Raw genomic sequence first — 69,323 nt, forward strand, 5'->3', positions numbered from 1 at the left:
ATTGTGGTTATTATTTTAATCACCCTTCTTACATTAATATTTTAATTTTCCAAGCATGTGACTAATTACCAAAATTTACCAAGTGTAGAGATTGAGAGAGTAGAGATTGAGAGTGTAGAGATTAGAGAGAGAGATTAGGCATTTAATGCCATATATTCTTTAAGATCTCAAATCTTCACTAAGATCACCATATCAATTCATATCTAACAAAATCCTCTCTCTCACTCCTTCATCCTCACCAATTCGACTCTCTCTCTCCCCTTCATCTCTCATCTTCCTCCATTAACATCCATGGTAGAACCTTCCGAAGCTTCCAAAAATTATACAAAACACATCAATCCACTCCAAAACCTTGCCTAAACACCTTCAATCTCCTTGGATTCAAGAAGATCATTGAAGATTGCTTCCAAGGCTAGAGAGAGGAAGTGTGATTTTTGGTGAAAAGTTTGGGTAAGTGATGTATAAATTCATAGATATGACTTGTATGAGATTATATGTGAGTATTCTTGAGAGATTGAAGCAAGAAATCACCCCTCCCTTGTTTTTGAAATTTTCAATCAAATGGGTCTTCAACCCTTCAAAAATTTTTCTTCTTCTTTCCTTGATTTGGGGTGAGAAAAGTGGTCTATGTGATGTTTGTTTATGATTGATGTGTGTTGTGAAATATATGCCTTGAGATGTGAAAGTTCGATGGAGTTTAGTTTACCCAAAAATGGAAACTTTTGAGTCAATGATTAAAATGATGAATTGATGATGTAGATGAGTCTATGAGATGTATATGATGATGATTGATGGAGTAAATTGAGTATATGATGTCAATGGATGATTTTGATATGAGTTAGTTTAATAAAATTAGGGATATGTGAATATATGCTCTAATTTGTAAATTGATGGTTTATACGTGAGATAAATGGGTTAAAATTGGTAGATCTATGATTAGATTAAAGATCCATGTGTGTTTATAAAAAAATTCAAGGAGTTTAGTTTAATAAAAATTAGGACTTTCATGTCTATGTGTCGATTAAGTGATTTAGCTTAAGATATATGTTTCTGAGCATGATAGTAGTGTTTTAATATGTTTGATTAAGTCTATTGTAAGCTAAGTAAAATTTGGACTTAGTTTAGTTTGAATGAGTTTTTGAGTTTTCATATTTTGAGAAGTCAATGAATGATGAAATGAGGTCTAATTGATTTATGATCATTATGTGAACGTTTGTCATGCTTTTGTTAAGAGTTTGCGTTGATACATGAGTTATCATTAGAGTTTAGTTTACATGATAAAAAGGGGATTTATATGTGTAAAATGAGTTATATGAGGTATGAGGTCATTAATGAATGATGGAGTGATTTTGAGCATGAGAATGAAAAGAGAATTGAATTGATGCGTTCGTTGAGACGTTTTCCTTGATATTTGAGTTAAGATGTAAAAGAGGAGAGTTAATTTGAGTATGATGAGTATTATAATGTTTTTGAATGTTTGTGAGTGTTATATGTGTTTAAAATGAGCTTTGATTGGTTTTCTTTGAAGGAATGTTGAGTTGAGCATTTAAGAGTTTGAGATGAGATTTTGGTGATTTTCGTAGGCCTACTGACCTACTGTGATCGACAGTTTGTCGATGTCAAAAAGCTTTGAAAATTTTATAGCAAGTCCCTACATGAGTCCTGAGAACCCCTGTAACGTTTCAAATCATTTGGACTTCGTTTACTATTTTTATAAAATACAAAACCTAAACTGCACATTTCTACCGACAATTTTAGAGAACAGGGGAAAGAGTTATTCTTTTCAGTATCTTCCTGTGTGATCTAGCTTTCCAAATTTTTATGGTATTAACCTTATTGTGTTAGATAGATATCCACCAAATTTGAGCCCAGTTTGACATCATTTACTATTTTTTCAAAAATCAAAGTTTTCGATTGCTCAAAACTGCCGAATATGGTAGATCGTGGTAAAAACGACATAACTCCCAAACCACTTGGATTTTTCGACTCTACCTTTTTTTATATGAAACTAGACTCGAAGACCTTTCTTTTGGTATGAGTCTCGAGTCCAGGAGATGTCGGAGTCAGAACTAGTTAATTTTTGAAGTTGAGTGAGTGTATGAACAGAGCATGTTTTGATGATGTTTGATTGTATTTTCTTATGTGCCTTACGTGTTTGTGTTGCCTATGTGTTTGAGTGAAAATTTGACGAGTCTTATATGAGAGATAAATCGAGACTTAGAACCATGATTTTCTTGAAACCTATCCTTGAGCTTAAGGATTTGAGATGAGTGGAGAGTCTATATAGAGTTGAATAAGGAGATAGAATATGAGATAGAGCAAGAGTTAAGGCATGAGTTTTGTTAATGAGTTTCTAATCGAGATTCATTTTATGACATGAACCCTCGATGATGATGATGATCCCTGAAGACACGAGCAGAGCAAGGAAGTAAGTAACTCCGCTTTGACGGGAGAATTTGAGTAAGGTCTTCAGGTGGGCAATATTTTTAGTATATGTTTATCATATGAGCTTTCTAAAATGATTTGATGATGTTATGAGATTAACAAATGTTTTGAGATAAATGATGTTTGAGAACTGTTTGACTTGCCAATTTTTGATGTTGAGCTTGTATGTTACCCTCTACTGATGAGATGAGACGAATTCGGTCCTGCCACAAGCGGGATTTTGTGCACAGAGGTGACTGTGAGCCGTCTTCGGGTCGGCCGGTCACGGTACTTGAGAGGGAGGCCTACTTCTCAGTACCTTAATTATAATGATGAGTTGTAGATGCGGTACATACATGTCGATTACTTTGTCTGCAGACACTTATTTATGATGTTGATTATGAAAACATGCACAGATTCATTTATGCTAACTTATTTCTGTGTATTGCTGAGATGTGGCAAGCTTCAAACTTATAGCTCTAAGAGCACTTTTCTTATTTTTCGGCGTTTGCCCACTGAGTATTATGTACTCACGCCCTGCATGTATTTCTAAATATGCAGGCTAAGCGGGGAGCGAGATTGGTCTGGTGCTGGTGGGGAACCGTTTCAATCGATGTGATCATATTTAATATTGCCCTTATGATTAATAGAGTCTTGATGATTAAAATACTTCGTTTCCTTTCGAATCAAGTAATATACTCACGGTTATGTGTCTTCATACATATAATCGGTTCGCCTTTTGCTGCGATACTCTGCATATTATGCTTCCTTACGAAAAATGAGCGATACCCATTTTGTTTTTGTTCGTGAAATTCCTGATAAATAAAAAGTTATAACGACGTTGACGATTTTACCCTTGGGTTCCTTTATGATGATTTCCTTAACACCTTTTGATGCGAGCTTCCGCTTGATGTTCGACCTATTCTTCTTATCTTTTATTCTTTTAAAAATAGTTGTATCGATACTCGTACCCCACTATCACTAGTGTCGAGAATCAGGCTGCGACAATGACAATGCTTACAAAACGAACAATCTTCAATCTTAGTGAAAACAAACATATAATATATTTTATAATCACAATAATTCAAAAAAAATCATCATTATTCTTTAGTATTCGATGGTGTACTCGATGGCGTTGACCATCGAGATACTCTCTCTCACGGTTGCCTCTCGGCTGCCTCCTAGGTGGAGCTCCGTCGTTCGCTTCGAGCCGGCCGGCCGTGGTCTTCTCCGGCCAGCATCATGTCTTTTTTCTCCCAATCTGATTTTCCTCCCCTTCCGGTTAGTTCCGCTGCTAAGCCTAGGGTTTCACAACCTCATGTCATCCAAAACCCTAGGGATCTTGTGCAATCGGCTGGGACTGTTTCGCCGATGGTTTCGTCTTCAGCCACGGTGCATAGAAATTATGCCGATCAATCAACGGCGGTGTTTGATTGGAGTTTCTTTTCGGTTAAGATTAGCGATAGGGCTCAGCCTTCTTCATTGGAGGCGATGAATGATATTGCTAGGGTTTTGGTGTCTTCTCCCCCAAATCATGTTGTCGGGTATGCTAGCGCCGGTTCTGTGCAAGAACGCTCCAGTCCATCAGCGGTGGGCTTTGACTGGCGGGCGGCTTCGGGTCTGCGAACTTCAACTAGTGCTCTTGATTCTACCTCTACTCCCGGTGTGACTAGGGTTTGTGCTAGTTGGGGCTTGTCGGCTCCTGTTTCCGATTTCTTGCCTACCGCGTCGGCTGCCTCGAGTGGCCTATTTCCGTCTGCTGTTATTGAGCGGATTCCCGGTGGTTTCTCCACCGCTGACTTCTTAGTGATGGCGTCAGCCTCTGCTCATGGTTTTCAGGTTTGCGATGCTAGGGTTTCGATCTCGGCAGGTTCTTCGTCTGGTTTCCCGTCTGTCCCAAGTGGGTTTTCAACATCACCGGTTATTGAGAGGCTCCCAGCCGCTGTTGTCGGTAATTCGATGGTGACTTCGGGTTCTTCGTCTTTGTTTTTGCCGGTCAGCGGTACCTCCGATTTTCTGGTTGGAGCCGGATGTGGGCCAACGTCTGGTGACATGGCTGTGCTCCAATCCGCTTCCGGAGTTGGTTTCTTTCCCGGTGGTGTTTGCGGCCAAGGACAGTTGGCCCCATTATTATCCTCGGCGGCTTCGGGTTAGTTTTTCTTGAGTCCTACGGCCAAAATTTTGGGAGTGCAATCTGATCCAATTCCTGCTGGGTTTGTTCCGGTGGGGGCTGGATTTTTGCATGGTGCTCATGCGTCGCATGTCTTAAAGGGATCGGCTGGTCAACTGGCTGGCTCTTCCGGCAGTAGCTTCTCGACGTCCACTTCCGCTGCTGTTATCATTCGGGAGCCTATTGTTTCTTCACCCGTCTTGGAGAGAAAAGGCCATGAGTTTCTCCCTAAGGGGAAGTCGTTTGCTGACTCTCTCAGAGTTTGTTCTGGGCGTCCCACGGATGTCCCAGCCCACGATTTTGCGGTGTTGAAGCCTGCTATATTGGAAGATCGTCCGTGCCTTTCGATTTCTTCAGCTTTTCGACAACGGCATGTTAAGTTTTTCCAGTACGCTATTCATGGACGGGTGTTTCTCAAGAAAGGTGAGGCGCTGAGATTTGCTGCTGATCTTATTCGGAGCTTTCGGACCTTTGGAAGTTGTCGTCAGCTTGGGAGGTTATCCCTCTTGGCAAGGGATATTTCACGCTGAAATTCACTTCTCAAGAGGACTATGCGGTTGCCTTTGCAAAGGCCGCATGGCGTCTTCGTGTCGAGATTCTCTTTCTTCAAGCTTGGACCCCTAAATTCAATCCGAACAAGCTGGAGTCCTCCACGGCTCAGGTATGGGTTCGCATCTTTAATTTACCTCATGAGATTTGGCATCCTGAAGTTCTTGGTATTGCTAGGCATGTTGGTATTCCTTTACTTATTGATGGCATGTCTGCTAGGGCTTTAGTTGGTTATTTTGCTAGGGTGTTAGTCGAGATGAATGTGGCTCTTGATATTCCGGAGTTTCTTGATGCGAAATGTGATGATGATATTTTTGAAATTGAATTTGGATATGAGGATTTGCCATATTTTTGCTGTCTTTGTTCTACGCTTGGCCATTCTACTGAGGATTGCAGGAAACTTAGTTCAGAGAAGGATCCTTTTGAAAAAAAATCCTTCTTCTTCGGTTTAGCAGACCGAACAGGCTAATGGTCGGCGTGGTAGGAGGCGCAGGAACAGGTCTCGGCGCAGGTGCGCCAGGAGTCGTTCAGTTTGGCACCCTAGATCTGTGCAGGGACGTTCAAATGTTGAGATGGGGCTCTGGATGCGTCGATTGATGCTCTGCGGGACGTGATTATGGGACCTCCTTCGTCTTCTGGGGTTCACACTGATGAGACTTCTCATACTTCGGTGGCTGTCTCCTCGGGCTTTTTCGACGTTCAATTTTTTTGAGGCTCTAGATGATGGTAGGCTGGAGACAGATTTGAGGAAGGGCTCGGATGATATGATCATTATCAGAGATACTACTCAGGCCCCTATTGATGGTTCTTCGGTTGATATGTTTCCTCTGAGCATGAGTTTAGATGCTGAGATGGTGGCCGCGGCTTCGTCTGGTTCGGATTCTTTGGTTTGTTCTCCTCCTCAGAAGAACTTGATCTCTGTGCAGCAGCCGGTCTCTGGTACTCTTTCGTCTGACTCTCAGCGCAATTTGGGTCCGCATTCTCCCCATCCGAAGAAGGTTTTAGCTGCTCGGCCCCCTCTCCCCCAGGGTCGGGGTGGACGAGGTGGTCGGTCTTTGTCGGCGTCGGACCCAGGCAGGTTTAGTTACGTCTCTTTCAGGAGTTCTTCCTTGATAGACATAGTTTATATTGATCCTTCCGGGAAGAAATGGGGGACCAAGTCCTTAATGGCGGCCCGACGAAGTTCTTCCCCAGAGCCGATGGAATTCTTAGAGAAAATTTCTGCTGCCAAATCAGCTGGTGCTGTGATACAGAACTTCACGGTTGATACCCCTACTTCTGGTGCTTTTCAGAGAATGTATGAGGTCTCTCGTAAGGCCTCTTCGAAGAGATAGGCAGATGATATTTCTGATGATGGTGATGATCCACTTCCGGAGGATGGTTTTCCTGTTGTCTCTCAATGAATGTGTTGTGTTGGAATATCATAGGCATTTCTTCTTCTATGGTGTTTCCTTGGTATCCTTAAACCAAAGTCACAGTTTTTTGGTATTCCGAGTTCTTATTGGCATTCTTTGCATCTTTCCCCGGTTCATCAGAATGTGCATGGGCGACGCCGTTCTAATATCTGGGTTTTTGCTGATCCCTCTTTGGCTCCGGATGTGATTTTCTCTTGTGCTCAGGTGGTGTTCATCAGGTGCTATTTTATGGGGACTGTCGGTATGTTGGCTTTCACTCATGCCTCCTGTGATTACATTGAGCATCGTCAGTTCTGGTTGGATGTGGAGCCCTTTATTGTGGGTCATTTTCTTATGATTGGTGATTTCAATTCTGTCTTGGGAGCTCATGAGCGTCGTGGGCGTAGGGTTCCGGCTTCCACCCCTTGTGGTGAGTTCCATACTTTCATTGAGGATCATGATCTGATTTAGCCGGAGCCCACTGGCCATTACTTCACTTGGACGGATCGGCGGAGGTTCCCTTCTCCGATTGAGTCGGTTCTGGATAGAGCTCTCTTCACTCAGGACTTCTCTGATTTTTGGTATTCTTCTGCTGTTCTGGTTCTTCCTCGGCTTGGTTCTGATTATTCTCCCATTCTGTTGAGATGCCAGGACACGGCTTCTGCCCCTACAGGTCGTCGGTTTCATTTTTTGAATATGTGGTGCTCTCATGAGCGGTTTTTGGATCAAGTCCGTGTCTCTTGGTCTTCTCCACTTGATTGTCTCTATCCGATGGTACGGGTTATGAAAAAATTGAAGCGTCTTCACCCGATTCTCAAGGCTTGGAACAGAGATACCTTTGGGAACTACAATGTTGCCTTAGCTGAGCTTCAACAGGATTTGAACTCTCTTCAGGAGGGGATTGATGAGCAGGGCTACACGGATGACCTTTTTGATCAGGAGGTCAACTTACAGGCTCGTATTGGCACCGTCCTCTTGTGCAAGTCTGAGCATTTGCGACAGCAAAGTAGGGTCTCTTGGCTTTCGGATGGGGATATGAACACCCGTTTTTTCCATTCTATGGTTAAATGGTGTCGTTCCAATCAAATCATCAAGAAGCTTAGTATTGATGGTGTTATCTCGGAGGACCAGCTACCATGACGGCTCATGTGATTCAGTCTGAGCCGGTTTCTGGAGTGGTGGTCAGGTCCTGGATTTCTGGTTACATTCCTTCCTCTGTCACCTCGCCTCACAGGCTGACTTGCTTACTGCTCTCCCTTCAGCAGATGATATTCGTTCGGTGGTCTTCTCCATGGATAGAAATAGTGCTCCCGGTTCAGATGGTTTTAATGGGGCCTTCTTTCAGCATTCTTGGGAAGTGGTGGGGGATGACATGGTCGCCGCTGTGAGACGTTTTTTCTCGCATGGCTATCTTCCTCATGGTCTTAATTCCAACCTGCTTTACCTTCACCTCAAGAAGGCCGATGCTATTCTTGTGTCTGACTACCGTCCTATTGTGCTTGGAAATTTCTTCATCAAAGTCATCACCAAAATTCTGACCTCTCGGTTGAATGCGGTGGCGGCAGAGATTGTTACGGCCAACCAGTTTGGTTTTAACTGCATGGAGCGTTCGATTCAGGAGAGGAATATAGCCCTGAAGGTCGATATCAGGAAGGCTTTTGACACCCTGAGTTGGGAGTTTGTTGATGTTGTTCTGGATAGCTTTGGGTTCCCTCCTCTTTTCGGCAGTGGATCAAGGTCATCTTTCAGTCGGCCCGGATTTTTGTTCTCTTTAATGGGGAGCAACATGGGTTCTTTAGCTGCTCGCGTGGGGTCAAGCAGGGAGACCCTTTGTCTCCGATTTTGTTTGGCTTGGCGAATGAGGTTTTGAGTCGCCTTCTCTTGGATGTTGGGGATGGGGGCCTTATTGCTTGTATGCGGATGTCGCGGTCCCTGCTCTTTCCTTCTCATCTTCTGTATGCTAATGATGTTCTTTTATTTTGCAAGGCTGAGAGGCGTAGTTGCCGGATGATTGAGTCTATTCTCCTGATTTATGCCTCCGTCTCTGGTCAGTTTTGCAATAAGGCCAAGTCCACGATTTACTTTGGCAAAGGCGTTCCACTTCAGTTGCGCCGTCGGCTTCAGCGGGATTTGGGCTTCTCCTTTGGATCTCTGCCTTTTGTCTATTTGGGGGTCCCTATTTTCGCAGGTCGTGCCTCCTCTGCTCGGCTTGCTTGCATTCGGGAGCATTATTGCCCATTTTCCTAGATGGCAGGGCATGCAGTTGTCTATGGCAAGTCGTATTTGTTTGGTCACCTCGGTCATTCAGAGTGCGGCAATTTACATCATGTTGATTTACAAGTGGCCGGCTAAGCTTTTGCATGATTTGGATCGTGCCTGTCGATCTTTTATCTGGACGGGCAGCACCACTTCCAAGCCAAAGTCTTCGGTAGCTTGGAACTGTGTCTGTGCTCCTAAGGCTCAAGGTGGTCTGAATGTGAAGTCTTTTTTTCACATCAGTCAGAGCTTTATGCTTAGGTTGGGGTGGTTGGTGGTTACTTCGGACTCTCTGGGTTTTCAGTTGTTTCGTTAGCACTATTTGGACCCTTGTTTGCGGTCTCGTTCTCCTTGGTTTTCTTCAACTATCTGGTTGGGCACGCGGGACTCTATTCGTTCTTTAGTTAGTGACACACATTGCTCTATCGGCTCTGGTTCTACCATTCTTTTTTGAATGGATAGCTGGTTAGGCTACAAGCTCGTTGACAGGATTGGGATTCCAGTTGCGGTTCACCATTCTCTCATGCAGCCGATCTCGGACTATTACTTTGATGACACATGGCATTTCACTCTGGATTTCTTGCAGGCTTTTCCGGACATTGCTTTTGACATTGTCTCTGTTCCTATCAGTGGTGGGCAGGATTGCCGGGCTTGGACTCATTCTCATTTTGGTGAGGTTTCCTCCTCGCTTGCCATGGATCATATTCGTCATAGTTTCCCGTCGGTGGTTGGGGCAAATGGATTTGGGCACCGTTTATTCTGGTGCGCCGGTCTATTGTTACTTGGCGTGTTATTCTGGGCCGTCTCTCTACGGCCAGTTCTATGCGTCGTTCTGGTTACATTGGTCCGGGCTGGTGTCCACTTTGCAGGAATGCGGGAGAGGATATCGATCATCTTTTTTGGGAGTGTGCTATTGCTAGACATGTTTGGAGCTTCCTTTTCACTTGGTTCAGGGTGGATGGTTCGTCGATCTATGATATTGGGAGTTTGATAATTTGGGCTATGAATGTGCATACTAGCAAGCAGGTGGATAATCTCTAGCGGGTTGGTGTTATGTCTACCGTTTGGAGCCTCTGAATCTCTGAAACAGAGCTGTGTTCGATGTGGCTCCAGTTTCTGCGGTGGCTCTGACGATTCATGTCAAGGCCTTCATTTCGAAAGCCTCTCGGTTCAGTTTGGGTGAGATGGCTAACTCGGTTGAGGAGTTGCTTATTCTTCATGGTCTTGGGGTGCCGGGTAGACCTCGACGTCCTATTTTCTACATCTATGTCTTCTGGCTTCCTCCTCCTCATCCATGGCGGAAGATCAACATTGATGGCTCAGTTCATGGCTCTCCTCCTCTCATTCATGCTGGTGGGGTTATTTGGGATTCTTCGTCTGTTTTGGGTTGCTGCCATTTCTCTGCTGGCCGTGGCTGAGCGTTTGAGGCTGAGCTTTATGCCCTCATCATTGCTTTGGAGCAGATTGTGGTTCATGGTTGGGATTATGTGTGGATCGAGACGGACTGCACTTACATGGTCGATCTTTTCTGATCTCGTTCCAACATGGTCCCTTGGAGGTTCTTCAGCTGTTGGAGAAATGTACTCTCTTCCACTACTGGTCTTCATATTATTATCACTCACATTTACAGGGAAGGGAATCGTGTTGCTGATTTCATGGCCTCTTCGGTGGCGGAGGAAGGATTCTAGCCTTTTGCGATTTCGGATATCCTCCAGTTGGTTCGTGACGACAAGAGGCTCCTGCCTTATGATCGGATTGTCACTTGAGGGAGTTGTGTTTTCCAGGGGAGTTTCTGTCATCTTCTTTCTTTTTTGTTTGTTTTTTCTTGTTTTGAGGGTTGTCTCTTGGTTCTGCCTGTCTTCGGTGATTGCCCCTTCCTCTCTGGTTTTTCGAGCCTCTCTCGTTCCTTTGGTTTAGTGTTGGTTCTCTTATGGCTCTGGTTTGTGTTGGTATTGGTGGTTGGCCTGGTCCCTTTTGTTCTGCGGTTCTTGAGTTGTGTAAGGAGTCTAAGGTTTTGATCGCAACATCTTGATAAGCATTTCATGACGTGATTTGTCCGGTAGATGCTAGCAGGAGTGTTTTCATTGTAATAGGCTTAATATCTTTTCTCTGGTTTGTATGGGTTGATTGAAATTTGAGCTTCTGGTCTCTACTTCTCTGATGGTCTCCTCATTATGAGCATGAGAAACCTTGCGGGAAGTCTTTGGTTACTTCCAATTGCTTCATCCCGTGAAGATGGCCTTTCAAAGCAAAGTTTTTTATCATTTAAAAAAAAAGAAAAAAGAATGAGATTTGATTATAAAAGTAATTGCATTAGGAGATTCACTGCTAGCGGAGAATTGGGTCTGATCGGATTGATTTGTATTATCTTGATGTTGCTTCTCAATGCCTTAGCTCTGCACATTTCTCGAGACTGGTGGTTACTTGAGGGTCTGGGTTTGGTTGGAGACTGCTTGGTTGTTGAGCCTCTTGGGTTCCTTCGCTTTTTTAAGGTGGACGTAGGGGTTTGTTTGGCCGTGTTAGGAAGGGTTGTCTCCCTTGGTAGGCGGTCTTGGGCGGTGTTTGTTTCTTGTCTTTTTTGCTTTGTCTTGTTTTTCCCTTTTTTTTTCTCATTTTTTCTCTTGGTTTTGCAGGTTCTTGTGTCCTTGGCCTTCTTGTCTGGGTGCGACTGGCTTCTTCATCTGGTTTGGGTTGGTTCTGTTGCGTTGTTTGGTGTTCCCCCGCCTCTGCTGTTCCGGTGTTGGGGTTGTGTCGTTCGTCTGTCGACGGCTTCTTGTTTTTTCTCTTGTTTTGGGTTGAGGGGGCCGGGCTGCCTAGGGGCAATGGTTTGGCCGGAGCTTTGGAGGCTGCCTTTCCGCCCCTTCCCTAGGTTGATTTATTTTCTGTTTCATCTTTTGTGTGGTTTTTTCCCTTTGAGAGGGATTTGGTTTTTTTCCTTGAGCTCTCTTTTCTGAGGATCGACCCCTTGTCTGCGCCTGTGCTTTCAAGGTTTATCATTTTTTTCTTTTTTCAATAAAATTTCCATTTCAGCAGATGACGTTGACCATCGAGTACTCTATCAAGTAGTGAAGAACAATATTCAATTTTATCACATGTGCCAAATGTTGAAATGAAACATGTAATATAGATGATAATTATCATCTATCGTGTTTTATAATAACCAAATACACTCTCGTTGATGTTACAAACAAGAAACGCGGATTGAAATCACAATAATTGACAAAAATTATCATTGTTCTTCAATACTCGATGGCGTTCACCTTTGAGTACTCCATCATGTAGTGAAGAACAGTCTTTAATTTTGCTCATTTTCTCGAGATTTGTAATGATATGAAACGTTCTGTCGGTCTTAAATAACATGCTGATGCTAAATTCAATAGCATATTAAGTGTATTTAGCTATTACACTTGAGTAAATGATTGAAGTGTAGTATATCTACTACATAAGAGATAGTGTGGACTTTTATTTTGAAAATCAAAAGATGTGTCACATGTTGAAATAAAACATGTAATACCGATAATAATTATCATCGATCGTGTTTTATAATAACCAAATACACTCTCGTTGATGTTACAAACAAGAAATGTGGATTAAAATCACAATAATTGAAAGAAAAAGACAAGAGAACAATATTATGGCGAGTACTCGATCGTGTACTCCATCAAGTACTCGATCGAGTAGTGGGCGCGATCTTCGACGGGTTGGACGGCGACGGCGGGGCTTCGAGCCAATTCGTGTAGCGGACAGGGGCGACTCGTGGCCCTCCTCCACTCCCTTAGCCTCAAGCCAACTGGCCACCAAATCCACACCAACCGGCATAGATTTTGATCGGATTTCTGCAGCAGCACGCAATTTCTCTTAGCTTAAATGCGGGTAGAAGTAGTGCACGACGGCGAGGCGTAGCTGGGCTTCGACGGCGACGGGGCGAAGCTGGGCGGCGATGAACGTGTTCGAATTTCAATGGATTGAGGAAGTCAATTTTTTTTTTTAAGAATAGGGTAGAATTTTCAGTTTTGGAAAGAAAGGAAGAGTATTTCTTTGAATTTCTATTTTGTGGACCAAGATAACTAAGGGTACGATAGTAATTTAAGCAAAAAATGGTTATGTAACTTGTATATTATGAACTAGGGCTAGATAACTTGTATATTTATGAACTAAGGCTATAAAAAAATTTCTCTCTTAATAAAATATGTAAAGCAAGCTACCTATATTGTGTACATATCAAACCTTTCCTATTACTATTATAGTTAATGTATGTAGGGGTGGGAAGATAGGGTTCGGGTATAGGGTACCCGATTACCCGACCCGAAAAAATCGAGTATCGGGTACCCTATACCCGAAAAATTAGGGACCGGGTATTTAGGGTGGGGAAAAATCGGGTATCGGGTATACCCGATCGGGTATCGGGTATACCCGAAATACCCGATTTTTTATTAAATATATATTAAATTATTTAATTAGGGGTTACATTTTCGAATTTTTTTTTTAAAAATCGGGTATTTTTGGGTATTAGGGTACCCTAATACCCGATTAAGGAAAATCGGGTACCCTAATACCCGAAATACCCGATTTTCACAGTTTGACCTGAAACATGCAATTTTGACCGGGTAATTTAGGGTACCCGAATACCCGACTCGGGTACCCGACTCGGGTATTAGGGTACCCGATTTTTTTTCGGGTTCGGGACCGGGTATCGGTTTTCCACCTTAATCGGGATCGGGTACCCGATCCCGACCCGATTCCCAGCCCTAAATGTATGTAATATGTAGGGATGTTAATCCAGCCCGAAACTCGTGGGTTGCCCCGATTAACCCATCAATTCGAGAGGGTTAGTGTTGAAAATTTCCAACCCGATAAAAATTATAACCCGACTAGCCCGTAACCGCATGGCCCGGCACCCTATAGGGTCGGCCCGACTAAATATATAATAACTTATAAGTTATAAATATATGTTGTGTTTTTTAAAATTTAAAATTACTCAATTTAAATAATTTTAAAATTACTCAACTTTAATAATTTTGAAATTACTCAACTTAAAAATCTTAAATAATATAATAACTTACAAGTGTTGAAATTTGAAAATATAATAACTTACTTACAAGTGTTAAAAATATAATAAGTTACTTACAAGTTTTAAAAATATTTTTTTAAAAAAATTAAATGACTTGTGTTGAAATATTGAAATACAATAAAGGAAAAAATAATTCTAACACATTCACAATCAAAATAATGCATAAAAATTGATAATCTTCATTGAATTTAATTCTATGCATAAAAAATGTAAAAATTAATAATCTTCAGAAACCGCCGGTTTCGGGCAGAAAATCTATAACATCTAGTTAAAATAAATTTAAAAAAAAAAAGTCATAAAATCTATAACATCTAGTTTCCATCATAAAAAATATTGCACAAAAAACATTCATGCAATACAAAGTCTTAACATAGAAAAATAAGTCATAAAAAATTCAATATAAACAAATCTCAATGCCGAAGTCCATTAGAACAAGTCTTCCAAATTACAATTTATAAGAAAAAAAAGTCTCCATCATCCATGGTACAACTACTTTCAAATAATATAATTTGTGTATTATCCTTAATTTTTATATTTAATATTATTAGTAAAATAAATATAAATTATAGAGTAAATATATAAAACTGTCCACTTTCATATTGTAAAAATAAAAAATATCCACTAAGATAAAAATAATAAAAATTGTTCATTTTATGGTTGAAAGGACGGAAATGCCCCTCAGCCTAAAATAGCCCATTTCATCTCCACTTCCTCTTTCACGGTTTCACTCTCCCTCCCCCCCCTCTCTCTCTCTCTCCCTCCGAGCTCAGATCGCCGGCGAAGCGCCACTGCCCCGGCCTCGTCGCCTCCGCCATCTCTTGCTTCACCCCCCGCCGCAACTTTAGCCTCCCATGTAGAAGAGCATACTGGAGATGTAGAGAAGAGGCGCGAAGAGGAAAATCCCCTGGCGCTTGAGGAGGAAAGAGAGCAGGATCCAGACGAGGCGCTGCGCGAGCGTCTTGGGCGGCGGGCGGCCCAATTTGGAGCCGCGGTGGCGGTAGCGCGGAGAGTGACAAGTGCTTCTCCTTCACAAGTTCGGCCACCGGCCTTGCCCTCAGATTTTTCGGTGATAGCAGCAAACTATAGCAACCGCCGCCTTCCTCTGTACATTCGCACCGTCGATTTGTCGCATAATCCGGTAATTCATTGTCGAGGCTAAAGCCAATCAAAGGTGCGTGCTTTCATTTTGATTTCAAATCTGTTGATCCCCAAATTTAGGGCTTTTTTTCTCATGGATTCCATCCATTAATTTTATCGGTTCAAATCAAAAGTACGTCATAAGACTTCAGTTCTATTCTAAAATTTTGTAGCAGAAGCAGATAATCTTTGGATAAAGAAATGGTGTATTTTTCGACTTGTTATGATTATCATTAGCAATTTTGGGGCTTAGTATGATATGAATTGCACCAGCATTGTATGAAGTTGCATTGGTCTCTCGAATTCGCAGAAGTCTTCCATTCACTCCCTTCCCGATCTTCCTTCGCCCCGTGACGTAGACCCAGTCAGTTATTTATCTCTCTTATTCGTTTTCTTTATTCTTGCTATTTTGTTTGCAGCTTCTGTCAGTTGCTACACTCCTCGGAGCAGTATTCTGCTTTGCTGCCTTTTGTTTTCATAGCCTGTATGTCTTTCTGGCACTTTTCGCAATTGGAGAGCTACTCGTATTTGCTACCCAGGTACTGTTCTTCCCAGTCATCTTTTCATATTTAGATTTCTAACTTGGTTGCATTTTTTGTCCATGCGTCTTGATTTGAACTAAATTATCTAAATTCAAATGTGCATTAAAATTTCATCGATGACCTTTGGAGGCCCCTGTAAATTTTGTTTGTCTACATTGTGTCAAGCCTAGTCTTTGACCACTATCAATGGCAATATCTACTGTATCAATTCATATATTTTAGGTGCAGATCACAATGGGCTTACATCTGATGTAGAGCTCCACTGTGAATGCCATTGGGACCACTGCTCTAACAGCTTTTCAAGCTTTTGCTTACTTTCTCTGATAATAGAAATATAGAATGGAAACTTATCAGTAGCAATTACAATTCAAATAGAATAGTGTGTGCATAGTTGTAGCATACCTTGGTAGAGAGCTATATATTACATGCACCGAAGGTTGCTGCTCATCAAAAGGCCTCTTAACACCAGATATAGCTGGTATATCAAGTTACGGAAAGAATAAAACCAGGAAACTAGCAAATTAGGTTATTGCATGAGAGCATGAGAAACAACAAACATGACATTCAAGTCCCAGCAGTTCCTCAACAAGTACAGAGTAAAACCACCAAAGCTACAGAAAAAGGATACAATTAGCATCCATCTCCCTTTTACTTGAAAGTACTTCATTTTTCTTAAGATTGCTGACATTTATTTCACTTTGAACTGATAAATATCCATTTCCACGATGCACAGATCTAACAGACACCACTTTTTCTACATCTGCAACTGAATCTGTTATTTTCAAACCAATCACAGCATTACTATTTGGACCCCTTTCAAAGTCGGAGCATCCATATTTTCATCCAAAATGGCTCCCCATGAATCTCTTTTGTTACCTTAGAGTTTAGAGGCAGAGATTCAGAGTTAATGGCTTCTGGTGATGTGCCGTCCTCTCCCCTCGTCGGGCTTCTCCAGGTTTATGTTCTTATTTCGTCGTATATTTCATTATATATTTTCTCCTACACTGGATTGTGGGCTCCACAGAGCGGCAGCTCCACGGAGCTCGAGATACTGCAGCGGAGCGGCAGCTCCACGGAGCTCGAGATACTGCAGCGGAGCGGCAGCTCCACGGAGAAGAAACAAGCTGGTATTTGTGTGTGTCTAGTTATCTCTGTTTCTCTATCTATTGATGTTTATTGAAGAAATATGAGTTTTGTCATCGGAATTGATTGTGATTTTGTGTTTGATGTGACAAGTTGAGGTAGTTTGATTTGAGCAATTGTTATCAGCTGTTATTTTTCCGGTAGTTCAGAAGCAGCACCAACTTCTTGTAACCCTGCTACTGTGCAATGCGTTGATCAGATTTCAGAGAACAATTGGGGGCTGTTTCAACTGAGGTTTATGCAGGGTTTTGTTCACAAGTTATCTTTTTCCTTTTTTTTTTGTTCCTTTTTTTTTCTCTAATTTTGGTTATGCAGCTGATGCTTTGCTTCTACTGTTGTTAATTCAAGTTTGATTACCCATTTGGCTTAATGCGGTATATCCTTGGTGATATTTCGACGAATTGATACAATTGGACGGTGAATTGTGAACTGATAAAACTGATGGGAACTGTAAATATGTGAACTGATAAAATTGATCTGAGGGTTACTGTGAGTTGCATAAGCTGGCATTAGTGTAAGGCATGTTCTTGGAGAATCACTGAAATATGTTTTAGCTGATGCCATGAGATAGTTGGTTGAAAGAATAAATGTTTATTGTTATCACTACTTTTTCTATAAAGTTGATGGGAGCCCTTCAGGAAACTGCGTCACAATATGTGCTATAATTTGTTTAAAAGAGAGTTCGTGAAGCAAAAGTTCTTAGTCATGAATTTTCTGGATGTCATGACAGAGGAGTTTACCAGAGGACTCACCTGTCCACTCTTCAAGCAGCGATGACTTTGTAGCAATTCTTGATGCGGAGCTGGATGCTGCTTCTGATTCATCAGACGATTCTGAAGCAGTTGCAGAAGAAGAGGAGAGTAGTGAGGAAGACGATGATGACAGAAGTGACTATTTGGAGCTTGGGAGGTATGCTTAATTGCCTTGTCCTGAAATCACTCTGCATGCGATTTAATTGTCGTCTCTAAACTTGCCAAAATCTGTTGCCTTTTCTGCTGGGGTAAATTATGTGGAAAGGCCTGCTTCGAAAGTTTCCTAAAAAGGGGTCCAATAAAAAAGGAAAGCTTGTTTGATGAACTGGTTTGGTTTTGGCCCTCGTGTGTTTTCCTTGGATATATGTTTTACAGGGCTCATGAGCCACAAACAAAGTCCGAGATGGAGAATGAGAGGAAGAGGACGATGGAGGTTATACAAGAGAATAACCGGAGGTTGCAGGAGAGGAATAAGGTTCTCATAGAAGGACGATTTGCAGATTTCATCGAACTTTTGTGATAATCAAGTATCTTTAATTTGTGAGTGGATCTGGCAGATTGGGATGAGCAAGATGAAGGCGAAGAAATGACGCACCAGTGGGAAGATGACTGGGATTATTGGGTGCTTGGTTGTACATGAAGCTTGATGAGTTGTGATGCTTGCTGCAGAAAATGTATGAGTTGATTTTGGAGTTTGTTTAGGGGCCAAAAGTTTTTCTTTTGTTTTGTTGGATTTTGAAAATTGTAAAAGTGTTTTATTATTTATTAATCTTGTCGGCTAAAGACTAAAGTATGAAGCTTAATTGGCATGTTCTTGGAACTGAAATTTTGTATTCTGAAGTATATAATTCGGGTTCTTGAATTCACGACCGCATCTATGAATTCACAATTTCATATTTTTGAATTCACAACTAAAACTCGAATTCACAACCAAAATAAATTATGTTTAGTTGTGAATTCAAACTTTAAAAACTCAAATTCACAACTACTTGAATTCACAATCAAAATAAATTCTGGTTGTGAATTCACAATCAAAATAAATTCTAGTTTTAGTTGTGAATTCAAACTTTAAAAACTCAAATTCACAACTACTTGAATTCACAGCCAAAATAAATTGTGGTTGTGAATTAAATTTTAGTTGTGAATTCACAATCAAAAAATTCTGGCTGTGAATTAAATTTTGGTTGTAAATTCACAACCAAAAAATTCTTGTTGTGAATTCGACTGTGTAGGGTTTAGGGATAAGGGTTTAGGTTTAGGGTTTAGAGTGAGTTTAGAGTGGGTTTAGGGTTTAGAGTGGGTTTACGATTTAGGGTTTAGGATTTAGAGTGGATTTATCAAGTGACAAAATTGATACACCACAAGATTTTTCTTTGTAAAAGGTCTTGAGTTCAATTTCACCTGCATGCGATGTATTGTATCACCTTGTGTAGAGGTGATAACACTCACTTTTTCATGATTTTTAATGTTCATATCATGTCAATTTAGGGTTTAGGTTTTAGGGTTTAGGGTTTAGAGTAGGTTTACGGTTTAGGTTTTAGGGTTTACGGTTTAGAGTGGGCTTAAGCTTGTGAATTCACAATCAATTTTTTTTATTGTGAATTCGACTGTTTAAGGTTCAGGGTTTATGGTTTAGAGTGAGTTTAGGGTTTAGATAGGGTTTAGGGCTTACGATTGTTAATTAAATTTTCGTTGTGAATTCGACTGGTTTTGAATTCACAACCAAAAAATTCTTATTGTGAATTAAATTTAGGTTGTGAATTCGACTGGTTGTGAATTCACAACCAAAAAAATCTGATTGTGAATTAAATTTGATTGTGAATTCGACTGGTTCAGTTCAGTTGTGAATTCACAATCGTAATAATTCACAACTAGGTTTTAGTGTTTCAGTTCAGTTCAGTTGTGAATTTACTGTTTCAGTTCAGTTATGAATTCACAATCGTAATAATTCACAACTAGGGTTTAGGGTTTCAGTTCAGTTCAGTTGTGAATTTACTGTTTCAGTTCAATTGTGAATTCACAATCGTAATAATTCACAACTAGAGTTTAGGGTTTCAGTTCAGTTCAGTTGTGAATTTACTGTTTTAGTTCAGTTGTGAATTCACAATCGTAATAATTCACAACTAGGGTTTAGGTTTAGGGTTTAGTGTTTCAGTTCAGTTGTGAATTCACAAACAAAAAATTCTGGTTGTGAATTCGACTGGTTGTGAATTGTGAATTCAGGGTTTTAGGTTTTAGGGTTTAGAGTTTAGAGTTGATTTAGGGTTTAGGATTTAGAGTGGGCTTAGGCTTGTGAATTCACAATCAAAAAATTCTTGTTGTGAGTTCGATTGTTTAAGGTTCAGGGTTTAGGGTTTATGGTTTAGAGTAAGTTTAGGGTTTAGGGTTTAGGGTTTACGGTTGTGAATTAAATTTTCGTTGTGAATTCGACTGGTTTTGAATTCACAACCAAAAATTCTTATTGTGAATTAAATTTAGGTTGTGAATTCACAACCAAAAAAATCTGGTTGTGAATTAAATTTTGATTGTGAATTCGACTGGTTGTGAATTCATAAACAAAAAATTCTGGTTGTGACTTCACAATTCACAAGTTGTGAATTTACACTGGTTGTGAATTGCGGGATTTTTTAAAGGGGTGATGTAAAGTGGACATTTTTTTTAATTTTTAATGTGAAGGGTATTTTGGTAACAGTGGACATTTTTTATCTTTACAATATGAAAGTGACCATTTTAAAAATCCACTCTAAATTATATATATTAAAAAAATGAATCCACGGGTTGGATTTTGGTCGGATCCGGATCTGTAATTTCAAGATCCAGATCCGTTTTATAAATTGAAATCCAGATTCGGCCCAAATCCATCGGGTCCAAAAAAAATAAGATCCAGGCCCTAAAAAATGAATCTGAATTCATGGATCTTAACCGGGTCCAATATCCATTGCCATCTCTAATCCAAATCCATATATACATGTAAAAACATAAAGGATGAAGGCAAAAGTCTGGTTAATCTTAAATTTTGAGCAATCAAAACGCAATTTATTCCAATCTGTCAATATTTTGCGGCAATATTTAGCAATCATGTTGAGAGATTGGCATTTCCAAGAGAAATAAATCATCTGCCGCAAATTCATAGCTGCTGCTTAAGTGAGACTACAAATTAGTCCCACTTTTCTTGCTACATTTTGTACAATAGCAAACACTCTTAACTCAGAAAAAATAGATTGTTTCATAGGCAAGAACACAAGAAATTCAACAAAAGGAGGGCAACAAAAATAGGTTTCTTTTTGCGCAAAGTTGTAAGAGAGAAGAGACCTATTCAAATTTCTTTAGCAAATGAGTCATTTCGTATATGGATGGACCATTGATGCATTTAAAGTGAGACAAATGGTAGTTGGAACTTTGAACTCAAGCTTGCAACCAATTAATGATTCTCTCATTGCATATTTTGTAAGGCTTGCTTGCATTATTGATATTGGACACCCTTAACATTGAAGGGACCTCAACAAATTTTGAAACCTAACATCTGAAAACCCTAGCAAACGCTCCGATCACAACGTCGTCTTGGACACCTTCCGCGTAAGAACGATCCAAGAAAGTATCCGATACACGACGAAGAAGGCGAGCATGATCCCGACGTTGATCCATCTCGTGTCCTCCTCCAATCCCCTGCTCTTCAACACGTCTCTCCCCGTGAGCACACATCCCTTCGAGAAGCACTCGTCTCTCTGGCTCCAGTACTCGTTCAGAAGCAGGGAATCAAGAGGGTACCTATAGAGAGAGACGTAATACATGAAGAGCCAGTACTTGGGGATGAACTCTCTCGGGATGAAGTATCCCGAGAAGAGGAAAAATGCCCCGAGGGCAGTGCAGATGAGCGAGTTCCCGGAGATGAAATCCGGGGACACAACGCTCAGGAACAGCACGAGGGAGCTCGCCATCAGCACGATCAGCCAGACGACAAACGTGAAAAACAGGAAAGCCGAGGGCGAAGGGTTGAGCCCGACAATCCAATACAATGGCACGGAGAAGAGGATCGCCACCACAAACAAGAAGGGGAAGAAGATGATGGTATTGGCGATCAAGTAGGAGGAGACTCGGTAGGAGCCCCTCGACGCCTCCTTCATCAAGACGCGGCGCTCTTGGAGGTAAATAGGCAGAGCTTCGACGGTGGAGGAGAGGAGGAAGCTGAGGCTGAACGCGAAGAGGCCTAATCTCTCTGCAACACCGCCTTCGTCCTTCCTTACTCGGACATAAACACTCCCTAAACCGAAGCCTCCAACGAGAGCTTGCATCGTTCGAGCTAACAAAAGCTGCTTTGTTCTGTAAATGATCTTCCACAGCCTAACACACAGCACCATTATCTCAAACAGTCTCCAAACAAATGGATCAGCAGCTGCTGTTTCAATCTGCAACGTTGAATTATATGAAGGATACACCAAACTAGGGTTGGATTTGGAGTGGGATTCTTCTAGAATCGATATGATCTCCATTGAGAACTCGAGAGGGTTGATCTGTGGCGGGATCTTGAACCCCTGCTTCGTGATGGCTAGCTCTAGAGCCTGCAGCGAGCCGTGGTGAGCGACTGAGCCGCGGGAGAGGATCAAGAAACTCGGGATGCGCTGGAGGATTCGGTAGCTGGGCTGATGAATGGAGAGGACTATGGTCCTCTGCCTGGCTCGAGCCATGGACGAGAGCAGCTCGACTACATGGAGAGCCGAGCTGCTGTCAAGGCCCGAAGTCGGCTCGTCGAGAAGCAGGATGGGAGGGTCATGGATCACATCCACTCCGATGGAGACTCTCTTCCTCTCCCCTCCCGATATCCCGCGATTCTCTTCATCTCCGACAAAGGCATCCGCGACGTGGACGAGTCCGAGCTCTTGCATTAGGTTTTCGACTCGGTCTTCCCTATCGCGAGCCGTCATCTCCTTCAGCCGGAACTTGGCGCTGAACATGAGCGTTTCTTTGACTGTGAGGAGAGGGAAGAGGGTGTCTTCTTGAGCAACGAAGCCGCAGATCTTTCTCAGATGTTCTTGGCTGGCTGCGACGCTGTCGTTGAGGACGATGCTGCCGGGGTCGAAGTCCCGGTCCCTCACCCGGCCGGAGACGATTCTGAGGAGGGTGGACTTGCCCGTGCCGCTGGGGCCCACGACCGCGAGGATCTCGGAGGTTCTCGCGATGAAGGAGACCGATCTCAGGATGTTGATCGGCGTGGGGCTCGGGCTGCGGGAGATGAGGGTTGGGAGCCATGTTTGTTTTTGGATGGTGTAGGATAGGTTGGTGACTGTGAGTTTGTAAGGTGTTTGGGTGTGGTGGTGGTGGGGTGGGGAGTGGTTGGAGGAGGAGGACTGGCTGGTGGACTCCTCCGGGGAGGCCGACGTCGAGAAGAGCACGGCAGAGTCGTCTTCTAGGGCTGCTGCGGGTGGCTGGAAGCATGTGGCCATTGTTGCATCCTCCAAGTTTTGATGAGGATTTAAATGGAAATCAAGTTTTAAAGATGTGAAGGTTCTGAGTTGGAAGAGGAGGTTGGACCAACCTGGACTATTGCAGCATGCGATCACACATTTGGCTGTGGTTGGTGATCCATGGAGGTTGACTCTCTCTCTCTCTCTCTCTCACACACACACACACACACACACACATAAGAGTGATGACATCAAAGGGTAAAATAAACTCAAGATAAGATTGAGGCATCAGCTTTCAACAACTGTACAAATTTGGATTTCCAGAATTGTGTCGAGATCATGTGAATATATTTACAGGCATGTTTTTCATGTTGCTAGGGATTTGGCATCACTCCACCTATGACAATTCAATATTATACAAGAGGTGGAAAAGAAACAAAAAAATAAAGAATTGAAAATAATGTATGAGCACCAGTTTCAAGAAGGGCTAGGATGATGGTCGCCCTTCAACATAGCCATTCTTTGAGACCTTGAAACGTTCTGCCTGTTCTTGATTGCATTAATGTAATTCTCGATACGGTATCGGTCTGAGTTGGTGAGGGAAAACGGAGGATTCAAAATGAGACATGGCGCTTCCACTAGAAGAAAACGGAACAAGCGAACGGCTTTTGAGTAGGAAACCACAGCACTTTCAGTATCACCCAGGTATTCATCTACCTGCAACCAGTCCACAGTAAAACTGACATTCTTTAGTCATTCATGTATGAACTTGAGCAATATTTTTAAGCAGAAATTTTGGTAACTTCTTCCTTATCTTGAGGTTTTCATGCATCATATAATAACGGAACTAAGCCTCCATATAGGGACGGCAAAGGACGAACTAATACTTACTGCTCCGTGTCTCCCCAACGCTAGAGCAGACTGATATATCAATTCCATTGCATCTGGGATCTCCTTGTTTCCTGAATCACGAAACTCAGGAGTTCGTCACTGAATAATTTATAAAGCACATACAATCTACAACAAGATTAAGAGAAGTAAGTTCCTCATACCAGGCTCTATTGCTTTAGCAAGTTCCTCAGCATGCTCGACTTCTTGAAGAAACACTCTCTCTATCTGTTTACTGATGTCTAGTGGCCCCTGCCTATTAGCGATGTCAAGAAACTCTTCGCCAGATGGATTACGCTCAGCTTGAGAGACTTCTCTGGATCTTGTATCATCACGGCTTGGACTTCCTTCCATAGCTGAAGCTGCATGAGTGTGACAAATATGCAAGGCTTGCTTCCATATAGCAAGAATTACAAGCTGCACTGAAAAGGCTTCTAGCTGCATTCTTCCCTTGATCCACAAAATGATAGCCATGTTATATGTTTACATATCTCAAATAGGAGAGTTAGAAAATTCAATATCATATCTAGGTGACATAAAGTGAATGGCGATATACAAATTAGTGTCATGATTTAACAAGATTGTCATTCTTTAAATTACCTTGTCATTTACTAACTCAGTGATGGCAGCCGCAAAGCGCTGCAATGAACTGATCCGTGTCATGTAATCAGTTGATGGCAGCTTTAAATTAACTACATTATTCACTGATCCATGTGAAATCTCCGGAGCAGATAGCCGACTTTCTATAACTCGTGTGCGATCAACTCTACCAGTTCGTCCCTCAATAATCGGCAAAGGAGCACTGGACACATTTCCAGGAAAAGGATGTGCACTTCCACATTTAGACTGAAAATAACTAGCCTTGAAAGCATGTCCTACAGACGGTATTTTCATTGGAGAACCAGGGACGAGCACATAATCTTGGTCGATGGAATCCACTGGATCGACTGTCAAGTCAAATCAAATTAGACGGAGAAATGAAAAGCTACTAAGCAATAAACTGTGTTTAAAGAACCAACGCCACAAAAGAATCATATAAGATTATCAACATAGCTACCTTTTTTTGGACGATTATCTAGTATTAAATCAAGGTCAGTGGTTTTAAGAGACCCCTTGAGGTTTCCTTGATGGATGCCGATTCTGGACCCTGTAACTTCTGCTTTATGAGGAGGACCAGGACAAAATCCGTACGTAGATTTTTTGGTGGGTGTTTCCGGGTAAGATGGACTGCCAATAGTGTCACTGGATTCTTCATCTAGACTAAACGGTAAACAATCTTCGTGCGAACTTTGGGCTGTATTACCTTCAGGTAAACAATCTTCATCAAAGCATTCATCTGTATTCCCCTGAAGAGGTAAACCATCTAACACTCTTTCTGATGGCTTGTTTCTGCAAAAGAGAAGTTAGTAAATGAAAAGAAACATATTATCATGATCGAATAAATATGTAGATTATATTTACCTGAAGGATTCATTAGGCTGTTTTTGAGACAGATAAGGATGGTTAAAAAACTCCTCAAATGTCAACCGCTCCACTGTATAGATAAGGGTGTCAACCAATTGATGTGATTGTTTTGATAAATTAACCATACCATTTTCATAATTCTGACACTATTCAAATATATGCAATTAAATTACCTGGATTGCGCCGCAGCAATTTTCTACACAAATCCATGCAGTGAGGACTCAAATCCTTAGCCTCGGGTGGGAACTTCAAATCAGTTGCTTTAATGATGTTCTGGAGCAGCTGAGGAAGGTAGTTCGAACAAGATTTTGTCACAAGCAAAACTCAGGTAAAATTTCTTAGAAGCAATCAAAATCTAAGACAAACACACCTGTATCTGGTTAACTCCTGTAAACGGAGTTTTCCCTGTTACAAGTTGGAATAGAATGGCACCAACACTCCAGAGATCTGCCTGTGTTATTGGGTTAAGACGAGTAGAGGATTATATATCTGCTAGTAGAATATGTCAAAAGTTGAATCTCACCTTAGCATCATATCTCTGGAGCTGCATTATTTCGGGAGCCATGTACAACGGTGAACCACATAAAGTTTCTGCAAGGCCTAAAGGTTGTAGAGATCTGGCAGAACGAAAGGAATTTTTGAATTTCATATTCCAAGCTTTACATTGGGTATGTATCCTTGCAGGTGCCAGAGTAAATTTGTGCTAATATTTAATACTCCCTCTGTCCCATGACAAGTGTCCTAGTTTCCTTGTATTTATCAAACAAACTAGGACACTTGTTATGGGGACGGAGGGAGTAATACTTAACTAGAAAGGTTACAGGAATGACAACGATGACTAGAATATACAAGATTCAAGAGAAGAGAGTCATGCCTTGCGAAGCCGAAATCAGCAATCTTCAGGATGCTGTTGTCACCGTTAGAAGAAAGGAGGAGATTCTGTTCAGGATTCAAGCACAATATTTCAGCTCATAATAACCATTTAAAGCTATGATTACATATGAAACTATTGATATAAGTTTCCGTGTTGATTAAAGACGAGAATGCACACCTGAGGCTTTAAGTCCCGGTGTATAAGATTGTTTTCACGGAGAACTTTGAGGCCCTCGGCTGCATCATTATAATTACGAAAAAACCCTCAGCATAAAGAAACCACAATAATACATAGGGAAAAAAACAATAAGTTGATACCTAGTTGCTGCATAAAGTGCTTTGCAGTTGCCTCAGGGATTCCTCCTTGGAGTCGTTGAAGATGCATCGAAAGGTCCCCCCCTCTGCAATACTCCAAAACAATGTACATCTTTCCTGGTTCCTGTAAATACAGAATGATTCGGTCAAATAACACGCAGCCATTATCCTATATAAACTTCTCTGAAGCAATCTTAAACCCCAACACTAAAAAATTGCTGACTTTGAACAAAGAGCTACAGTCTCCCAGTTCTCATATATGGTTAAAGACTTAAAGGTGTCAACTGGCCCTGCTAATGAACATGATCAGGGCAAAAATTGACTGCTGCACAGACAGTATGCGACGAAAAACCAGAAAATCACAAAGACTAGCCAAATGGTGATACTAACAACACTTATTGAGTTTCACTTCACCCATGGAAGACTGAAAATTCCTTGCTTTAGTTGTTCTTTTAAACTCTAGTAGTTCATCAGTTCATCTAGCTCCTTTTCTCTACAATTATCAGCCTATAGTTCAACAAAATGTCTCTTCATTCCATCAAGCAAAGGGGAGAAAAGGATATAGCATCCAACTTCCCAACACTCTATAATTCCAAAGGCAGAAGCACAATCACTCAAAAAGCAACACAAGATTAAAACACCAAAATTCAACTACAATAAAGAACAACAACAAATCGGGGAGAGAGAGAGAGAGAGAGAGGGGCGGTTTCGGACCTCGATCATGTCGTGCAAACGGATGATGTTGGGGTGATTGATTTTCTTAAGGATGAAAATCTCCGACTTCAAGCTCTCCTGCAATTTGGGGTTCAATCGAGACGTGACAATCTCTTTGATGGCGACTTCGGTGCCGTGGACGCGGTGGCGCGCGTGCCACACCGTCGAGAAGGAGCCCGCACCAATCTGCTTCCCCACCACATAATCCCCCACCACGTAGTAACCCCTTTGCGACATCGCCAAGTGTATTCAACATCCAAACATAGCCTTCAGCTCCAAACCCAGCAGAGGACAAAAGGGAAGAACAGGAAAAAGGAAAAAAGATTTCTGTTGTTTTTTCCTTCTCCTTTTGGCTTCTTTTCCACTCAAGTTTTTGTGGGCTTTCGTGAAATTTTCCCTTTTCGCCTTTTTTTGCTTGGATTCGGATGCGAGGTCGAAGGGACGAGGAAATAAATCGGAGGGGTCCTTAAAAATTTGATATTTTTTCTTTAAAAAAGCAAAAATAAGAATGTTGCTTATGGCAATGGTGAAAGAGAGATGTTAAGTGCAAGAAACTTCAACGCTTGAGATTTATGATGAATTAAGAAAGGGGTTCTCTTTTATAAGAGATTTTGGTGGTTTGGCTTCAACGGCCGCAGTTATATGGCGGCCGGAGCCGCCCTCAAATTGACAGCGTTGTTGAAACGCGGCCGGCCGGCATTGGTTGTGATTATTAACCTTTTTTCAAAAATAATATGGTAATTTTGTTTTGTGTTTAAAAAAAATAAAAATATAAAATACGTACGTGGTAAATTGGTAATGGATGGTTCTTTATTAAATATAGAATTATATTCCATTACTTCCGTCCCGCAAATCTTGAAGCAATTCTTTTCGACACCAGAATTAAGAAAATATTATTTAGGTGAAAAGGTGAATAAAGAGAATTTTTTTTGTCATATGAGAAAATAACTCAAGATTCGTGGGAAGGATATAATATAATATTATCACTGTAATACAGCTTTTTAAGAAATGGGAATTCACGTAACATCTATTTGTGTTTTAAATATTTTATTTTAAGAAATACAAAATTAAAAAAAAAATATCGGCTAATTTCCAACTAGAATTAACTTTAAAATTGTTACTTTCATGTCTTGTTATTCTTAATGTGAACATTGTTAAAAAGTTCTTAAAATGCTAAAAGCATAAATCACGAATTTGGCGAAAAAAATGTTTTTAATATCCATTGAACGAAAGTGCGAACAAGATATTGACAATTGGCAAATTGATAGAATTTAGAGATTTACTTTCAAGATGTGATAGTTTAATTGGTTAAGAGATAAATGTAAAATATATGTCCATATCCATATATTTAGACAGAATAGCACGATGTTGTATACATTACTGCATGCCTTATTCACACCCCTAATTTGTATGCGATGGACTACTAATTATCTAGTAAATTTTTGTCTGAAAAAAAAATATCTAGTAAATTTCTTAACATAAGATAAGATATGGCAATCTAAATAGAACTAGCTATTAATAGATATAAATACTTTAAACACGTTTTCTATGAAGTCTGGGTGGTGTAGTCGGTTATCACGCTAGTCTCACACACTAGAGGTCCCCGGTTCGAACCCGGGCTCAGACATTAACTATATTTTTGTTTTGCTTAATCACTCAATCATCCTCTCTCTCTCTTTCTCTCTCATCGTTACATTCCATTGATTCCAAACCTTTTCCTCTCTCTCTTACTTATCACCAAATTAATCTGACACTCACAAACTGATACCAAATCCACTCTGTCAAATTTCTCAGTTTGCCTCTTTCTTCAATTCATAGTTTTCCTCTTTTTTTTTTGTTTCCTTGTCCGGTTCTATTTCGTAGCTGCTGCCTAGGGTTTCTCCCGATTAATTGTTCTGTCGATTTGAACGGATGGATTGGAGCAACGTCACTGCTGAGGATCTGGTGGAGGCGCTGCGGGAAGTGGACTGGTCGTCGCCGCCGCGTCCATTCTCGGAGTTCTTCTCCCGATTCACTCTTCCGCGTTCTTCTGCCAAATGGAACAGTCGCCTCAAATGCAACCTCTACTAGTGCGATCCTTCTCCTTATTGTGATCGATTCATTTTCCGAATTTCTATATTAGCTTGGTATTAAGTGTTCAGTTTGTAAGTTTTATTGCGAGAGGCATGCAAGAGAAAGAACTTGAACGTTTTAATGATGTGATTTTTTTTTTCAGTTTTTTCGATTCCTAAAATTTATCATGGAGCTGAAAAGTGGCCGTTGGATTGTGTGTGTGTTTTTTTTGTTCACTGAGTGTGTGAAATCAGTAATTCAAGCTGTTACCCTGTAATCCTTACTTTTGTATTTATGATCTTATTTTTGCAGTTACCGGACCAATTATTTCATCATGATTGTTTTCATTCTTGGTAAGAGAGCTAAAGAGGATGGCGGATGCTTGTTTGTGTGTCTGCTCACATGACTATTTGATAACTTGAATTATAATGGATCGCTATGCATGGTAATTTCAGGGATGGCGTTTCTTAGGAGGCCGCTGGCAATTGTTGCAGCTCTAATGGCAGCTCTGAGCATAGCTTTCCTAAATGATAGGTATGGATGTTGAATTACACTGTTGCAAGACCTGTGCTTTTTCCCTTATGATAACACAGTCACTGCGATGTTTCCTCATCAGAGTATTGGAGTTCAAGAATTTGTTTTACCAAGTTGGCTGTATTGTTTACTTGTAGTTCTATGGAGTTTCAAGAAGGGATCGGGTTCTTTCTTTTACGCTAAGATTTGGTTATTCAATGGTTGAGGTTTTTTTAGGTTAATGATACTAGGATCTTGAAACTAATGTTGAGTGGTTTTCATGTTTTGTGTATTCCACTATAGAGAGTGGGCTGTTCTATCACGACTCTGAGATTTTATGAACATGAGATTCTATAACAAAAAACAGAACCTAAGCCTTTAATGCAACTCAACAAGAACGTGAACAAAGAAAAATGAAATGAAAAAACATATTATTTTTTAATATGTTTACCAATTAGAGCCCTGATGTGAAGACTTGAGAACTTTTTACCATACAGGACATAGTTTAGTGCTACCTGTCTCATGAAGATGTCATGAATTGTTCTGCTTAGATATAATATATGGACCTATAGGCTTCCTATCCAATTAGATACTATTTCTCCAATAAATTTATACCCGAGTCACTTAATTGTTATTTTTTTCATAATGTGTGATAGATAGATATATAAGAAGAAACTTCCTCGTTTTTATTTTTGTTTGCTTTTTATTGGTTATGGTATTGTAACTGTTTTCGTTTTGAAGAGATAAATAGGTTCACATTTGTAAATCATCTTATGATGTATTGAGTCTTCTGTTATTGAAATAAGCTAGAATTTGACATATGTGTTTGCTGGAGTTGCTCCCTTTGTTCTCTGCTTTCTTATATTGCAAGATATTTGTGCATTTAGCTTTGCAGGCACTTTCAATGAAAAAGTCACAAGAACTGTACGTCAATTTTCTCCACATCTAGCTGCCAAAATGAGGCCGCCCCTTACGTAAGCAGTATCACATCTCTACAATTGTTAAGCATTTAATTATGCTCTTAACTAAGGGTTATAATTGACTTAGGCCTGTTATTCGGGGGCGCCCTTCTGCTAGACGATCCATACATATATGTGGATGGCCACGCTGGGTATTTGCCTTGGCATTTTCTATAGGTATGAGATTTTTAGGCCTCTTTATCCACAATTGTCAAGTAACAGATTGATGGTGGTAATATCATGTCTTCTCCCTTCAGTGAGCTGCATCATTTGGTTTCTCTCTTGTGGCATTGTTACTGTCTTGTTGGCGTTCGCTGTTGGTCTTCTTGGTAAATTTACTCATTATTTTGAGATACGTTTCTTGGTCGAACATATTTTTGCATCTTTGACCTCTCTTTCTCTCTCTCAGCCACCCTAATTCATGCAAGCTTTAGGACGCCAAACCTGAAAGCTCGGCTTAACACATTCCGTGAAGAATTCCGTGCAGTTTGGCGTAATTATAGTGAGCTGTAGCTTGTGGATCGCAGAACACATGTCAGTTTCTTTGCCCTGAGAGTGCCTTAATGTATAATCTGTGTATTTACTTAGACAATCTATTTTCATATGTTTATTTTATTATGATTGCATCCTTGTTGTATTACGTGTGAAATGGATTTCCTTGTCGCTTAGGAATTGTCAAGGGTGGCTTGGGAATCGGGATAGTTAAATTCTTCATTCTGTTCTGTGCCAAGTAAGCCACACATACATATAGCTTGTGGTCATAGTGGTATTTGTGGTCTCTTCAGTTGGATCTTGATATATCTGTTTATGTACAAAGTGCTTCGTGACATCTTTACTTCATTGTGCAACTTCATATGATGTATGATTGTAAGAAATGTGATTCTTGGAAGGTTAAATTAATAAATATGCGATAAGGATGTAATATCTACCTGCGGGATAGTTTTTAGTACTGATTTAGTCACCTTCCATTTATAGGAGCTCAAGTAAATTTAAGAGTGGCCTTTTCTCATTTATGAATATGCTTTCTGCTGAGAAGGTGTTATTTAAACTGTTCTCTGAGATGAAAGTTAACAATATTGTTATTTCCATAAAATAATGTTTTTTTTTTGTTTCCCTGAGATAGGTTCCATTCTAGTGCTTGGTAAATAAATATAGAGTTGGTTTCGAATGAGCAAAGGATGATAATTTGACTTGTTCGAGCATATCTTCCCTACTTTTCAATATTCACACTCCGAATAAACTAAATGAATTAACCTTTGCTATCATATTAATCTTCATTATATTGACGAATAAAATACCTCCTTTCTTATCTTTCTTTCTTTCTTTCAGCATCCCATTCTACGTGTGGGATTGGTGTGCTTATGAAGATGGTGTGTTACGTCCTCTGGCTCACTTCTGCGTGGCTGTCAATTCTCCTCGAGCATGTTCTGCAAAGATTTACAGATTAGAACATTGTAAAGTTCTTGGATTCCTTATGATCTGGTATTGAGAAATCTTTGGAATTTATATTGAAAGATTTCTTTAAAATGTTGTATAGAATTAGAAGTCCTCTTATCAGTGTTTGCAAACTGGTGTACTGCCACTTTAAAGTGATAGCAACTTTAATCTAAACCGTGTGTTAGAAACATGTATATTTTGCCATACGACTAAATTCATTATCTTTCTGGATGCTGAAACATGAAAAATTCTACGACAATAGTTTCCGTTGTAAATTTAATAAATTAGTGGAGTGTCTTTTAACATTTTGTTTTCCGATTCTGCCATTATCCAATATCCATCTAATGTTTCTTTACCTTTTCTACTTTTCTCGTGGTGAATTTGAAATGTTTGCGACTCATTACAAATGTCAGAATATTTAGAGACAAGATTGCAAACTCTTTGGTTGGCATAAGATCCTAATAGTATTTTTTTTTTTTTTGCAAGGGGAATCCTATAAAATGGTGATGCTATTATGCTGTGTATGTTGGGAAAGTTTTTTGTCGTGTTTTATTATATAAGGACCTTGTTCATTTTCTTGATTGTGACGTATTACGAGAATATGCAAACACATAAATTTAGAATGACTAAAAACTAGTAACTGGTAGTATGACATCGTGTGATTATATTCATGTACACATTATGGAAATGTTGAAATGCAACAAGGAAGTCGGTTTTGTTTACTGAGATTAGCCTCTCTTTTTTTCAGAGATTACTTAAGAAAGATTAGCCTTTTTTTCAGAGATTAATTCAGAAAGCATGTGCACAAACATTATTCTCCACAAATCCAGAAGGTCAGAATTAAACAAATAATAAGAGGAGAAAATAAAAGAAAAAAAAGAAGCAATAAACTAGTAAAAACAAGCAGGCGCAAAAGAGGAAAGAGAAGAAGAAAAAGGAAGGAAAAGCAGAAAGTGGAAATTCCCCGAGACAGCGGAGCACACGTGTGCATGTACGAGCGATTCATAATTATATATATACAGACCCACACTTTCGATAGATCCTTCAGTTCACACTCTGTTTTCTATTCATTACATCCATTTCTTACAAAAGATAATGCACTAAAAATACATCAATAAACTCATAAATCATCACATTAAATAATGGAGTTAATTCAATACTCCAACTAGCACCTCAAATTTGCTGAAACTGAGGCCCGCAATCACCAGTCAATTGGATTTTGGAGCATATTCGAATATGGATTACTACCAAATGCAATACACAAATCCACAAAGATTGCATTTAGAGTGAAATCTCAAGCATTTCCCTCTATATTTGTATTCTAAAACAAAACTGCAACTCAGAAGGCGAAGGCCCACAGAAAGGTATTTCCAAAAAAGGTGCAAGAATATGATCAGCTGGCCAACCCATCATGTAGAAAACAAAATTCTACCGATTCTTCAATTTTACAGTGCCCTTTTCATTAAAGAACCATTATTCTAAGCTCTTTTAAAGACGATATCAATGGCGTTGAATCATGGATTAACCAAATCTACAAGAAACTGCAATTAAATAGCTGTATGAGAAGTGGAATTTGGTTGGCTAATGAAGACTGAGATTTCAATTAGCGTCGCTGTTAGGTTTCACAGACTGGGTCATGTGCATCATTATTTCAATATCTCCCTAGATTTTCAAAAATAATATTACCATGTTACATATATATACACCCCACTCGGTCTCAAGTGTCAAGTCTCAGCAATAGATACAGATATATTCTTGGCTCCTGCAAGTTTGGAAGTAGTACAGACTCAGGATGGGACCCAACGGCAGCTGAGTCGACTAAAGGTGGAGGCAAAACTGAAGAAAAAGATGGGATATTATGAGCAATGGGCTCAAGCTTTGGCCTCAGCATGCGGCTTCATCTTGTTGATCGGTTTGGTTTTCTGTTGCCTGAGCAGCAAGCCGCGGCCACATGGCGCCAACAGCAGCAGCACTGGCGCCTGCAGCTGCGACGGTGGTTATATTGGTGTTTAGGCTTATAGTTTAACTGTAAGTTCCTTCCTGGCTGTAGGTTTCTAGTGCAATAATAGATGTGTTTTTGTTATTGACTAGGGATAAATTTTGTGTTGTTTCTTGCTTTAGATGTGTAGATGGATTGAATTGGTTCTTTACTTTTTCCTGTATATATAGTTTCTTTGGTGTTAAATAGATTTTTCTTAGCTTACACCAGACCAGGGACGGATCTAAGAATTTAATTAGGACCGGGCGAGATTTCATCGGATGATTCTAATGAATTTTTAGTAAAGAAAATTGACCGAGTCTTGAAATAATTATTTGAAATTACACAATCAAATATAAAAGGATATATAACTTCATTTATAAAAGTATCTTAAAAGCTATATAACTATACAAAATAAATAATAAAACTACAGATTCACTTGCAACCAATTTTAAGTTGCGATCTACGAGTTTTCATGAGATCAAACTCATCTATAATTGAGTCAACATCAAAGCTCTGAGCAATTTCTCTCTCGATAAACATTATCAGAGAACTAGACAAGAAGTCATCTTCCATTTTATTCCGCAACCTTGTCTTCACAATTTTCATGGCGGAGAATGCACGTTCTGATGTTGCCGTTGAAACCGGAAGAGTCAAAATAAGTCTAATCAACCTGTCAACAAGATAGTAAATGGCTGACTTACCTGTCTTTGATAATAGTTGACATAATTCAGGAAGTGTCTCAACATGTTGAAAATGTGCACTTTTTCGAATGTCAAGCTCATAAAGTTCGAGTTGATACTTAAGATGCAGCTTATCTTGACTTGAAAAATCAGCCGGATAGTACTTCTCAACTAGCTTGCAAATATCATCAATATTAAACAATTCATACCCACGTCGTGGATCCAAAGATGAACTCAACTTTAACAACTCAATTGCATCTTCATTGAATCTAAATCCCAATTCTTGCAATATGCAATCTATTTTTTTTTTTTTTGATCGGGCAAAGTCATGTTAGATGTTAGTAGTTAGTTCCCCCATCCACTCCAAGAACCACCTTATCTCTCCATTCACCAAAATCCGCCTTATATCTCCCCAATCTTCAATTCGCTCCCAAGAGGGATCGAACCCTGCAATATGCAATCTATTGTTCCATAGAAGATGTCGACTCGATAATGGTGCTCCCACGTGACAGGATTGTTCGGAGCACGACCTCTACTTGATCGACGCACACCATTCATGTCAGGAATTTCAATATCTCGCTGCTCACAAAACCTCTTCACCTTTTCTAGTAACCCACTCCAACCATTTTCTCGGAACTTTTGGATGATCTCTTTTGTATTCGATACTGCATCGATTGCATTAACAATATCTTGGGATATGCACTGCAACATTCTACAAAGATCATTTGCTCTTCCCAATAAATCAATAAGAAAATGCAAGACGAATACAAATTCAAAGGACATCATCACATCATAAGCTTTATCAGCTACAGCTCTAGAAGCAGCACTTTTATCATTTATGATCTCACCAAGTACCACAAGAACAGAATCAAAAACCTTCTACTACACTTATCAATCGGCCTTTGAGAGCTGGGCACCATAACTTGATAAGGACCGTGCATCAAATATTCTCGACGAATTTCATCTCTTTTATTCACAGGATATTCCCAAATCATTTTTCGTTTACCTGGATCACGTTCTACACGAATATCATCAGATTCATTGCCAATCTTTGTGATTTTAAGCGAGGGAAGTTCTGGACAAGGGACTTCTGCTTGTTGTGGACTTTTTTCAATTGCATCTACAGTTGGAATTGGAACCTCAGGATTAGATGAACGGGAACCACCAACATCTATTCAGGCACTTTGTTTTTGGAAGTACGATTCAATTCCTCTCTTTCTCTTATCCATTAGAAATCTATAACAATAACATTAATTCAATCAAAATTCAGAATCACAAACATAATACATAAGCAAACAAATTAATCCTTATCCTAAATTCTTAATAACTAAAGAAATGCAAAAGTTACTCAAGTTATTCTTCAATTCTATTATTTTGACAACAAATATAAAATATTACAGTATAATACAATCAAAATACTAACTAAAGAACCAACTGTAAATTGAAAATTTAAAGTAATAATTAATGGTAAAAAGAGAAGTAGAGAATAAGATAAATAGTTAAAAACTTACCAATAAAATGAGAGATGATGATGGATAATCTCAAATTCAATGTTGGATTTTGTGAAGAAGAATGAAAACCCAGAATTATGCTTTCGCGCGCCTTTCAATTTTTTGCTTCTTCTCCTTTTTACTTTTTAGATGAACTTTTCGTTTCTTTCTTCTGTAGTGTGAATTGTGAATAGTGCCAATTTTTAGTATTGATAGATTTAATTAAAGGAAAGTCAAATGAAAGTGGTGGAGTGAGTGGGCCGTGTATTTGAGAGTTGGGCCATATGGTACTTGGATTGGGGGGAGTGAATAGAGTTCCCAATTTAAAATTTACATATTTATATATATATATATAATACGTATATATATATATATATAACATCCCAAATATTTAGATTGATTATATAAGTTTAATTATTAATATTTTAATTTCTCTTGTATGGCTTATTATTATTGTTATTATTATTATTGATAATTACATGGTAAATATAGATACACATTATTAATTTTATCTAGATTATTATTATAATTATTACTACTATTATTATTAATGATTCCTAATAGAACTAGAACTCTTTAAAGACTAGTATAAATATGAGATCTATTTTTTCAAACCCTAAAACACACGCACACAGAACGCAAAGCAAGCAAATCGGTGCGGTGCAATTAGGATCCTTATTCCGGATTTGATTTTATAAGCTTCGACATTAAGGTGAGGGATTTTACACTTATTCGTATAGTTATATATGTTTTTATTATCGCGTTTGATTACTTGTTTACGTGCATCTTATGACTATGTTGTTATGTGCGATCATGGGACCTAAGCCATTGATCTATGTTATGTGCGATCATGGGACCTAAGCCATTGATGTATATTATGTGCGATCATGGGACCTAAGCCATTGATCTATGATGATAAGTTGATCATGGGACCTAAGCCATTGATCTATGTATGTGTTTGGTCATGGGACTTAAGCCATCGACTCAAACTATGATTATGTTTGTCAAGGGGCTCTAGTCTCTTGGCGTATGTTTGCAAGTATGATAACGTGATTTAATTATATATGTGATGTATATGGATATTTTGTTATTGTTCCTCACTGAGTATATTTTCAATATGCTCACCCCTTATCGTTTCAGTTTTGCAGTTTCAGAGTCGAAGTAGCCATGGAAGTGGAGAATGACTAGGGATAAGAATTTCTTTTACATTGAACATTTTAGTTGAACTTGTTAAGTTTTAGTTTATCGTTTTATTTTTATTTCACTTTTATATTACTACTTTAGTTCGGCAAATTGATTTTTAAATTAGTTTAAATTTTTCCTTATAAATCAAGAAATTATTATTTTACTATCTTTTGTTCTCTAGATTTTTAAAAAATAAAGTTTATGAAAATTGGGGTGTTACAATATAGGTAATAAAAAAAAAAAATTGACCGGGCGACCGCCGAGGGTGCCCGGGCTCTAGATCCGTCTGGTGACCAGACTGAGCATATTCGATGCAACATATCTCAATCATCTGAGAAGAAAAAAAATGCTCCATTTATGTTTTATCAAACTCACCAGAGAAAGAAAATGGCTGAAAAATGTGAGGGAACAAAAGCTGAAGTAAACAAAAAGCAAGGAAACAAATCAAATTGAATTATCAATTAGAAGACTTCCATGGAAATCAAATTCATACCCTGTATTTGAGCAGGTAGCAGAGAATAGAGAAGACACATTCATGCTTATCTTCATTAGTTTGAAGTACAAATCCCTATGATAGCTGGAGTCTTTCCAGCAAGTCAAGCATGTCGCATGCACCAGCATAAGTTTGGAAGGCTAAGAAGTGTGGTTTCCTGAAATTAAAGACAACTATGTTACAGATTATGTATTTAATTTCTAAGCATAAGTTTGTAACTGCACAAATATTTTTGAAATTTGAAATATTTTCAGAAATGGATTGAATAACTAAAGGACTTAAAAAACTTACAAAAATTCTATTATAAATATGTAAGTTGTACATCAAGTCACCAGCTGGGAGAGTTATCACCCAATCACCAACTACATACTCCAATAATTAAAGGAATCAAACATCTGAGAAAACGAAATAGAAGCTGTTGTCCATCATGAACTCAATTCCACTGTTCAAATAGTGGTTTCTCTGAGAAGAGCAAGATTCATATAGAAAGATTGTTAACTATATCTGAATTGGATGCCCATAACAAGAGTTACACAATGTTGCTAGATGTTCCTTGATCAGATAGCAAATTTTAGCTCGAGAAGTTGCAGCTCTGAATCCTGGTATTTCTCTGCAGAGTTCACAGTCTGACCTTGCTATGGTTTCGAGTATGTATATTTTCTGAGGAAAAGAAACATTATAATATACAAATTATGAGCTCGGACATTCACATATATGTTTCCGAGAGGAAAGGCAATTTGTCTACATTAGAGTACTAACCCCTGGTATACTTGCAGTTCATTCCTTAAAAAGTAAGCAAAAAGAAATTACATTCAACCATTTTGCCTGACTATGCAAGAAAGTAAAATATTCTTTTAGGGCGTTTTCATGAAATGGTCATTCAATCCGCACGATTATTACTCATCTCATATCAAATCTGATTACCTAAATTCACGGAGATGACATCCAGACTAAGATAATGCCTGCTTCCACAGGCGAATTTATGACGTCTTCAGTTTCATCGGAAAATGAGATTACAATCTACAAGGGATTCACAATATCTATTGAATTCACCGGATCTGATGCTATTGCAACGTCTATAAAAGTCGAGCACTCACACTACCATATTCCTCCAGTTGAAGGCAGAGAGCAATAGAGTGATGGATCTTGTAGGCGTGTACATTTTATGTGTTTCAGTGATCATTATGTTTCTGGGGATATTAAGCTATATGTGGCTCAAAATTGTGGAGTACCAATTCTCAGCAATTCGAGCAAGGAGTGTTCCGCAGAATTTTGGGTATCCCATGGAAGGCCCTGCTAGTCATGTTGAACGGTACATGGTAACTGTCGCAGCCCCACCAGATGACATCACTGCTGAAGAAGTTTAGGATGCTATGCTATCCTATCAAGAAATAAGGATTGTAACTCGCGGCCAATAAATCTATCTGAAGCCTAAGTTGCAATACCACAGAGCAAATGCATGTGATCTAGAAAAGATTACGTAGCTCTCATACTAGAACATCTTGAAAATGTAATAGACTATACAATTGTAATACAGGGATGCTAAGCACAAACAATACTGAGAAACATGAAAAGGCATTAACAATTGAAGATGACGTGAATAAGAAGAAAATTATTTGAAAAAAAGAAGTCATTAAAAATATCACAATTTAATACTGAGCTAACGGCTACATCACCATATACCATTCATCACATTTCAAATTCATTTCTCGAATTGTTTGAGGTTTCCAGTGAAATTGAAACTGACTAGTTTAACTCATCAGCCAACAACGGAGAACGGTTTCATACCTTGGGATATGGATTTGGCGATAACGAGCAAAGTGAAATTAATCTTATCTGCACGCTCTGCTGCATTTGTACGGAGCAACGCTTTTTCAAATTGAAACAATAATAACCTACTCCATATTTTTAAGAAAATCATCACAGAAGACCAGTAGGATTTGTCAACGGTGACGTCTGAATTGTTGAAAATAAGAATCAATAGTCAAAAGTATTAAAATCAATTCAAAGATTAGATCTTTGAATTGAATATAAGAGTGTGTATATTTGATTTTAAGAAGATTTTGTAAGACTTTTTATCCATCCTTATACTATATAAGGATGCATTGTAATCAAGGAAACAAGTAAGCAATAAAACAACAATTAATAACATGTTTTAACATGAATTCACTAAGAAATTGAGAGATGAAGATCGCCATCCTCGACGATCGAGATATTAATTGTAATTAGTGCATATGCAAAAGTCGATAACTTTGATAAGAAAGTAGGCTGGAAGAAAAAGAGTAGAATCTGGAAGAAAATGACAGCGCCACGCCGCCACCGGGTTTTGTGTCGTATAATACGGGAGGTGAACCCGGATTATTATTATTATTATTATTATTATTATTATTATTATTATTATTATTATTATTATTATTATTGCAAGTTTACATGTTTGATGTTACACTAATTGAGTTTAGTGTTTCCATATGGAGGAGTAGTATAATTTTTCTTTTGTATGTTAATTATATACTCCCTCCATCTTTAAATAAGCGTCATATGATACAAAATTACACATATTAAGGAGGAGTATAATTTTACACATGCATATCCTTAATTATATTTCCTAACTACAAGAACTTTCACCGGATTTGCATATTGCACATGACCTTCAAAAATAGCCCCAAAATACACAACCTTTTAATTTAATCGCAAATTGCACCCGCGTTGACTAACACCTTGATCGGTGGTGACGTGGCTGCCGGATTTTGTTGACGTGGACGATTTTCCGATGTAGTAAAACGACGTCGTTTTGTCAAGCTCTTTTAAATTAAAAAAAAATCAAAAAATGGAAAAATCCCTTGACCTTCTTCCCGTCTGGACCTTCTTCCCGTCTGGACTGCCTTCGTCGCTCATTATGCAAATCTCGATCGCTGCCTTCCTCCTAGAAATGAGGGGAAATGGTGGTGGTGGTGGTGGTGGTGGTGGAGAGCGCCAGTCCGGATCTGAGAAATTAGGGCAGGAGAGGGCAGTGGGACGGCGGAAATTGTGGGGGAAGATGGAGACGGCGGGGCGACGAGTATTGGACGACGCCGCCCCTTGCCCTGCCTTCCCTTCCACCACCGGCACCACACACACACACGACCGCAACATCCCCTCCCACAAACAATTCTTAAACGGCGGCGCCGCCCTCCAAACACCCCAAACGCCACAAATTCAACAACAATGCAACATAAAAATCTAATCTTTATCCCTTCAAAGCTTCGAAGCTTCGTCCCCTTCGTGAGCGTTCTGAAGCCCAGATCCGCCCAGAGATTTGCAGAGATCAGCGTTCTGGGGCTGGGGCTGGGGCTGCGTGGCCGATTTGCAAAGATTGGTGTGTGGTGTGTTTAACGAGAAGGAGAATCGGCCTGAGAAGGCCATCGACTCGCCGATTCTCAAACCACCAGCGGCGACTTCCGAGAGCTGAGAATTAGGTCTCGTTCCAGTGGGCAAAATTGAGAGAAGAAGGATAATGAGGCAACGCCTAACAGCGTGGACCAGTCGTCGGAGTACCAGAGCCGCAGAGGCGGCAGATTTGTTGATAGGAGGAGGGGTGAACCTTCGGTCTTGGCGAGGCGAAAGAGGGAGGAAAGAGCCGAGTTCAGGCGAGGTGGAGAAGATGAATTGGAATACTTTGTTTAATTAATTAATCAGTCTTTGTTTAATTAAAATCACCGTTTAATTTAATTTCTGGGCAAAACGACGTCGTTTTGTCCACGTGACTTGCCAGCGTGTAAAAAAAAGCCACGAGTAATGCCATGTCATCGCCGATCAAACTTAAGAGCTGCCGGAATTTTCGCCGTGTGCAATTTGCGATTAAATTAAAAGGTGGTGTATTTCGGGGCTATTTTTGAAGGTCATGTGCAATATGCAAATCCGGTGAAAGTTCGTGTATTTTTCGGCTATTAACCCTTTTATTTTATTATAATATTAAAACATTGGTAGAATTAAAAATTTAGCTCAATTTTACTCTAAATTTCCACAATGAGACTTAAAAGGGGACAAATAAAAGTCTATATTATGAGTCTATGACATTTATTTGAAGATGGAGGGAGTATTTACAAATTTTCATGATAAATTGTAGAAATTGATTGATTGACATATAAAACTTAACTATAATACTAATAGGGGTGAACTAGAATAAAAACACTCTTAAGTGTATAAAATATAAACGTTTCTTAATGTACGAATTTTATGTAGAACACGTATGAATTTATCCAACAGAGTTATGAATTGCGAAAAATAAATTTTTTATTACCTTTGAGATTCAAACTCAGGACCACGAATTAATCCAACAAGATTACAAATCAACCGTAGATCTTGATGATCTAAGGGCTGAAAATCATTTATATTTTATACACTTAAGAGTGTTTTTATTCTAGCCCTCCCCATACTAATATATGTATTATTTGTTAGGGTGTAAACGAGTGAATTCGTGAAACTACTTAAGCATTCAAATCGAATACTTAGATTATTTAATTCGAACTATTTGATTAAATTCTTTTATTTCTTTCTCATTTGTTTACATTTTAATTACGTAGCTATGCTTTCTTTTCATATATTCAATATATAGACTATACAATATCATAAATATAATCAAATACTTCCGAACGCAAAATATATATCATAATTTTAAATTCATATTCGATAACTAATCAAATAAATAATAGGGTTAAATGCATGTAATATCATGAACTTAGGCCGAAATTCAAATTTAGCACGGACTTCAATTTGCCTAATTTATATGACTAACTTTACCCCGTGTTCAAATTTAACACCGTTTTGTTTTCCGGTAGAACTACGTGGCAATGACGTGAATCACGTGGCAATGACGTGTCTTCCAAATTATACGTCATAATTTGTAACTTAAAAACGTCCAATTTAAATGTGTTACTTTACTTCGTGTTCAATTTAAATGTGTAACTTTATTCCATATTCAAGTTTAGCACCAAATAGAGAGAGAGAGAGACGAGCATGGTCGAAGACGGGAGCTGCTGTCCAGTCGAGAGCAGGGGAAGCGGCGGTGGTTCAGAGCTGTTGCTCGTTCGACGAGAGAGAGCGTCGGTGAGGGCGATGGCTTGTGGCTGGGTGGCCGCGATTTAGGTGTTTGAAGTTGGGGATCTAGGGTTTAAGGGAAAAGGGCAGCGGCGGCCGAGAGAGGGGAGAGAGATAAGAGAGGCAGCGTTGACCGGCCGTGCTACAGTCGTCAGAATCGTCTCGTCTTGAATTGGGGGTGGGGTTTGCAGAGGCGGTGAGTTTGGGGAGTTAGGGCTCCGATTGGCTGCGGACCCTTTGCCGTTCGAAATTGGAGCCAAAGAGGGAAGGATTTTCAGTGAGGAAGAAGAGAGGTCGAAGGGCAGAGGCACGACTAGAGCTGTGTTGTCGCCGAAGGTCGCGAAGGGGGAGACAGCGACGCGAGCTGTGCATCGTGCTTGGAGAAGGAGAGGCGCTAGCTGGCGAGAGAAAGAAGGGGTGTTGGAAAAGAGGAGCAGAATCCGACGAGCAAAACGCAGTGCTTTGCTTGCCGGCCGGAAACTTGTGCCGGCAAGCCACGTCATTGACACGTAGGATTCAAGTTGGGGGGAAAATAACGGTGTTAAAATTGGACACGGGGTAAAATTAGTCATATAAATTGGGCAAATTGAAGTCCGTGCTAAATTTAGATTTGACTTAAGTTCATGATATTACATGCATTTAACCCTAAATAATATTATGTTTGAATTAATGATAAAATTTTGAACTCAAATATCAAAAATTTAAATCAAATTCCAAAACTAACCAAATTTTTTTTATTCAATATGCATTTCTATATAATTAATTGTTGTGCGGCTTGTGCCTAGTTATGAATAATTTATAATACAAAATTTGTGCAATGTCATTACAAAATACATAATTTTGGACCCTAATAAAAGCAATTTATAACCAATGAGGCAAAATTCAGATGGAAATAACTAAAATTAATTAATGCACTTTATATTTTGTGGATTAAAAAAATGGGCGGGAAGCAGATTTTGTTAAAAGGTCCTGCTTTTATGTGCCAAAGCTACGGTCCCCAGCATCTCCAAGTCCAGGAATTATGAACCTGAAAAATGAGCAGACAATTAGGAAGTGAAGGAGAAAAATAAGTATACGTATTGATTAGCTGGATTCAAATGTCAGTTAGCCTACCCTTTCTCGTTAACAGTAGGATCAAGGATTCCAGCATACACATGAAGCCTGTCAAGCAATGACACAGGATTAGTTAAACCATGCCTTAACAAAACCAAGAATGTAGGCTCCCAATCTACTATGATCAGATATGTTATTACCCAGGAAACTTCTCGCTCAATTTCTGAAGGGCGGGAGGTGCAGCAACAGCAGATATCTGAATCAAACAATTCAAACGATTCATGCATGCGTGGGAAAAGAAATTTCAGAACCATGGAAGAGAAGCAATCGGGGCCGCTATTCACAATTAAGATATGAAACAAGATCCCTCCCTTTTCATGAATACAAGCAATGATAACAGAGACACAGACAAGTGAATCGAAGAATAAGCAATGTTGTAGACACAGTGTGAATCAAGATACAAGAAAGAAAAGCTCATAAACAAGTTGGCAGATCAATATTTAACATAGAAAACCAACCACTTTTATTTGCTTGTTGTCAACCCCTCGATCCTTTATCAGTTGTATAGCTGCAACTACTGTACCACCTGAAAGATTATGAGCAGAAACATCAAACCACATTATCAAGCTCCATCAGAAAAATATGAGCACAATACTTCATTTAAGTTGCACATGTTCAGCAACATTGAGCCGAAATCCATTGTGCTCATAGCTATACTTTAACAGGAAGTTCTACTATACATGGATTTGCTAACCTCCTGTAGATATTGCTACATGTGATCTGTATAAAACTAAAAGAAGTGAATATTGAGTTTGAAATAGAGAAGGCTTTCAGCTGAAGAGCAACCCATATTAAGTACTTTGAAACATTGATTCTAACCGAATGACAACTGCAGACTCGTCTAAATTTAACTTCAAAGTAAATTATGGGACAATAGATTTTGTAATATAGTAGAATAACAAATGAAGAATGTCCTATAGCTCCTCCAATTGGCTCCATTGTATGAGAAGAAACAACTCAGAATATATCAAAATCTATACCTGTTGCAAGCATGGGATCCACAACGAATACTCGAGAGCCTTCAGGAAATTTCTCTGGCAACCTATTTTAAAAATAAAAAGTCAATTGCTTAAGAAAGGGTTTAAAATATAAAAAGAACACATTTAATCAACTTAAACTGAGATCCAATAAATTGTGTTTGCAATTTGTACATACTTGTTCAAATATACACTTGGCTGAAGTGTTTCTTCATTTCTGCTGATACCTAGCAATATTAGTTCCAATAAGCCCCAAAGATCCGGTCAAAAGGCAATATAAGTAGGACTAACACGAGCAAATCAAAATCAAAAATTAAAAATTTAGTGAATCAAATCTAACGCATGAGCAGACAGCTACATCAACAACTTGGAAGAAGAAAATTGCAACTTTTCCACCAATGTTAGTCCTTTCATTTGTAAAGTATAGTACCATAAATAGAGTGCTTAGAAATTCTGCACTCCATTTATCTTTAAAATTGAAGGATATGATATGTGAGATGAATGAATCATTTCCAAGAGGGAATATGGTATTTAGTGGTACTTAACATGCACAGCATGAAATGATTGAAATGCCATCCATTTGCCAGTAGTCAGAGAAAGTAAAAACAACATATCCACACCTAAATGATATGTATTTGTTGCCGGCAAAACTGATGGTGCATGCTCTGCCAAAGCCAGGCCAGCTCTCAATATGGGAACAATCTGTAAAGATACTGATGGTCTCAATTCTTATGCGAAAATAAAACTATCAAAGTAAAAACCTTAAGACAAAGTATTATTTTCAAGATTTTATACCTAAGAACAACAGAATCATATAAAAGGTTGGAAAAAGAATGAGCATGGAAGACAGAACATATGTGCACGCACGTGTGTGTGTGTGTGTGTGTTAGAGAGAGAGAGAGAGACTAACTGCAATGGGTTCCCTTGGATCAATAAATTCCACTGAGGCAGGACCCATTGGTGACTGGATCTCTCCGCTGATAGTTGGCTGGCAGTAAATCATAAAAAAACCAAACTTGTAACTTAAAAGCATATGCATAATACATGTTCTAGTCATAAGCTTAAGCTTAAACTAATATGTAAAATACTTTCCTAAATAAAGTAAAAGTTCACATTGTCCAAATTTGCAGCTTCTAAACAGTAACTCAAGTCTACACATTGCTTGATGCAGTCATCTAATGTTAACATATTTATTCATTGGTAATCAAAGTTAGCTTCTTCTTTTTTACCTTTTCTTTTTAGTTAACATTTAGTATATCAGAAAGGAAAAAACAAAAATGCAGCATTTTTGTAATCTCCTAAATGGAAGTTGTCAAATCTCACCAGCCACTCCCTTGATGCCTCATATATTAGTAATCTCCCAAGCTCAGCCATAGCATTCTCTGAAACAGCACAATCAAGCATTTAAATAGAAAAAAAAAAAAAAGTAATACTAAAACAAAAAACGAGACAAGACCAGGAAGCCTACATGAACAAACCTTCACCAAATTGGCATAATCTAAAAATGCCAAGCATATTCCATCGCTAATTCAATTCAATAAACTACTAGCTTCGACATTAGCATTTTCTAATATAGCAAATACATCAATCCAAATTCTTTTCGCGGACAAAAATTGGACTTACTGAATATAGGACAAGGCGTCTGGTCATTCCGAAGAACTGAAATCCAATGCTTAATTAAAGGATGCGGCGGGACGAATACCTACCAATAACACGACAACCAACCTCAATCAACATCAAGCTCAATTCTCCACTAATCCTCAAATAAACAAACATTTTACGAATATTCAAATTCAATCAGCATTATATCTCACAAACTCACCAGCATTCTACTCCCAGACACAACAGATTTCTCCGCCGTGGCTTGGCAATTCATGGTAATGGCGCGCCGTTTACGACACTCCCAGCGCAAAACCTGCCAAGTGCTATAAATATTAAACAATCTCAAAAAACTTTCCTAAAAAGTTAGGGCATTAATTAAGGAATTAAATAAAAAAGTATGCGCGATTGTAGGGCGACGTACCTTGGGATTAATTATATCAGATGAGGCGGGATTGAGTGCGGATGGGTGTTGGGGAATGTGGAGGAGCGTCGAGGTGCAGGGGTATCGCAGAAGCGGTGAATTCATAACGGAAAAAGCCATTTTTAATGCTAAAAAGAATCCAAAGACACTAGGAAACTGGGAACGAATCGAAATTCGTCGAGATATTTCGGGTTGCGTTGAGGGAGAGCACGGAGGTTGCGGTGAGGCCTACCGCATCAGATTTTTTTTTTCTTTTTTTCTTTTTTCTCTGTTCCAATTTCCAAAAGTATTTCGGGAAAAGTTTATTTACTTGTCTGTATTTGGCAACATTGAGGATTTAATTCAGCAATTCGACTAATGGAATTATTCTGAGCCATTTAATTGTTTACCTTTCTCAATTAAAGATAGGTGGAATTTTTTTGAATTAATGATAGAACTTGATATTTGATTAATGTTTTTAACATGGGCTCAAGAATAAGAAACAAACAATTTTGAGTTTTCAATGATCAATATCCTTTCCGTTGAAATCATATGAAGTGGAGGAGGTTATTCGCAGGAAAAAGGGTGAAAATTTCAAAATCATTCCTTATATTGATTTACATAGTATTATAGAGAACAATAAGCTTTATATTTTCTTCTCCCGATTAATAACATTTAAGTAAGAAGCTGGTATGATTGTATCACTAAATTGGAGTCTTGGGTTCCAACTATTAGGCCCAACAATGGGATTGAGTTCTTATGTGATTTGGTAGCCTAACATAAGCCTTGAGGGCCTGAGGCCCATCAACTCTCGAAAGTTAAACTTAAACCAAATACTTTTATTGGGAAATCTATTCACAGCTTAACTCCCTCGTCTAAAATAATAATTATAAATTTACTATTTTACCCTATATCATATAAATTTTAAATTAAATATTTATAACTCATAGCCCTAACGTAATTTTTATTCTCATTTTATTTTATATAAAACACGCACACATACGATCACACACAAGGACACTCACTCCAGCATCACTGCCTTCTTCCCAACGGCAGCAATCGCCATCAGACCCTCGCGCCATTCTCGCCTCTCATCTCTCACCCCTCACACTCTCTCGGTTTTGCACACCCACACATAACTACAAAACAACCAAGTTGTGTTATCTTAGCTTATATTTATTTTAATCAATAGTGGAGCCATGAATTTAATTCGGGGGAAAGGGCTAAACTTATATGGGGGTTTGGGGAGAATAGCCCCCGGTAAATATTTCTTGGGCATTTTGTATATTTAGATATTTTTTTATTAAAAGACAAGCATAAAGTAATAATAATGAACAACATTTTCATAGATTATATAGTTGCAGTGCACATGTGTAAATTTATATTTAATTTCATTTCATTTCATTTTATAATAATATTTATCATTTTAATACATTTTTGAATCAATTATTGGATAATGTTTGAAAATTATAATATTATAAAATTTATAAAATTGAAAAAATTCATCTAAATTTAAGATAAAACACGACCAAAAAGAAAAGAAGATATATTGATTGAAATTCATGTTTATCTTCTATGTTTCATCTTTACATATTTATTTAAATTTCAAGGATTCTAGCAAAATTAAACTTCTAATATAACTATTAAATAAATTCTTTGCATTGTATTCTACTAATTTTACATAATTTAAAATACTAACTTATGTAGATGAAGAGTTCTAATGGATACTACTACTTAAATAATTATTAAAATACAAAACATAAGCAATAATATGTTTTTAGATTTATTATATGTATAACATATTAAATAACAAAATTAACCTTAAATTAAGTATATACGAGGGATAGAATAGGAATATCAACTTTTTAAAAATAAACTCTTTTATAATAGGTGTATATATATACATATATATATTCTTTAAATAAAATAGAATTAAAAAAAAATACTATAATGTGTTATCTTGAATGAACTTATCTATCTTAGTATATCCTAACCTACCTGTCAAGCTACAAAACATACAATAACATTAAATGCTCATTTCTCTATGCCTCTGTCACAGCCCAAAACCGTTTACTTCCTTTACAAATTTTATTTGGAAATTATTATATTTTCGAGTTATTAATATTTATATTTATGAGTCGAGTTTATGAATTTTGTCTAGTCGCGCCCCTAGTTAGATATAAGATTTTGAATTTATAGATTATTATCTAACAAATATAGAAATTTATATTATTAATTTCAATTTAAGTTGGGCCCGATAAATCTATTATGTTAGGCTTTATTAACATTGGGCCTCTTTATATTTTGGATTAGGACTTGCAGTTTTAATTTTGACAAACCCATTCATGGATGCATATATCGGCCCATATGTAGTTTAGATAATTATCATTTCATTCTTATTTTAAATGAGCTGTAACGTGTTGCTCAGCTCCAGCATCCACCTAATTCTACTTCACCATTTTTCACCACGTATCACTCCAGAATTGTATCTCATTTAAATTCCTCCATCCCAATCAGCCTTTATCATTTTTCGTCTTGCTGTGAGACCTCAAACTTGCTCAAATCTCTTCGATCATCTCTTTCTATAGAACTTCAGTTGGTAATTTATTTTCTGTGATTTTAAATCATCAAAGCAATTCTCTAGTTTCTCGTCTTTTATATTGCATAGAGCATAACAGGCCTTTCTAAATAATTTCTATTCTTGAATCAAATTCAGCATACGCATGTTTCTAATCAAACAATTTTCCTAAATCATTCACCTAATTCAGGAGAAAAACAAATAGAATAAATCTTATAATTTACATGGAAAAAGAAAATAGAAATAGAAGAGGGGAGGGGAATTGTTGGTGAGCGGGTGCTGGATAACCGGTGAAGCGAGGGAGGTGACTGGACGGCGTCGCCAAGCGCTGCCTGCGCCACGGCGGCCGGTGAATAGAGAGCAGGAGGCGGCGGCGTCGGAATCAGAGAGGGAGAGTCGAGAGACGAGAGGAGGAGAGGGAGGTTAGGGAGAGAGAAGGGAAGGTCGAGAGAGAGAGAGGGGGTGCCGATCTTCGTCGGGCGGCGCCGTTTGACGGCGGCAGAAGCCGCGAGGGAGAGAGGGAGTGGGTGCATTCTGGTGTGTGCGTAAGTGGTGAGTGATTGTGTGTGAGTTGTGTTTTTGTGGGTGATTGTACAGAGGGAGAGGGGCGAAAATTATAAGAGAGAGAAGGATGAGATTGGGATTTAATTGTAGATTTAAGAATGGGCCTTTATTTTGGGGGTTTCTTAACTCCTTAAATTGAATTTTTTATATATATGCATCGAATTTGTTTTCTAATTACACCTTATACTTTTAATCATTGAAGCATTTTCCTTTATAAAATATATATTAAGTAGAATTTATATAAGAAACGATTTTAGCTAATTAGTTCATTTAATGGACAAATGATTTCATAAAGTAAATACTTAAGTTTCTATTAAATTATTTTAAGTTCAACTAGGCCCTTATGTTTATTATTTGAATTTATCTGACTAGGTGCGGCGCGACTAGGACATGAATTTTAATTTGAATTATCAGAATTAGCTTTCAAGTTGAACTTCAAATTCAGGTGTGAGATTTATTTCAGTACATGCTGTGGTTAATTTTTGTCCATTTTAATATTATGTGTTTACCATATGTGAGTTGTATTAAATTATATCACTAGGGGCCCGTTGAATGGGTCCAGGATGGAAAGATCCTTGGTATGCCACAATGCGATATTATGTTAAAGTTATGGTTGCAACCAGTCGCCAGGGGCCGGCTAAATCGGTCCAGGACGGAAAGGTCCTTGGTATGCCACAGTGCGACTTTCAGTTACGAATGTATTGATCATATGTGATTCTCATTTTATTAACGTGGACAATAATTGCATGTTCCCACACTGAGTGTACCCTGTATGCTCATCCCATACTTAACATTTTCAGGTTTTAAAGGTCGGAGGCACGTGGAAGGTCGAAAGGCGAATCAAATATTTTGTATTTAAATTTACTTAAAAATGTTATGTTTAGTAAAGTATTTTAAAATAAGATATTTATTTCTTTATTTTCACATTAAATATTTATTTATATTCATAATTTTTTCGCGTGCGTTTTCATGTAAATTAAAATGAATTTGGGTGTCACAGCCTCCGTACCAAAGTGATCTAAACTAAATTTAATTAAGATCAGAAAAGTAGGGATGACAATCGGGTACGATGGGCATGGATAGTGACTATCCATACTCATATGTGCGAATTAAATAAATAATGGATTTTAACCAGGAAACTATCCATTGATATTAAATGCTATCCAAACTCGCCACCCATCGGGTATATCCGCCAACCCTCTACCCATTGGGTACCCGCCACCCGCTGCCCGTCGAATACCCGTCATCCGCTATCCATCGTATACCCGCGAAACAGAATTTAAATATAAATTTATAACAAATTTAATACAAAAAAGAAAAAAGAAAAATCACCACAAATTACATAGTTCAAATCCATATCTTTCATCTATGTTCAAATCCACAAAATGACAAAGTTTAAATTCAAAGTTAATATTAGGTTTAGGTAGTATTTGGGCCCTTTTTTTAAGAAGGGTATATATGTTGGCCCATATTTGATATGTTATATACAAAGCTCATATTTTAAGGATATTTTTGTGGGTATTTCACGAGTATTTTCGTGGATATTTTTTTTGCGGATAAACGGGTTTCGTGAGTATAAATAGTAAGTATTCAAATCCATACCCACGAACTAAATGAATAGTGAATTGTAATCACGAAACTATTCATGAATATCAAATGCCCCTCAAACCCGTACCTATTAGGATCGGATTTTCGCGAATATCCGTTACCCGCGGGTAAATTATCATCCCCACATAAAAGTGTTACTTGTGCAAGACTTTTTTTTCATCTTTATTTATTTATAGAAATTACACTTTCTTCCACGCTTACCAGTTACCAATCTGCACAAGTTGTGAGTAGATAAATAATTTGCACATGAAATGAAGTAAGACGTGAGCTGGTTTGAGTAGGAATTCCTTCATTTTTGCTCTTTGTCGATTCAAATTCCTCAACCGCATTACCATATTGGAAGTTGGTTGTATATACATTTTTCAACAACTATTACATGATGATGATCATCATTGTTGTTAGAGCATAGATTATGTTTGTGATTATGTAGATTATACCAACTTAATATATTTGTTATGCTACATGTATCAGAAGATGTTCTTGCTTATCTGATACTCTTAGAAATTCCCAACCGCGCGAGGAATTTTTCATCAGATTAGTTATCAAGAGCTTATTTATTCTGACAACTCCATTTAGCAGCAGGCTTATCTTATTATTAGGCTGCATTTACTTTGATAGATAAATTTATCAATGGAAAATGATGGATAACAAAAATTTATGCCTTTAGATGTCTTTTTTTTTTTTTTTTTTTTTTCCAATATTTGACACAAAAGAGAAGTTCACTATTTTTCCTTCCTTATTTTCACTTCAAGGATGGATAATATTATCCTTACATTTTTTTGTACATAATATTATTCATCCTTCAAATAAAAATAAGGAAGGAAAAATGCTTTTGTGTCAAATGTTGGAATAGAAAAAAGACATTTAAAGGCATAAATTTTTGTTATCCATCATTTTCTATGGATAAAGTTATCCATCAAAGTAAACGCAGCCTTAAAGGATAAACATCAGATGATTTGTTTATTGCTATCCTCAAGGAGTTCTCATGAAATTAGGGTTTGGCAAGACGTTTGGCAGACAACATTTATATATATATATATATCAAGCGAAGAGAAGAACAAATATTGGCTGCTGCTTTTATATCTTCTTGAGCTCATAGGATGTGTTCTCTTTGATGGATAAATTTATCATGAGGAAAGGATGGATAACAAAAATTTATAGCCCTCATTTCTTTTCCCTCATTTTCTAGAAAAGAGAAGTTTACCATTTTTCATTCCTTATTTGCACTTCAAGGAGGGATAATATTATCACGCCAAAAATGGAGTAATAATATTATCCCTCTTTGAAGTGAAAAGAATTTATAAAATTAAATTGAAGAACTTTTCTTTTGTAGAAAATGAGGGGAGTAATAATATTACTATCCCTCTTCGAAGTGAAAAGAATTTATAAAGTTAAAATGAAGAACTTTCTTTTGTAGAAAATGACAGAAAAGAAAGAAGACATTTAAAGGTATAATTTTTTGTTATTTCTCTTTTACCATGATAAATTTATCTATCAAAGAAAACACACTCATAGAGTATACTATTCATACATTGTGTTTACATGTGATCATGTGAATCGCTTTTTCGTTGTGTTTGTGATTGAGATTGTTTGATTTGTGTGATTCTGGTTTTAGATTGTTTCACTAAGAAATTAGGTGAGGAATGCACTGAGTTCACGCCTAGATATAATGATTTACCGCGGTGAGATTTTGAGAAGATATAATGATTTAGTGCTCGTTTTGTTCGAGTTGATGAATGGAAAGAGAATGGAATCAAATAAAAGAATGGAATGATAACAATAACTATTATTTTATTGAGTGTTTGTTTAACAATGGAAATGAATCATTAATAAGGATTCTTTTCTTTTGTTTCCCCTCTATTTGAAAGGGTAACAAATTGGGTGATTGGATTACCCTCAAGTAAAGATAATGATTAACTCATTATCCAAATCAAACAATAAGTAATGGATTCAATTAATTGAATCCCTTTCTAACCTCCAAAAACACCAACCAAACATGGGCTTAGTGAACGAGTCCTATTATGTCTATATCTATCTTAACTTCAGATAATGGATCGTTTTTCTTAGTGGATCATCATACGTACTTACTTTATCTATTGCGAGATTACATGTGTTTGGATAAGTGACCAACATCATCGTCATCGTCATCGTTATACTCTTTTATAATCACGTTCCAACTTCAAGATCACTTGTAATTGTTCAAAATAGTTAAAAACGTGTTTACTGAGTATTGTTTGGTTTTCATTCCGCGATGTGGATGCTCAGCCTTAATATATAATTCTATTAATCAAATGCAGTAGTTTGAGTTGGATAAGTCTTTCCCTTTCCCCTCCATTGTTTATTTCCTTCGTTTCTGGAGCAAATTAAGTCTGTGTCAACTTTCATTATTATATAAGCTAGTGTAGACTGTGTAGTTATATATATGTGAACAATGAGACAGATAAAATTTAATTGAAAAAACCAGAATTAAATCTGGGGAAGTTTGTACATGTTGGGTATGGTGTTTGAGAAAGATAACCCTCTCTCCCCTTCTCTGTGTAAAATTACAAGTGAGCGAAGATCAAAAGGCTGGCAATTGAGGAGTGGAGGTGATTAACCTTTTAATCTGTTTACAAATGTCATGACATGTGTATATCATTTCTGATTCTTCTGCTTCTTGATTACAAGAATATATATATATATATATATATATATATATATATATATATATATATATATATATCACCTTCATCGTCATTCTCTCGCTCTGAAACTGATGTATTTTATATATATTGTCGTTTTCATATCAAATCTGCAAAAATGATTTGGTGTTTGGCTAAGCTTATAAGCTATTGGAGCTTATAAGATGTTTCAAAAGCTTATAAAATATAGTTTCTTAAAAGTTTATAAGTTGTCAAAGTGTTTGGTTAATTGATCTTATAAGTTAGAGAGAGAATTTTCAATTGGTGAGAGAAAATCTTTGTTAAAGAAAGAAAATTGAAGAAAAATGAAATTAGAATGATATATATATGATGGAAATAAAAAATCATAGTTAAATTATTTTTGTAAAATGAGTGTTGCTTATAAGATAATGAGAAAATAAGTTGGGTTAGAGGAACTTATAAGCTTTTAGAGCTTATTTTTACAGTTTATAAGCTTAGGAAGCTTATTTTGCCAAACATTTTAAAGTGACATATAAACTCATAAAAAACTTATAAGCTCAGCCAAACACCCTCTAAACAATGGAGAGAAGATGTTGAGTGGGTTAGGGTTTTTCCTTTTCTTCTATGCTTTATTGCTTAAATTTCACAAATTTTAATCTGCCTCTTCTTTCAAGTCTTCTCCAAATTTTGCTGCGAATTTTCTCACAATTTTACAATTCGGCTGAATCAAAGCGTGTAAATTTGGGTTGGGTCGGATATCCTATCCGCAAATTGCGGGTACTCGACACAGCCAAAAACTATGTCCTCATCCTTCCTGCATGCGTACACTGTGTGGGTATCCAAATACCCGCACATACGATCTTAATGGACATATGAAAATATAATAATAAACATGCCATTTTTGTGGATAGAGAATTTCATTTAATTTCACTTTCATTAATTAATTCATTATTAAGGTTGATAAATCCAAAGTTAGGGTAGTATATATTTTTTTAAATTTATTTTTTCTGAAATAAAAGTTAGTAAAATTAATAATATTATTATTGAAAATTTTATATAAATAATATTACCCCATCTGTCCATCAAATGATTATCCATTTCGGGGTGATATGAATTTTAAAAAATTAATTAAATGTGGGTGACATAAATTTTAAGAAATTGATTAAGTGTTCCAATGGTGTAAATTTTCACCTCCCAAATTTGAAAACCACCGATGAAGAAAACAAGAATTGGTTTCTTCAAATAAATTGAGAAACCAACTCCCAACTTGCACCCAGTTTCTTGTCAGATGCTGGTGGGTCCCCTTCCTTTTTTCACTTCTTTTCCTTTTCTTTATCGGTAGTTTCACTTTTTTCTTTTTATTTTGTATGTATATTATTTTCAGGTTTAAATTAAATATAGAACTTTATTATATTATGTGGGACCCTAAAAGGTAAGAAACTGATTTGTTATTGAAGAAGATGGTGGAGAAAAAAAAATACTAAGAGTTTCTAAAGCTTATGTGACACTTTGGAAGCTGAAATTTGAGTTTATTGTTGGAGGCACAGGATTTTACTTTTATGTTGAAAAGTTTGTATGAGGTAAATTTATCAAAAAAATAAAATAAAAAAATTACCTAAAGAAAAAATATGAGTACTGATTTACAAAAGTGAGACGCCGAACTCTTTTGGGTCTCTCTTTTCTTTGTCGATTTCCAATCCATTCAGCTGAGAGCACAAAAGTGACATCGTAATTTATGTGATTGTACGTAGGTGGTAATCCGTCTTCTGCAGAATATATAGAAGTTATTAGTGTTTCATATAAGGATGGGCATTCTTAGAGTTGCAGGTAAACAATTTTTGTTTTTATTTTATTTTGTGAGGAAAACAGATAAACAAATTAGAATCTTTGATATACATATATATGTATGTATAAATTTAGAGGGTGTTTGATTGAGTTTATAAACTCTTTAAAACAATTTATAAGTTGTTTAGGAGCTCATATAAGCTCCTTCAAAAAGGTTGGCAAAAATAAGCTCTTAAAGAACTTATAAGCTCTCCAAAAAACAAGTTCATCTACTCCAATTTATTTTTTCATTATCTTATAAGTAGCACTTATTTTACAAAAATAATTCAACTATTATTTTTTATTTTCATCATATATTATTCTAATTTCATCTTTCTTTGATTTTTTCTCTTTAACTAAGATTTTTTTTTGTAACTAAAAATTTATCTCTCTAGCTTATATGCTCAATTATCCAAACACTTTGACAACTTATAAGCTCTTAAAAAACTACATCTTATAAATTCTTGAACATCTTATAAACTTCAAGAACTTATAAGCTCTTTAAAATAAATTTAGCGAAACACCTTCTTAGTTTGTGATTAAGATTAGGGATCAGTTCTGAAAGCTAGCATTTATATTGTTGTGGAATTGCTTGAATGATCAACGCAGCAAGAACAGAAAAGAAATGAACACAAACAAGATTTACGTGGTTCGGATTTTTCAATCCTACATCCACGGAGAAGAAACGATCCACTCTATTTCACTATGAACACTCAAGAACTTTACAATTACAATTGAGAACTCTCAACACTAGAAGAAGTGTATAGCCTACAAATCTATCAAGATTGCTATGTATCCTTACTCTCAACTAGTTTACAGCAATGAAAATCTTAAGCAACAACTCAACAACTAATCTAGGTATTTAAACAAGAGAAATAGCAGTTGAGAAGATTTGAGCTGCGCGCTGACTTCTTGAATGAAGGAACAGATCACGGATCTGTTTTAACTAATTTTATCAACCCTAAAACTGAACTCCCTTAACTCTTGCATATTTGCTAACTGATCCCTCAGCTATAGACTAAACACCCTTGCATATTCTACCAGTCAGAGGAATCGAATGCCAGAGCAGAGAAATCAAGACGCCAGAGGAATCAGAGGCAGAGCAGCGAAATGCATCACCAGAGAAATCAGGTCCAGAGGAATCAAGTCCAGAGCCGCGAAAAGCATCGCCAGAGAAATCAGAGTCAGAGCAGCGAAATCACCATTCCGCTGGCAACTCATTTCTCTGGCGAGGTCAGAGAAAACGTATAGACTAATTGTATGTAGATACTTTACTCACAATTCTCCACCTTATCTAATACAATTAGAATACACCGAGCTACCTGCATGGATTAGACAAACAACTTGCTCTCCTCAAGAGAGCTCATACCAATCAAAGAACAACACTTTTGGAACTTAACAGTTGGTAAAGATTTGGTAAGCATATCTGAAGCATTATCATCAGTTGACACTTTCTCTATTACAACTTCACCTTTTTCAACTAAATCCCTAACAAAATGAAATCTAACATCTATATGTTTAGACCTCTCATGAAAAGATTGATGTTTAACAAGATGAATTGCACTTTGATTATCACAAAGAATAGAGACTACCTGTTGATTAATACCTAACTCAGATAGCATACCTCTTAGCCATATACCTTCTTTCACTGCTTCTGTGACAGCCATGAATTCAGCTTCTGTAGTGGAAAGAGCTACAACAGATTGTAATGTAGATTTCCAGCTCACTGCTGTTCCATAAAGTGTAAATACATATCCAGATTGGGATTTCCTTGTATCTATACTTCCTGCATAATCAGAATCAGTAAAGCCAACTAGAGCTTGATTTATATCAGTGGCTCCACCTTGAAACATAATTCCTTTATTAACAGTTGATTTCAAGTATCTTAATACTCCTTTTAATGCAAGCCAATGTGGTTTTCCTGGATTTGCCATAAATCTACTTACAAGACTAACAGCATGAGCCAAATCAGGCCGAGTACAAAGCATAGAATACATGATGCTTCCTACCACATTTGCATAAGGAATAACACTTATGTCTTTAAGCTCTTCACTAGTAACAGGACATTGACTACTAGACAGCTTAACATGTTGAGCTATAGGAACCTGAGCAACTTTTGCTTCATTCATATTGAATTTTAACAATACTTTCTTCAAGTAATCAGATTGAACAAGCATAAGTTTCATATTTTTCCTATCTCTCTTGATATCCATACCAAGAATTCTTCTAGCAGTCCCTAGATCTTTCATATCAAATTCAGCACTCAATGATTGCTTTAATTTATCAATTTCAGTACTAGAACTACTAGCAATAAGCATATCATCAACATACAAGAGTAAGTAAACAACCACAGACTTATCAACTTCTTTCAAGTATACACATCTATCATGCAATGTTCTCTTGAAACCTATACTTATCATGAATTCATCAAACCTTTTATTCCACTGTCTTGGACTTTGCTTCAGTCCATACAAAGACTTTTTCAAGAGACATACCTGACCTTCACAGCCAGCTACTTCAAATCCCTCTGGTTGATTCATGTATATAGTTTCCTCTAACTCACCATTTAGAAAAGCTGTTTTAACATCCATCTGTTGCAATTCTAAATCTCGGTGTGCAGTTAGAGCAAGTATAAGTCTAATAGAACAGTGTTTAACAACAGGAGAAAAGATTTCATTAAAATCTATACCTTCTTGCTGAGAGAAACCTTTAGCAACTAACCTGGCTTTATACTTGATTACCTCAGTGCCTTTGTGAACCTCCACCTTTTTCTTGTATAACCATCTACATGTTACACATTTCTGGTTCTTAGGTCTGTCCACCAGGATCCAAGTCTTATTTTTCAATAAAGACTCTATTTCCTCCTCCATAGCTTTGATCCATTGCTTGCTTTCAGAGCACTGAATTGCTTCTTTATAGGACTTAGGCTCTCTGTAATTTACCTCTTCAGCTACTGAGAAAGCAAAGCTAACTTGATCTGCTTCAGAGTATCTGGCTGGAGGTCTGGTAATTCTCCTAGCTCTGTCACGAGCTAGATGATAATCACTGAGATCCTCAGTGTTATCCTTTTGTTGATCATCTTCCTCCTGTTTTATACCTGTCACTTCTGATACTCTAGACATTTCATCATTAATAGGTGTGTTATCACTAGTTTTATCAGTATTTACTTCAACTCCTTTACTAGTATACTCAGTAGTAGATTGCTCTTTTAGAGGCATTATGTTTTCTTTAAACACTACATCTCTACTGACTAGAAGTTTTCCCTTTCCAGATTCTATGCACCAGAGCCTATACCATTTAACCCCTGTTGGATATCCCACCATAACACATTTCAATGCTCGGGGTTCCAACTTATCCTTCCTAACATGCATATATGCTAAGCATCCAAATTTCCTCAAGTTTGAGTAATCAGCAGCCCTACCAGTCCACAGTTCTTCAGGAGTTTTAAACTCAATAGCACTAGAAGGGCATCTATTTATAAGATAAGCAGCAGTGGTGACTGCTTCTCCCCAAAATTTAGGTGGCAAACCTGAGCTAGAGAGCATACACCTAACTCTCTCAAGGAGAGTTCTATTCATTCTCTCTACAACCCCATTTTGTTGGGGATTTCCAGGTACTGATTTATGTCTTTTAATTCCCCTATCTTTACAATATTCTTGAAATTTTTCAGAGGTGAATTCTAAGCCATTATCAGTCCTTAAACATTTCAACTTACATCTCTTTTCATTCTCAACAGCACTACACCACTCAACAAATTTATCAAATGCATCAGACTTGTGTTTTAAAATGTAAACCCAGACTTTCCTAGAAAAATCATCTATTAGAGACATGAAATATACTCCTCCACCTATAGTGGTGGTTTTGGATGGATCCCACAGATCACAATGAACATATTGAAGTGGTGCAGATGAGACATGTTTGCCAACAGGATATGGAAGTTTCTTGCTTTTACTTAATTCACATGCATCACAAGTGTTCAGTTTTTCATCAGCAGATAAACTCAGTATACCCTGTTTCTTTAGTTCAATTAATCCTTTTTCACTAACATGCCCAAGTCTCTCATGCCACAATTCAATATCACAAGTAGAGGCAATTTCAGACTCACCAACAATAGTTTCAGCAACTAAATGATACAAAGTCTGTTTTCTGGTTCCTTTCAACACAACTTTATCTTCTTTTAAGACATATATATCATTAACACATGATTTAAACTCATAGCCTTTCATTTGTAGAGATCCAAGGGATATCAAATTCCTTTTTAGACTAGGAATATATCTAACTTCAGTTAGGAGCCTTACAGAATTATCATGTAGCTTTAACTTGATTGCACCAATGCCTTTGACAGGGCAGACTTGGTTGTTCCCCAAAACTACAGATCCCAGGTCCTTCATCTGCAAATCAACAAACCAATTCAAGTTAGGACACATATGGAAAGAACACCCTGAATCTAATATCCAATTATTCTGAGTTTTAGAAGATGTGATGTTTAAAGCTTCAGCTTCTTGGAAATTTTCAGCAAGGTCTGCAGTGTCTGAGCCTTTTTGAGCTTGTTTTCTTTTCCAGCTGTAGCAGTTTTTCTTGATATGCCCTGGCTTCTTGCAGTAGTGGCATTTCTTGTTTTCCTTCTCATCATCCTCCTTCTTTCCTGATCCTCCATTCTTTTCTTTGAAAGACTTCTTGAATTTTCCTTTGTTGGACTTTGCTTTGACATTGAGGCTTTCACTTGCGGTTTCTTGCCTGCCATCAGATGCCTTTTGCAGCTCCCTAGATTTCAAGGCATTCATGACTTCATCCAGGGAGATAGCAGTCTCCCTCCCATACAACATGGCATCCCTCATGTTGTCATAGGATTTGGGCAGAGCACTAAGGAGCTGGATTGCCTTGTCTTCATCTTCTAGCTTTACATCAATATCAGCCAAATCATCAACGACTTTATTGAATTCATCCAGTTGATCAGATAGATTCTTCTCCTCTGAAACTCTAAAGGAATACAGCCTCTTCTTCAAGAAGAGCCGATTTGCCAGAGACTTAGTCATGTAGAGGCTCTCCAGTTTAGCACATACTGCAGCTGCAGTGTCTTATTTTGACACCTCTCTCAGCACTTTATCTCCCAGATGCAGGATGATAGTGCTATGAGCCTTCTTTTCCATTTCAGCAAACTTCACCTTCCTATCTCCTTCTTTAGGTGCCTTCTCTATGGTAAGAACATCATCAAGGCCCTGTTGAATGAGAACGACCCTCATTTTCATTCTCCACAGGGAGAAATCATTCTTCCCTGTGAATTTCTCGGTGTCGAATTTAGCAATCGACATTTGGTAGATCTCCAGTCTTGAGATTCAGCACGTCGTAGTAGTGAAAAGAATGGCGATTCCTCCACCGATCAAGAACTCCTCCGATTCAAATTTCCTTCGATTCAAATCTCAAACAGTTGGTGTGCGTCGATCTTCCGTTTCCCACAGACGGCGCCACTTGTTGTGGAATTGCTTGAATGATCAACGCAGCAAGAACAGAAAAGAAATGAACACAAACAAGATTTACGTGGTTCGGATTTTTCAATCCTACATCCACGGAGAAGAAACGATCCACTCTATTTCACTATGAACACTCAAGAACTTTACAATTACAATTGAGAACTCTCAACACTAGAAGAAGTGTATAGCCTACAAATCTATCAAGATTGCTATGTATCCTCACTCTCAACTAGTTTACAGTAATGAAAATCTTAAGCAACAACTCAACAACTAATCTAGGTATTTAAACAAGAGAAATAACAGTTGAGAAGATTTGAGCTGCGCGCTGACTTCTTGAATGAAGGAACAAATCCGTTGGATCTGTTTTAACTAATTTTATTAACCCTAAAACAGAACTCCCTTAACTCTTGCATATTTGCTAACTGATCCCTCAGCTATAGACTAAACACCCTTGCATATTCTACCAGTCAGAGGAATCGAATGCCAGAGCAGAGAAATCAAGACGCCAAAGGAATCAGAGTCAGAGCAGCGAAATGCATCACCAGAGAAATCAGGTCCAGAGGAATCAAGTCCAGAGCCGCGAAAAGCATCGCCAGAGAAATCAGAGTCAGAGCAGCGAAATCACCATTCCGCTGGCAACTCATTTCTCTGGCGAGGTCAGAGAAAACGTATAGACTAATTGTATGTAGATACTTTACTCACATATATGTATATAGGGAACGGTTCCAATGAAATCTCTCACATATGGTGTGATTTTAGATTGATGTGTAAGTTTTGATTTAATGTATCATATGACTAATATTTATTTGGAGGATAATTATTTTTTACCTAGGGTGCGTTTACTTTGATGGAAAAATAAGAGAAAAAATATATTTTAGCTCATTTTTCATAATTTTCACATGTTTACTGTGATGGAAATTTTTCTCCGGGCAGGGTGGAATATTTTCTCGGCTGTGTCCCTTTTCACTCCTTTCTCTTCAATGTTGGATAATAATATCCTAAAGTAGGGGTACGAAAATATTTTTCAACATTTTCTCATCTTTACATCTCTAGTAAACATATGATAAAAAAAAATGAGAAAAAAAATAATATTTTCTCATCTTTTCTTATCCATCATTTTCCAATGAAAATTTTACAATCAAAGTAAACGCACCCTTAAACTCAAATCTTGGAGGGAGCGAATATTTTACTAATTTTTTTATAATATCGTTATTCATATACTAGCTAATTCATTATTCTCACTTTTCACGAAAAATAGCAATCTCACTATAACCTAATTATATATATCTATATTTTCTTGGATGATTGAAGGTCTGGTGTGGGCGGAGACAGTAATGGAAGGAGTTTTCTTCATCATGCAAACTTATTTCACAAGTGTTTGGAAATTGAGCTTCACCAACGCTGCTACAATTCTTAATATTTGGGGTGGATTCTATAGGATTCTCCCATTTTTCTTTCTTTTCCTTGCTGACACTCTTCTTGGAAATTTGGCCACCCTTGCACTTTCCAGCATATCTAGCACCGCGGTCAGTTGATACAAACCAGTCTTTTATATATAGCATAAACTATGAGCTACTATAGTTTATATATTTTAGGTTAATACTTAAAGACCAAAGATTAGACCAAATATTTGAGGTTTGAGTTTCACTGTCATATGCATTTTTTAAGAAGTATATATGTCCTCTTAATATATACTCCATTTGTCTCGAAAAATTGTGATTCAATGAAGATAACACGAATTTTAAGAAAATAATATACTCCCTCCGTCCCTGAAATAAGTTTCTCTTTTTTCCTTTTTGGGACGTCCCCCAAATAAGTTCCTCTTTTTTTCTTTCTATTTTTGGACAACTACCCCACCACTAATAATACTTTATTTATTCTTATTTTCACTTTTTCACCACTCCCAATACTAATTATAATATATTTTTCTCCACTATCAATACACTTTACCATTTTTCCTTAAAACGCGTGCCGTCCCCAAAGAGGAACTTATTTTGGGGACGGAGGGAGTAGTAGTTGTGTTTGAGTGAAGATTGAGTCTCAGTATTTTTTTATAAATAGTGAGAGAGAATTTATGAGATTATTTGTAAATAAAAAAAATATTTCATCTGCCCTATAAAAATATGCATAGTTTTTCTTTTTCGTCCGTCCCATAAAAACATGCATAGCCCATTTATAGAAATAATTCTCACACTAAATATCACAATCAACGTGGATTCTTTCTTTACTTACACTATAATATTTTACAAGATTTCTTAAAACTCGTGCTGTTCCAAATTATGTATGTTTTTATAGGACGAAGAGAGTATCACAATTTTGAAAAATGCATCGATATAATAAATGATGGATTTCGCACTTCTCACGAAAAATAGCAATATCACCAATTTTTTATATAAAGTATTATTTAATTTAATAAAAAATACTTTCTACGTCCATAAAAAGTATGTCTATTTTATCATTTCGGTCAACCTATAAAAAATAAAACGGACAAAAACGGCGACCAACTCTGTCTCCTGCCATTTTTGTTCATGAATATTGACGAAAACAGCGCTCACTGTTTCCGTTGCCGTTTTTGCATTGTTTCATACAATGTTTTTATTTTGGTCATATCTCCTTCGTTTAAACTCCGATTTGCAATCTTTTTGCGCTCATGAGCTCATATCGAGATGATATACAACTTTAATTTTGGTCATAACTTCCTCATTTAAACTCCGATTTACAATCCGTTCACATGAACTCGTGTTGGGATGAAATACAATTTCCATTCAAATCACTCAACCTAATTCGGGCTTCATATTTATGTAAATCCATCAATGTATAAACAAATATCTTATCTCATAAGATAAAATATAAGCACAACACAACTATCAAATACTTAATTTTCTATAATATTGGCATCATAAGAATATAATATTTGCTAAATATGTTACGTGCACTTGTAAGTTTCAATTTACTCTTTATTGTGGTGCGTTAACAAAAGTCAAAACATATTTTTCAAAATTTACTATAAATGTATACATGGGTGCAGGGTATAGTATTTATAACAGTGATATAGTGTCAGGAGGCAGATGCCAAGGCAAGGAAGACACTGAATACCGAAAAGCTTCTCTTCATCATCGGGCTGGCCTTGATAGCTTTGCCTCCACTGGAAGGTCTGCTCGCTTTGCCTCCACTGAACCATTCATTCACGATCAGACCAACAATAAAGATGAGACGGCTAACAATAATGAAGAAGATGAAACCAACAACGACAATAATGAGGATGAGACGATCAAGAAGAAATGGAAACCACCAATTTGGTGGGTGCTCGTCGTCTTCTTTTTCACGCCATTAACTGTCATTATCGCATTTCCATATGTTAAACCTGTTTGGAGTTTCCGCATTTATTACCACTTTTGCAACCCTTTTCTACTTGCTGGGTGTCTGGACCTACGACAAACCCAAACAAAAACCCCCATTACTGATTTCGTCAGAGTGTTTGTAGCCGCTGCATTCAAGAGATCTCAACCATTCCCCAAAGATGATGACACGCAGCTTCACGGAATAGATGGCGAGGAATTTCAATCACTCTCCTCTACTCGTAATTATACACAATTTTCACTTATATATGTTGATTGATAAATTTATGTAAGTAATTAATGGCAGGTTTCTGCATAAGGCGGCCATTATAGTGGCCGATGATAGAAGCGGAGACGGGAAGGTGAAGGAGAGATCATGGAGAGTCTGCTCGGTTTCACAAGTCGAATCCGTCAAAATTTTGATCCGTATGGTTCCAATCTTGCGAACTGTAATAGCCCTAATAACATAGCTCTTAAGGGTTTAAACATGGGGAGAGGTGGCGGAAGAGGTAGAGGAGGTTGGAGGGACATAGAGAGAGAGATAAATACTGGCGCATGCAGTGGCTTCTGGAGCGGAGGTCGTCGGCGTCAACAATATGGTTTGGGGATTTTAGGTGGGAGGACGAATTTGGGGATTTAGGGATTTTAGGGCTTCATCGCTGTGCGCGAAGAAGAGGATGCCGGCGGCGGAGGAACGGCGGCGGGTGGACGAACGGCAGCGCAGAGAAGAAAGGAATAGTTGGAGGAGAAGGGAATACTTTTCATGAATGAATTCGTGTTATTGAGATATTCCTAATTAAGAAGACCCAATATATTTTAATTTAAAATAAAAATAAAAATTAATACATAACAGAATTAATAACGCTAATATTTACCGTTATTAAAGTGTGCACATACATAACACAAAGCATAACAGTATTAAAAATGCGTTATTAAAAATGAACATAAATAACACTCATAGATAACGTAAGACTCAAAAGCGTTATAAAAGATCATAGATAACAGTTTCTTCATAACGGATTTTTGAAATATCCGTTATCTATGCAAAAAGGCGCACATACATAACGGATATTTTAAATATCCGTTATCTATGAGGCGTTATGTATGTGCGTTTTTGGCGTAGTGGAAACACTTACTTCATAGAACAAGCGAGTCATATGAACTCCAGAATAGGATCGTGTTCAGCTGCTCCTCCTTGTATTCACCTTAGTGAAGCATTACGCCATGTGTAGCACGGCCCCGATGAAAGTAAGGACGGGGAAATATAGAGCTATCCAAAGTGGTGTGTTCGCTACTACGTATTCTGTGGTATGCTGCGCGGTGGCAGCTGCCGTAGAGAAACGCAGGGTTCACGTGCTTAGAAGGCATAATCTACTCGACCTGCCCGATGACAGTAAGGTCCCAATGAGCGCCGCGTGGTTGTATTTCCAGATGGGATTCGTGGCCGCCGTGGAATCGTTCTCTGAATACAGTCTTTGGGCGTTTGTGGAGAGCGAGGCCCCTAAATCGATGAAGAGGTACGCGGACTGTATGGTGGAGGGGGTGAGTGGTTTGGGGTTCCTGTGCGGTGCACTCTCGGTTTATGTTGTCGGGAAAGTGAGGCGGCAACAACTGGTTCCAGTACGCGTTGAACAGGAGTCGTCTGGATCGATATTACTAGGTTTTGACAGCTTTGTGTAGTCTCAATCTTATAGTGTTCCTCATCGTTTACCGCCAAAAAGAGGAACGGCCAAACCAAGACAGAGACGAATTTGGTGAGGAAAGTGCTGATAGATATAAGTTAGAAGCACTCTGCATAAAGAAAGGCAGCGCATTAGAGCTTATATTGCGTCACTACGGTTGATGTTCATGCTCTTCCCTCGCGAAGTACTGCCCTGCCATCGATCTATCTATATGGCACGGAAAATATTGGAATTAATAATATATTATTTGGATTAATTAATTCAAAGTTAAGATATTTAATTTTATTTAAATATTAATTTTTAGTGATAAATATTCGTTAGACGCAGCACCCTACTCTAGCCAAAATCTTTTAGTCATAGGAAATTCTAGCCATACAAATAAAAATATGGAAATAATAGCATTTTTGACTAAAATACCACTTTAGTGTGTAACAATGTAAAATACTCTATTACACACATTTCAGAAGTGAAAAAGTGTGTAAGAGTGTAAAATATATTGTTACACACTTTTACGTTATTACACACTTTTGTGAAAAAGTATGTAACATTGTAAAATACACTATTACACGATTTTCGTAATTATTACACGATTTTTGAAAAAGTGCGTAACAATGTATTTTACATTGTTACACACTTTTTGACAATAACACACTTTTACATCATTACATAGTTTTTCTGAAAAAGTGTGTAACAGTATTAAGAGTATAATTGTACATTTACATTAAAAAATGCTTGTTTTTTCATATTTTTATTGAGGTGGACATTTTTTCTTTTTCTTATCCAAAAAGGGCTAATTGAGCCCATTAATTATCTATACCTATTATAAAAGAGCCTTATTTTACAAATTTTGATTGGGCAAATGGTTTTTAATACCCACTTCTATAATACATCTATCAAATCTACCCACCCTTATAAAACATCTATGAAAAATACCCACTTCATAGTGAAATTCCATTCCTACCCTTATACTATATCTCTCTTAATACTTCATCTTATACATTAATTCGGGCTTTCAAAATTGGTATCCGAGCAGGTTTTTATAGAGGAATTATATTATATTTAATTTATTTTATGATTAACCTATGTGTGGGAGGAGACTCCATAAAAATTTGTATGGATCCGGACGAATGTCCGAGATGTCTTGTATACAGGGTTTCTCTCCAACATTTGGAGAGAGAAAACAGTCACCTAATAGGTGAATTACGAGTGTATTGGCGATTCCTAGCGAATCACATTAACGAGGACGAAGAGACTGTTCGTGAGATTATTACGAACATACAGGGTTGTCTTGAGGCCCTACTGGAGAATGCCGAAGCCAAATCGGCAAATGAACGAGCCAGAGCCAACCTCCATCAATTACACATTTGATGGAACAGAAGGACAAGGCAGGAGCTGTCTACCCAAAGTACCAGCCTATCAAGCTGGATTCTTCCGTAAATATTGAATTACGGGAAATCCAAAAGACGGTGGAATACTATGGCAACAAGCTATATGATCTACCGCTGGAGATGAGTCGGATATCAATGAAACAAGAGGAAATGCTAATCCTCTTACATGATATCAAAAGAAGGGTGGAGGAGATCGAAAGGCGAAAACCATGTTCCGGAAAAATTTGGAATACATGGTCCAGAGAACCGACGTACCCTCTACCAGTCAATGCAGCACCCAAAAAGCTGTAGACAGAAGAAATAGCTCGATTCTTAAGAGGAAAAAATCATGAATAACCTCGAAAGAATCGGACTAGAAGATCTTCAAGAATTAGCAGAATCATTTGCTAATTTGAAAATGGTTGATCTAAAGATGAACCAAGGAGGTTTCGAGCCCAAAGTCGAAATCCCACAAGAAGAGCCATCCACATCTTCCCGGAGGGCTGAAGTTCGTGACGAAGCAGGTAGCCTCCAACGAATCAGAAGACGGCGTAGACTACAGGAAACTCCGGTAGGAAAGGCCATACTCGAGCCAATCCATCCATATGGGTTAGTCCTCAACATTGACGAAGCAAGCTTCAAAAGTTGGGAATCACTCATTGATGAATGGGCATCGACAATGAAGATCATAATTGCCACCGTGGAATATGATAAAAATGAATTTATCAAAATTTTCGAGGCAAGTTTTGCTGGAATGGCAAAACAGTTTTGGGACAACATCAAAACAAATGAGAAGAACGATCTGTTCACCAAGGTTTCTCCGTAGGACATTCTGGATAAGGCAACGGAGTATCTCAAAGTTCACTTTCTTGGAATGGGATTCTTTGAAGGTGCAGGAGAAGAAAAGCGTATCAAATACCAACAAGCACTCTACAGCTTGAAGTTGGTAGTTCTGGAGCCAAAAGCTCTCGACGAATTCTTACGCTTATATGCCTTATACACACATATGGGGCTAGTCGATGATCAGATTGCCATGGATCTCTTCTTTCTGAAGTTTCCAAGTCCATGGAGAGAAATTTTCATCAACGATTACAAGTCACCCGGAGCATTCCCCCTCGATAGTACATCAAGGAGAATGTCCTATGTTCACAAGAAGCTGTCAGAATGGTGTCAGCAGGCGAAAGTCCAGAGGGATCT

At 37.9% G+C, this 69,323-nt stretch overlaps 6 protein-coding genes, 3 long non-coding RNA genes and 1 other non-coding gene across 25 annotated transcripts; 6 read left to right on the top strand and 4 right to left on the bottom strand.

The window, feature by feature from the left end:
- The first annotated feature begins 207 nt into the window (after window positions 1-207).
- Window positions 208-3,275, top strand: LOC131022526 (uncharacterized). Its single transcript, XR_009101322.1, has 3 exons — window positions 208-450; window positions 2,410-2,473; window positions 2,986-3,275. It is a non-coding gene; the product is annotated as an uncharacterized LOC131022526 (long non-coding RNA).
- A 4,033-nt stretch (window positions 3,276-7,308) lies between these two features.
- LOC131022920 (uncharacterized) lies at window positions 7,309-10,211 on the top strand. The gene is made up of 6 exons (XM_057952461.1): window positions 7,309-7,599; window positions 7,724-8,274; window positions 8,337-8,631; window positions 8,726-9,018; window positions 9,256-9,747; window positions 9,884-10,211. Exons 1-6 carry the CDS (start codon window positions 7,309-7,311, stop codon window positions 10,209-10,211), a joined length of 2,250 nt encoding a protein of 749 aa, XP_057808444.1.
- A 4,339-nt stretch (window positions 10,212-14,550) lies between these two features.
- On the top strand, window positions 14,551-18,238 carry LOC131022511 (uncharacterized). 11 transcript variants are annotated; one of them, XM_057952036.1, is made up of 6 exons: window positions 14,551-15,035; window positions 15,421-15,540; window positions 16,277-16,566; window positions 16,603-16,670; window positions 17,417-17,595; window positions 17,814-18,238. In XM_057952036.1, exons 3-6 carry the CDS (start codon window positions 16,464-16,466, stop codon window positions 17,956-17,958), a joined length of 495 nt encoding a protein of 164 aa, XP_057808019.1. In that variant the 5' UTR covers window positions 14,551-15,035; window positions 15,421-15,540; window positions 16,277-16,463; the 3' UTR covers window positions 17,959-18,238. The 11 variants fall into 11 exon arrangements, 7 of the variants coding, with proteins under 7 accessions (XP_057808019.1, XP_057808014.1, XP_057808013.1 ...); XR_009101306.1 differs by having other exon boundaries at window positions 14,560-15,035; window positions 16,277-16,920; window positions 17,814-17,913; window positions 17,996-18,238; XM_057952035.1 differs by having other exon boundaries at window positions 14,563-15,035; window positions 16,340-16,670; window positions 17,814-17,913; window positions 17,996-18,238.
- A 2,611-nt stretch (window positions 18,239-20,849) lies between these two features.
- On the bottom strand, window positions 20,850-23,100 carry LOC131022479 (ABC transporter G family member 23). The gene has a single exon (XM_057951983.1). The coding sequence runs from the start codon at window positions 22,877-22,879 to the stop codon at window positions 20,987-20,989; it is 1,893 nt and encodes a 630-aa protein (XP_057807966.1). The 5' UTR covers window positions 22,880-23,100; the 3' UTR covers window positions 20,850-20,986.
- Window positions 23,101-23,133: 33 nt separating this feature from the next.
- Window positions 23,134-27,777, bottom strand: LOC131022477 (serine/threonine-protein kinase ATG1c-like). The gene is made up of 13 exons (XM_057951982.1): window positions 27,095-27,777; window positions 26,384-26,504; window positions 26,244-26,302; window positions 26,067-26,131; window positions 25,716-25,809; window positions 25,563-25,643; window positions 25,366-25,474; window positions 25,190-25,262; window positions 24,786-25,117; window positions 24,329-24,675; window positions 23,893-24,178; window positions 23,732-23,802; window positions 23,134-23,557 (listed from the first exon to the last, which is right to left on the bottom strand). Exons 1-13 carry the CDS (start codon window positions 27,329-27,331, stop codon window positions 23,318-23,320), a joined length of 2,115 nt encoding a protein of 704 aa, XP_057807965.1. The 5' UTR covers window positions 27,332-27,777; the 3' UTR covers window positions 23,134-23,317.
- An 870-nt stretch (window positions 27,778-28,647) lies between these two features.
- Window positions 28,648-28,721, top strand: TRNAV-CAC (transfer RNA valine (anticodon CAC)). The gene has a single exon. It is a non-coding gene; the product is annotated as a tRNA-Val (tRNA).
- On the top strand, window positions 28,652-32,245 carry LOC131022507 (PRA1 family protein A1-like). 3 transcript variants are annotated; one of them, XR_009101303.1, is made up of 9 exons: window positions 28,716-29,163; window positions 29,459-29,499; window positions 29,602-29,680; window positions 30,547-30,633; window positions 30,707-30,795; window positions 30,876-30,947; window positions 31,028-31,152; window positions 31,288-31,348; window positions 31,948-32,245. XR_009101303.1 is itself a non-coding variant. In XM_057952026.1 (8 exons), exons 1-7 carry the CDS (start codon window positions 29,006-29,008, stop codon window positions 31,129-31,131), a joined length of 630 nt encoding a protein of 209 aa, XP_057808009.1. In that variant the 5' UTR covers window positions 28,652-29,005; the 3' UTR covers window positions 31,132-31,152; window positions 31,948-32,245. The 3 variants fall into 3 exon arrangements, 2 of the variants coding, with proteins under 2 accessions (XP_057808009.1, XP_057808008.1); XM_057952026.1 differs by lacking the exon at window positions 31,288-31,348 and having other exon boundaries at window positions 28,652-29,163; XM_057952025.1 differs by having other exon boundaries at window positions 31,028-32,245.
- A 752-nt stretch (window positions 32,246-32,997) lies between these two features.
- Window positions 32,998-38,141, top strand: LOC131022521 (uncharacterized). Its single transcript, XR_009101317.1, has 2 exons — window positions 32,998-34,083; window positions 37,900-38,141. It is a non-coding gene; the product is annotated as an uncharacterized LOC131022521 (long non-coding RNA).
- LOC131022518 (uncharacterized) lies at window positions 34,383-40,219 on the bottom strand. 3 transcript variants are annotated; one of them, XR_009101314.1, is made up of 6 exons: window positions 40,045-40,219; window positions 39,673-39,840; window positions 38,176-39,265; window positions 37,885-38,041; window positions 35,723-35,952; window positions 34,383-34,706 (listed from the first exon to the last, which is right to left on the bottom strand). It is a non-coding gene; the product is annotated as an uncharacterized LOC131022518 (long non-coding RNA). The 3 variants fall into 3 exon arrangements; XR_009101313.1 differs by having other exon boundaries at window positions 34,383-35,952; XR_009101312.1 differs by lacking the exons at window positions 34,383-34,706; window positions 35,723-35,952 and having other exon boundaries at window positions 37,828-38,041.
- Window positions 40,220-43,875: 3,656 nt separating this feature from the next.
- On the bottom strand, window positions 43,876-47,444 carry LOC131022499 (uracil phosphoribosyltransferase). Of its 2 annotated transcripts, none has more exons than XM_057952014.1 (12): window positions 47,088-47,444; window positions 46,873-46,967; window positions 46,674-46,752; window positions 46,374-46,432; window positions 45,961-46,038; window positions 45,671-45,752; window positions 45,229-45,277; window positions 45,054-45,115; window positions 44,532-44,599; window positions 44,214-44,269; window positions 44,074-44,121; window positions 43,876-43,987 (listed from the first exon to the last, which is right to left on the bottom strand). In XM_057952014.1, the coding sequence occupies exons 1-12, from the start codon at window positions 47,191-47,193 to the stop codon at window positions 43,936-43,938; spliced, it is 834 nt and encodes a 277-aa protein (XP_057807997.1). In that variant the 5' UTR covers window positions 47,194-47,444; the 3' UTR covers window positions 43,876-43,935. The 2 variants fall into 2 exon arrangements, with proteins under 2 accessions (XP_057807997.1, XP_057807996.1); XM_057952013.1 differs by having other exon boundaries at window positions 46,873-46,965; window positions 47,074-47,444.
- Window positions 47,445-69,323: the final 21,879 nt, after the last annotated feature.

This window comes from Salvia miltiorrhiza, chromosome 4 (assembly GCF_028751815.1).
Source record: "Salvia miltiorrhiza cultivar Shanhuang (shh) chromosome 4, IMPLAD_Smil_shh, whole genome shotgun sequence".
NCBI lineage: Eukaryota > Viridiplantae > Streptophyta > Magnoliopsida > Lamiales > Lamiaceae > Salvia > Salvia miltiorrhiza.

Bases quoted from the DNA above. Each gene is read 5' to 3' on its own strand.
- LOC131022920 (XM_057952461.1), top strand. From the start codon at position 7,309: ATGGTACGGGTTATGAAAAAATTGAAGCGTCTTCACCCGATTCTCAAG. The intron at 8,275-8,336 runs GTCATCTTTCAG...TGGGTTCTTTAG, and splicing joins CTTTTCGGCAGTGGATCAAG to CTGCTCGCGTGGGGTCAAGC. The intron at 9,019-9,255 runs GTCTTTTTTTCA...TTGAATGGATAG, and splicing joins CAAGGTGGTCTGAATGTGAA to CTGGTTAGGCTACAAGCTCG.
- LOC131022511 (XM_057952031.1), top strand. From the start codon at position 16,464: ATGTGCCGTCCTCTCCCCTCGTCGGGCTTCTCCAGGTTTATGTTCTTA. The intron at 16,671-17,416 runs GTATTTGTGTGT...ATGTCATGACAG, and splicing joins CACGGAGAAGAAACAAGCTG to AGGAGTTTACCAGAGGACTC. The intron at 17,596-17,813 runs GTATGCTTAATT...TATGTTTTACAG, and splicing joins GACTATTTGGAGCTTGGGAG to GGCTCATGAGCCACAAACAA.
- LOC131022479 (XM_057951983.1), bottom strand. From the start codon at position 22,879: ATGGCCACATGCTTCCAGCCACCCGCAGCAGCCCTAGAAGACGACTCT.
- LOC131022477 (XM_057951982.1), bottom strand. From the start codon at position 27,331: ATGTCGCAAAGGGGTTACTACGTGGTGGGGGATTATGTGGTGGGGAAG. The intron at 25,118-25,189 runs GTAAATATAATC...TCTCTTTTGCAG, and splicing joins CAGCCTAATGAATCCTTCAG to AAACAAGCCATCAGAAAGAG. The intron at 24,179-24,328 runs GTAATTTAAAGA...TTGTGGATCAAG, and splicing joins CTGAGTTAGTAAATGACAAG to GGAAGAATGCAGCTAGAAGC.
- LOC131022507 (XM_057952026.1), top strand. From the start codon at position 29,006: ATGGATTGGAGCAACGTCACTGCTGAGGATCTGGTGGAGGCGCTGCGG. The intron at 29,500-29,601 runs GTAAGAGAGCTA...TGGTAATTTCAG, and splicing joins CATGATTGTTTTCATTCTTG to GGATGGCGTTTCTTAGGAGG. The intron at 30,796-30,875 runs GTATGAGATTTT...TTCTCCCTTCAG, and splicing joins TGCCTTGGCATTTTCTATAG to TGAGCTGCATCATTTGGTTT.
- LOC131022499 (XM_057952013.1), bottom strand. From the start codon at position 47,193: ATGGCTTTTTCCGTTATGAATTCACCGCTTCTGCGATACCCCTGCACC. The intron at 45,753-45,960 runs GTTAGTCTCTCT...GTATCTTTACAG, and splicing joins ATCCAAGGGAACCCATTGCA to ATTGTTCCCATATTGAGAGC. The intron at 44,122-44,213 runs GTAATAACATAT...ATTGCTTGACAG, and splicing joins TTGAGCGAGAAGTTTCCTGG to GCTTCATGTGTATGCTGGAA.